Source organism: Sprattus sprattus, assembly GCF_963457725.1.
Source record: "Sprattus sprattus genome assembly, chromosome: 4".
NCBI lineage: Eukaryota > Metazoa > Chordata > Actinopteri > Clupeiformes > Clupeidae > Sprattus > Sprattus sprattus.
The window spans coordinates 3,210,737-3,263,274 of record NC_137923.1 but is presented as its reverse complement, the minus strand read 5'-3'; the positions used below and the strand labels follow the sequence as shown (position 1 = coordinate 3,263,274).

The following is a 52,538-nucleotide window of genomic DNA, read 5'->3' as shown; positions in this document are numbered from 1 at the left end:
CTCCTCTCCATCAGTAACATCGCGTCCGTTGGGGCAACTTCCGTGTTTACTATCTATTGCTCTGGTGTCTGCAGCCGAAATGTGTTGCAAGGCCAAACACATCGACCGCCGAGCGGAAAATGCAATTGAATTTTTTTTGTTCATAGTAGGCTACCCTAGAAGTTGGTCCATATTGTTTTTGTTTGTTTATCTTTTGAATATTCTAGTCAATACCCTTGCCACATACAACCTTTAATGCAATTATAAAAATAAATCTTAAGAGGGTAAAAGGGGTGCATTGCCTGTGCAATAGGCTACATGAAGGCATTCTTAGAAGCCTTCATTTTTGACAACTACACATTACAGATAAAGTTATTTAGTCCATAAATGAAAAAGAATGCACAAGTAAAATTAATTTAATGAGTAAGTTAAGCCCACTTTTCTTTACCATCATAGCTTTATCTATAAAAAGGTTTAAAGTTTAAACAGTCAGATTAACATCCATTCTATTTAGCATAGCGCCAAAATATTTTTTGTAGATGAGTATTGTAATGAGGACGTAGTTAAAATAATGAATACACTGAAAAAGTCGTTTTACAAGTAAAAGCCACATAAGCTAATTATTCTTTTCACAAATATCCCTCTCTCCGCATAGTGGCCTTGTGCAAACTAAGACATCATAAAACATGCCCTCTCTCAGTGAATATTTGTCAGTCTAACCATGTTGGAGTCTGGAAAGTGGCTGTTATGTCAGGCGGTTAAAAGTTTTCTAAGTGGCTCAGTCTTCTCCACATTACAAGTCCTGCATCAAATCAGTAGCAAATGTTTGTTCCCCTCCTTAGAAAGTTGGCCTATCCCAATATTGGAAGAAAAGCTATGTCAGGATTCGCCATCACTAAAGACAACACAGCAAAAGAAGGCTTGCAGAAAGTTGCTGGTAAAGAAAATGTATGTTTTAAATGTCTGTGTTTTTCTCTTAACCCGTGTATGGTGTTCGGGTTCGTGGGACCCGTTTAAATTTAATCAAAACAAATAAATTGGCTCATTGGGATCATTGGCCCTGGGTCATTTTCTGGGTCATTTTCTGTGAATAACATATTTCAGACCACATTTTATATTGATCGCACATCGTACACCCCCCCCCCCCCCCCCCCCCCCACACACACACACACACACACACACACATTTATATTACATACAGGGTGTCCGGGTCTTGAGGGAAATTTAAAGTTTGTAAATTGTAGGTGTGGACCTTCAGAATGTCCTCCTCCTGTCTGGGTCAGCTGTGAGTGTGTGTGTGTGTGTGTGTGTGTGTGTGTGTGTGTGTGTGTGTGTGTGTGTGTGTGTGTGTGTGTGTGTGTGTGTGTGTGTGTGTGTGTGAGTGTAAGCAAGAGTTTTGTTTCTTCCCCTGCAGCTGACGCCATTTAGGGGCTGCTGCCCCTTTAGACAGTATATACCATCTTAACCTGCAAAATATGGTATAAAGATTTGGGCTGCTTCTGATGCGACGTCCTCATATGTTTGGAACTTACAAGTCAACATTGGGAAACCTCATGAGGATGCCTGATGAAGACGCCTGAGAAAAATCAAGGAATGAGAGTTGTCCTGGACATGGCTCAGGTACTCTGTGGACACAACATCATATGCGACAATTTACGTTGTGCAAGCAGGGACAGGTGCTGACCATGGTGGGAACGATAAGAAAAAACAGGTCTGAGCTCCGAACCCCAACTGCTGCCTACAAAGAACAGGCCTGTCAACTCTTCCAAGTTTGTGTACACGGCTGACACTTCCCTGGTATGCTATGTGCCAAAGAAACACAATAATGTGGTACTCATGAGTACACTGCACAGGGATGGGAGAATATGTGGCCTGGAGCATCAGAAACCAGAGATCATCATGGATTATAATGCCATAAATGGACGGGTGGACAACATGGACAAGCTGGTGTCTGCCTACAGCTGTAAAGTGAGGACCCTACGCTAGCCACTACAGATTTGCTTTAACATATTGGGCCTCACAATGTCTTTGTCATCAAGATGGCACTGGACCCAGAGTGGAACAGAGGGAAACTCCAGAGTAGACGACTTTTTCTCAAGGAACTGGAAAAGACACTTGGGAAACCTCAAATCCTGAGAAGACAACTGGTTCCAAGAACCTCAGCCTCTGCAGCCAGCATGATGAGGATACAGGAGGACAATGCTGGTGCCCCATCCACCCATGTTGTGCGATGTAAACTGATCTGATTTCTAATTAAATTCAATGAATTTCAAATAAATAAAGTCAAAAGTAATGAAAAACCTTGCTTTACTTCTAAATGTGTTGTCTTTTGTCCACTCATATCTTGATAATAATTGATTTCCTTGATTTTCTAAAAGAAAAAGCGTGTAGCACATTAATTCATAAATGTGATATAACAAAGTTATTAATCATGTTTGCTGTTTATATCTCTACTAAGTAGGTTGAAGTAAACATCTGTTGAATATTTAAAAATAACATTTTTGATTGTGTTGAATTTAAAATCCAAAAGTACGGCGGGTCCACCAGACCCACAACACAAAAATGAACACCATACAAGGGTTCCCTTGCAGCCTCAAAATTACTCTGGAAACAGAATGAAAGATAAAGCCTTTGAGAATGTGCTTCTCATACTTGTCTAATACGACTCACAGTTTCCTCTATCTTCTAAAAGGTGTGGTTATTCTGTAATGGCAACTTGATTTGGTTAATTCAGCAAATTTGAAATTATACACAGTCAGTTCTCTGACACCAACGCAATGCAGAATGAAGCCTTTTTCATTTGGCAAAAAGTAGCACAACACTGCCACTCTATGGACGAGTTGAATTGTAACATCTGGTGCCATGCACATAAGTACTTTTATTATTTATTATTTAGCCTATTTACGCTGAGCTAGGCCTTTCACGCAAACAAATGTAGGCTTCGTCGTTAGACTAAATATTTCAGCCCATTGTTATTTTACCCTTGCCTACTATTTGGTTGTCCAAAAATAGCACTATGTTCACAGTGTAAAACCCTTGAAAGATTTCAGAGGATTTAATTCCTCTTATTGTTTTATGTTTATTTAAATTGAAATTAACGATAAAAGTGGGATTGTTGGTTACTTATTTACGATTAATGTGGAAGAGTTCAAATATAGCACAGATGACGTTTGACACCCGAGTGACCAATTGAACGCATGTCGTCTAGTGTCGCAAAGATGATCAACAAGGCCGAAGCCAGAGTATCGGAATATGGTGTTCTGTTTTCAAAATGAATAGTTAACGGGTAGATTTTAACAATGTTGGCCATTGTTGTGTTGGCCCAATGTGTTGTTTGTAGCAAAGACAGACCTTGAATTAGTGTAGCGTTTGTAGCGTAACTAGCTAGCTTACTAGTAGCGCAACTGGTTACTGCACGGGAATTTCTGCCTCTCTACCGGCCCGGGAGCGTCCTCTGCAGGGTGTCAAGATCTGCTACCCTTATTTTACAATGGTGAGTTCTCTTCGTGTTAGTGTTCTAGGCTGCATGGAGTCACTCTTGGTTGTGTTGTGACTACGTTTAAATAAATGCAACTGAACACGAAGGCTTATCGAGTATGGACTAGGCTACTACTGTGGGATTAGAAGGTGATTTAAAAGGATTTAGGCTAGGTTGCTTTCGAATTTGTGTCCCAACAGCGCATGCTAACTCTTGTAGACACGTTCTTAGATGAACAACAAGTAAATATTCCCTCCTCATCACGACCAATGGGAACGGAAATCCTAGTTCGTATGTTTGGTCTCTTAAAAATTGGTCGTGTGAAGATTTTGTGTGTAAAAGTATTTTTTTCTGTTTGCGTGTGTGTCTCATCAATATTTCATATGTCATGTCCTTTACACGTTTCTAAAACCATCCCTCAGACAACAAAATCGTTGGGAAATCATAGGGTCAACATTATAGGGTTATGGCTTTCCACAATTTATCAAGTTATTGTAGTTATTAATGGATAATGAAATGAATCATTCACATACTAAGCCATTGAAAAAAAGTAATTTAACTGTAACCAACTTTGAGGAAATATAAATCCTAAAGAAACCTATTCTCCCCATATTTCTCTATAACATAAATAACTTGGTTAAAGAGTGAATGATTCATGCCATAATACTCTCTGATTCTTGTGATGGAAAATATACTCAAAATTGAATACCATTTGTATATTTTGTATGCAATTGTAATTATATACCATATGCATAAAACGTTTAATCGGACATGCCCTTTTGCAACAGGAAGAGGATAATCCCGTCGCCTTGGCTGACATCTGTCTAGCCTGGGTCAGTCGCAGTTTGGAGTGGCTTTGTGTGAAACGTGAAGACGGATCACTTTGTTTCCACCACTGCCCTGTCTTCCCTCAGATGCTAGCTGACCAGTTGCTTTGCAAGATGGCAGAGGAAGGTGAGTATGAGGGCACAGAAGAGCATAGCACTTTTAAGAATAAGCCTCAGTGACCTCTTTCAAATTCTCTGCACAGCTATTTGTGTCGGTGGGTATACAGCAGAACTATGCTTGTAATATCTGTGTCTTTTTTCTGTTTGACACCAGGTGTGTTAAATGATAGAACCATTGGAGTCTTCCGCAGCTATGAGCACTTGCGTCTCCGCCGCGTGTGCCTCCGGGCGTCGCATCTCTCCGCTGAGGCCTTCCACCTCGCCACACAGCCCCATAGGCTTCAGGAGCTGGATACATCCAAAGTTAAAGGTGGCTTGACTGTATCAGATGTTCTGCTTAGCCTCACAGCCAACAAAGAGTCTCGGGACATCATTCAAAGGCTTAACCTGAGTGGACTTGAAATGGGAGAGGGCTGCCTTGAGAAGAAGCGGCTCAGCTTCAGCTCGTTGCCGGGCCTGAGGATTGTGCTTCTGGCTGGCACAGAGCTGGAGGACTCTGGGCTGGAGGACATCTGCACCCTTCCTCAGCTTGAGGTACTGGACATTTCCAGCACACGTGTCACTGATCTCACGCCTCTGCTGGACTGTCAGGCCACCCTCAAGTCGCTGTCGGCCCACGGCCTCAGGCACCTCGAGATGCCCGCTACGCGCCTCCTGCTGGTGCTGGGCCGGCTAGAGGGTCTAAGACACCTGGACCTCTCAGACGACAGGCTGAGCAACGAGGGGGACGGTATGGTAGAGAAGGTGCTCGAGAAGCCCGACATCCTCCCGGCACTGGTGTCGCTCGATGTGTCCGGCTGGAGGGGAATAACAGAGGCTTCAATGGAGGCGTTTCTGAAAGCGAGGCCACACGTGAACTTCGTTGGGCTGCTGGCCACTGGAGCAGGCTTCAGTGACTTCTTTACTGCGAAGAGCAACTTGAAGGTAGGTGTATTGTAAAGATTAACATCGCGTATATAAAAATACCTGAAACCATGAGACACACATACTGATAGTAATCGTCTTTGTTTTCAAGGTTGCTGGAGAGGCCAACATCAACCAGATCAGTGAGGCCCTGAGGAGATACTGTGAGAGGGAGTGCTTTCTACGGGAGGCTCTAGTTCACCTCTACAGCCTGACCAATGACACGGAGGAGCCTCAGCCAGATGTCTTGAAGGCACTGTGCAGTCCTTTTTAATGCCTGGCTTTCCCCACTGTTGTCCAGAGATATCTTGTGTAGCTGTGTTGGTCCAGTAGGAACAGTGCTAAATAATGTCAAATCTGTGGTGTCATCTTTTGTCAGGGTTTATTGTCCTTGAAAAAAAAAGTCTTAAATAACAAACAGGGTGTTATCTACCGTGCCGGAAAATTCAGGCAGAAAATATCCATTTTTAATATTAGTGCTCAACTACATTTCTGAGAAACATAATTCCAACATAGCTGTAAAAGACAACAAAAAAGTAATTGATTTTGAAGGAACATCTAAATAAGTAATGGAATGCTGTAAAAAAGAGTTATGATGTTATGATGGCACCGATGATGCACAGGGTTTATGTATTTTGAAGTACTCTTTGTGTGAATTACAGCTGGTGTCCATGGGAATGAAAAATCACGAACAGTCCCTGCATGTCCAGCTGGTGGCCACAGCCTGTGTATTCAACCTCACAACTCAAGATAAGACCTTAAGCATGCCACTGGAACTTCTGAGAATCACAGTTCATCAGCTTCTGACAGCCATGAGGAATTTTCCAAACCATGAACAGGTTCCTTTGCACACTTGAGAGCTTGTTCACTCAGTCTTTCACAAACATGCATTTCTCTTTGTAATAAATAATGCATATGCAGCAATTTAACAAACAAATTCTCTTCCTCCGTTACAGTTACAGAAGAACTGCTTACTTTCACTCTGCAATGACCGATTTTTACAAGAGGTCCGATTTGACAGGTCAGTCCATATGGTGTACTTCAATCTGACCTATGGTTGTAAATGTTCAGTGCTTAATAGTTTGACATGTGTCTGGTCAGATTTGATGCAGCTAAGCTGGTTATGACCTGGCTGAGCAGTCGTGAGGACCACACCCTTCAGAGGATGGCTGTAGCCATTGTCTCCATACTGGTGTCTAAGGTACAGAGGGGATGAATATGTATAGATTTATACTAGATAAGGAAATCTCTCTTTTACTATGTCAGTGCACTTTGCACACATAATGAACTATAGTTTACGACATAATTTACAAGATTGCTGCTGCTGTTTTAATTAGTTGTATCATTGTGCTACCTAAACATCATGGTCATCATTTAGACCAAACAAAGGACAGTGAAAGAAAACTGTGCATCATGGGCTAAGAGAATGTTCCGCACAGTCCTTCATGTGTCTTTGCCTGGCATATGTATCTTCACAGCTTACCACTGAGGAGACTACACGACTTGGTGCGGAGGCCTTTATCATGGAGGTATGTACTCAACCAGTGGTATTTGGCTAAATATTGGCTTTATCTCACACGTTATTCCATAGGCTTTAATGTATCTTGATCTTTTTTCAATCATTTTATACATGTCTGTCATACTGTATGTGTCCTTGTGACCTCAGCAACTACTCAGCATTGTACAGCAGAAGGCCTCGGCGGGGGTGGTGGACTCCACCCTGAAGTTCGCTCTGAGCGCCCTGTGGAACCTGACAGATGAGACGCCAACTGCCTGTCGCCACTTCATCCAGTGCCAGGGTCTGGAGCTGTATACGGAGGTGCTCGAGGTAATTTAGGCCCAAACCAAGAAGGTTTTACATAAAAGTTATAATGGCTTATCTGTTACATTCATTGTTCTGTTGCAAGCCTAATTTCCACTATTCTGAAATCCGCAGTCCTACCACACAGAGTCCACCGTCCAGCAGAAAGTCTTGGGTTTGTTGGTGAGTGGGTACCACAATCAGTACTAATTAAGTAATTATATGTAAGACAGTTGGATGTGTTTGTGTGTGTGTATAGGAGACAGGGACGTGCACAGGAGGGGGCTCAGTCTGCTCGGGCAACTGCCTGTTTGCCCTCCTCGACTGAAATTGCCCCTTCGAAGGAAATATGTATATTTGTGATCAGGGGATGGGGCGTGACAGCGGCGGTTATTGACAGTTTAAAATGATACTGGCAAATTTGCGATCAGGTGGCGGGGGCGTGGCAGCACCGGTTAGTGAGAGTTTAAAACGATATTGGCAAAATTTGCGATCAGGGGACGGGGGCGTGGCAGCGGTGGTGACCAAAATGAACGTGTTGCCCCTTTTTTCCAGGGCAGAGCAACTGCCCTTCAAAATTCCTGTGCATGTCACTGATAGGAAAGGTGTATAATACTGAAGCCCTAGGATGCCATTCATTTACATTTTACAAATTACAGTTTACAATTTCCTGTGATATCGAGTTATTTTACTTTGTTTTTATTTATTTTACCTGCGTATATCATTATCTCGAAATGACAAATTATTGTTTCCCCGAGATAATTACATAAATAATTAGATATCTCAGGGAAATTATACACTGTTTTCCCGTAATAGCAAACAGCTTGAAAAAGCCACATCAGAGATTTTGTGTGATCACAACCTATTTGCCAGGCTTTATGTTGACTTAATCAAACACCAGCTAAATACCATGCTTTCACTTTTAGGATGAAAACAATAAAAGATTCAACAGGGTTTTTATTTCAGCTATATCACACATTTATCAAAAACCCAATCTCCCAGGGCTTTGTTGCAAAGATGATCAGCAATAAAGTCCACCAGGACCTCAAGCTCACGTTAACGGCCCTGCCGTTAGAGCTTGTTATCTGTCTTTTTTCGTTATATATTGTTTCCCCGAGATTGTAAATTAATTATGTCTTAAAATTCATTTATTTTTTTATTTTTTATTAAAATAAAATAAAGGTAAACTGATGGCATCTTAGGACTTCTGAGGAATATAGAATGAACACTGGTATTAAATATGTATTATTGTGCAGTACTTGCTCCCTGGCATTATAACACAGGTAGAGATGTTTAGAAAATGTATTCCAACTGAGCGTATTCTGTAAATGTCATCGTTTTCTTGGCAAATTCTTCCCAAACACACTCCCAAAGACACACACACACACACACACACACACACACACACACACACACACACACACACACACACACACACACACACACACACACACGTGCGATTGCACAAACACACTTTGCTCTGCCCCTTAGAATAACATTGCAGAGGTAGTGGAGCTGAGGGCAGACCTGATGGATGAAGACCTCCTGGAGTACGTGCTCACCCTTCTCGGGGGTGCTGACGTGGAGGTTGGGGTCAGCTACTTTGCAGGTGGGATCCTCGCCAACCTGACCTCCACAGGAGTGTCTGCCTGGACCCTGGACCTTGATCTTCATGACTCCATCCTGACCAAGCTGGTAAATGTGGTGTTTGTTATGGGCTATGTCTATGTATGTTAGTGTGTTAGTTTCAACAGGTTTACACACATGTATGTATGTACATTTGGGAAATTGCGTCATAGCCAGTTAGTGACTTTTATCTCTTTATAGCATTCTGCCATCCTGACATGGACCCCACCCCAACATGAAATGGTGTCCTATAGGTATCTAACAAATATGTTGAACATTTATACAATATCTCCCTCATTAAAATGAACAATCAATCTTCTTTCGCACTTTTACTAGATAACTGTAACTAGCACAAATACTGCTTATAATATGAATATATTGTGTCCTCTGCAGGTCACTCCAGCCATTTTACCCTCTGCTCCATGGCTCTCAGCCCACTGGAGTGCAGCTCTGGGCTGCCTGGGCCGTGCATCTAGTCTGTGGACAAAATGGTGAGAGTACAGGAGGGTGAGGCCAGCACGGGCAGGTCAGACGCAGAAGTAGTGTGCTTTGGGCAGATTTAAACCTCACATTCCAGTTCAATTATTTCTTAGGGGTTATTTCAAGGGGCACATTTATTTTGGTTTCCTGGAGTGAAATCTGAGTCATGGTTAGGGTTGTGGTTAGTTGAGTGTTGAGATGGCAATCACAAGCGGTTACTTGAGACGCATGTGGAGACGCATTCTGATGCCAGGTGTGAACTGATGTATTTAGAGTTGTCCACTTGTGATCGCATCACCCAGATGCATGTTAATGCCAGGTCTGAAATGCCTATTCTCACAGATAATCTTTGTCCTTCTTCAGCCTCTCAGTACGCCAGAATGCTTCAGGAGGAGGGGGGCCTGGACATTTTGAAGGACCTCATTACGCACCCTGACACTCATGACGACGTCCGTGGGCTAGCAGAAAGCATTGTGGGCATTTCAGAACGGAACCTGGCTAAGCAAGCCCTTTAAATAAAGGTATGTGACAGTGTTCTAAAACTAAACAAAACCACGTATAGAAGCATACACAATGTGGTGTAACAGTGCTTTTAAGAGCCACCATTTTCATAATTACATGCCACTTTTATTTGTCCCTTGTTTCTCACACTATCTTTCTTCTGTTGCTCTAGAAGGGGGATGCCCTTTAACATGTCATCTACAGAACACTGGGCATGTGTTTAGGCATACATCACAGAAGCAGGCTTCTTCTGCATGTCCTGGACTCTCTGAGCCTCGTGACTGGCTCCCAGAAGAGGGCTCACATTTCATGTGGGACAGTTGCTGATAGCTGTTGAACCAATGAAACAGGCTGCTCCCAAAATTGTGTGCAAAGTCTACAGACATATATGTCTGACATTTAGGTAGACTGTTTCGAAGAGACAACTTTTTTTTGTCTAAAGTAACACTATGCAACAATTTCCCATGATGAATTTTTATGAGAAACAACTTTTGGTTGTCCCTTACTAAGCCATTTTGTTTCCCATTTACAAAGCACACACAGAATGGACAGCTAGAGGACCATGGGGAGCAATTTGCTAAATTTGACCAAAAAATCTATTGGATTACAACTGCATACTGCAACTTTAACTACCACCAACATAATGTATGCTTAAACTGTTCCCGACCCCATTTTAAATAATTCAATACTGGACACTGTATTAACCATTTAGTTAGACAGGTCCTTATATTAACCACTTCAGGTGATTTTTAGTGATTCAGTATCCTGTTGGGTAAATTTGATATTTTTGTCCATTTTTAGTGATTCAGTATCCTATCAGATAAATTAAATTATTTATTTAACTTATTCAACTTTAATAAAATATATATTTGATATATCAATAAAAAATAAAACTCTATCTGCCTTTCTCATTTTTCTGTGCAACGGCTTCAAGGATGAAATTCTTCTGAATAAATCAGGAGTACTGCTCTTGATTAATCCTCATTAACCTTCACCACTTTTACTTCATTAGTGTTCCAAAGGTTGGCCTAAGGTATCCAACCGGTGGCTGCCTGGTCATTTGCAAATACAGAGGCCTTTAAAATAGTCATTGACAAAGGAGTAACTATACTTTACTACAGAAACTAGTGTCGTTTCTTGACCACACAGAAACATCCAAGCTGCTAATATCCGTGACCGTGGTTAATATGAACAAAACATATAGTGATGATGCATCAAGTGTGCTAAGCTATGACCATAGGTAGGCAGAAAAATGAGTGTCCTTCACCGCTGTGCATGAAAGTAGAAGTGTTTCTGTTGGGCTATGAAGGTTGGACACTTATGAAATCCAATTCTGCTCAAACGTGCAGCATATAGATACATATATGGAACACAGATGGCACCCTGCTCTAATACAACTGGTAACCATACTACTCACAAAGACAGCTGCAGTACTAACACAGATGGGCCTGACATAGACACAAATCCTCCCATCAAATGTCACTACCACATGGATCCACGTCTACATACAAAGTATTACCCCAAGCTTAGAGCCTTATTCCATCCATTGCAAAAACAAATTCAAAGCTAAGAAGCAGGAAAAGAGCTGAAATGTACTGGATGGAGAGTCTGTGACGTAGAGAAGTCCCAAACCATTGACTCTTCGTCAGCTTCGGCCTTGCAATGTCCGGGGTGATTTTACAATAGATGGCATGTTGAGCCATTTTCAAACCAAGAAAATGCAGATTTTTTGTTTTTATTTTTGATTATTCATTATTAACCCCAGCATTTAGTATGTGTTTCATCACAGTGCATTTATACCAGTTATTTACAGCTTTAAAAACACATTTTAGGGTGGACTTTAAGATGTTACTGTTAGTTTCAAGTGACTAACCCCACGCAGAGCACCGAGCAAGTACTGGATTTGACTAGCAGTTCCCTGAAAAATGAACATTTGACCTTGACATTGTTCGCAACATATTCATATTTGCTGAACTGAAGAAGCAGAATATGTTCACATAGCGGTCCATCTATACATCACTAAATAATTGGTAACAACTGTTAATAGATAAATCCTCTAGAACATTACTAAAACACAAGCAAGAAAATGTGTTTGGAGTTGTTACTGTCTGAGAGCACCAAGTTAGAATACTGTGCATGGAAACTTGTCATGCTATTTCTTTTTTTAGTTACATCAAGGAGGGATGTATATATCCATAGGAACTTACAAGTATATCAGGGCAGACGGCATCAAAGCGTCCTACCAAGAGAGCTGCTGTCAAATCCACCACAAATACCCCATGACACATTCTATGTCATATAACGACAGATCAAAGAGGAGCTGTCTTAGTATCAAGGCCAAAATTGGGGCAACACTTAATCACAAGAAACACATTATATGTTCTCTCATCGCACTTTATTTACAGACCCAAATAAGAATTTAAACATTCATAAAATGACCTGTAATAACTGTATGAATTCATTATTAACGTTATACAAACATTAATATAATGTACTACCACATTACTGATGGTCTTTATTTAACTTTTTTTCTGAAATAAATTGTTGTTGTTTGTTTATTGTGATATCGTTAAACACTGCATACTACCTCTGTCAGCAGCCAGGGCCAGAGGCAGGCAGGCAGAGGCAGAGTTTAGTTTTCCAGACTCTGGCCAGTGCTACCTTGATTAAGCGGTCTTGCTTATTTTGGATTTCATTCTGCAAAAGCTCTCATCATCTCCCGCCTTCTTCTTTCATCTCCTCCTTCTCTATATCAAGTTGGCAATCTTCCCTCTTCACATATCGTTCAAAGAGCACCATCACCACGCCCGTTAGCCAGGCCAGCACAGTGCCAGCTGCAAAAATGACAAAACCGATAGCTGCAAGGAACAGATAGTCTTGGTGACCCAAACCTGGGTGGCACTGCATCCGCAAATGAAGACCCAGCTCTGCCAGACGGAGATCCTGCAAGCCTGGGGGGCCCTCACACACCGTCTGTCCCTCATCTTGAAGACAAGTACATGGGTTAAAAAAACAGGAGAACCAAAATAACCTTTTAAGGGGAAAAATACTCAGCTCACAATTAGTTCAATGGGAACGCCATTGCACTCACAATTAGCCGACAGGCTTTACTATTTATGGTCTGGAATATAATCTTTATTTTCCAGGTGCTTCTCAAACCATTTGTTTCTCATTCTTCCCATGCGTTCAGTGATCTTGTTTCCTGAGTTAATAGGGTTAAACGTGATAGAAATCCAGACTGGAACACAAGACTTTAAAATTAAAGAGAACTTTTTTGTTTAGTATGACATTACATTAACTCTTCAAATAATTAAAAAAAACATGCTGTACCCTTCTGATCCAAATCCTGTGCATGTGTAAAATACAGATAAACACTCCTTCTCTATTCACACATACCTCATGGGAAAGAGTTATGAGTTTGAAAGCTGACTACTGAGGTTCAGATTTACAGGCATGTTTTATAAGGATGCTTAAGCTGGTGGATGTCTGCAGTTTAATCCTAAATAACTTTATAAATCCTAAACAAATGGCTTTCATATGGCATTAATTTGCATACCATTAAGTATTCTGTAATAAAAACAATGTGAATAGTGTGAACTGTGGTCATCCATATTACCCAGCACTTCATGTGCAATGTACCTCCATTAAACTTAACCGCCTTAGAGATAACTTCAAACCTTCCCCCTTCAAAAACAGCTATTTTCAGCCTCTCTGCTTACATAATAGTATGTTAATCTTCAGCGCTGAAAAAAGTGGCAGATTTTTATTTGCTGCTCTTCCCTGCTTGGATTGACATGAATCACAATAGTGTGATGCAGTAAACTGCCACATAGTAAATGTTTTCCCCCTTTTCTGTCCTGTCAAAAAGATAGCGGCTAGCACAATGTGCTTCAAACAGAAAAATAGGCCAGCCCATTGGGGACTTGATTTGCAAACTGGGGGAGGGGGCTCACTTGAATTTAAGGTTCGTTTTGGATGTGAATATTCGGTTTTCCTAGAAGAGAAAATAAACTTCAGCATCCTTCTTCTCTTTGAGCAACATTTGACAGCCCTCGTGGGGAACTGTGGCACAATGCCAGTCATATTGAATAATGCATTCTGAAATTGAGATGCTGGTGAATAATTTATTCAATGCCTAAATATTTGGGCAAACAAAGCTAGTTGCACCAGGTTAATCCTTTAATGATGCTCATTTAATTATAATGTGTCCAGCTAAATTGTGTGTGGGATCAGACTAAATCAACCAATAAACCTGAATCTGTTGTATTCAATGTTGCTGTCTGGAAACACACTTCTTGTTTGACAGAGCTATGGTTTACTCTACCATGGGTGGCCTTCCCAGTAAACTAGTAAGGAGGACAAAAGCACCTATCAAAATTTCTGACATCTGTATTCACTAAGCAGGCTAGCCTACCTTGGAATCTAAAGGTGTCAATTTGCATCCATAAGCAAAGATCCTCAATCTCGCATACGCAGTTCCACGGGTTTCCGCTAAAACCGAGCGATCGTAAAGCAGGTAGAGTTATTAGTGAAGTAACATTGAGCGTGGTCAAATTATTTCGACTGAGGTCAAGCACTTGAAGCGCGACGTTCTCTGCGAAAGCCGTGGGGTGAATCTCTGAAAGCAAAGGATTGTCCGTCAACCGAAGCATCACCAAACTTGCCAGGGGGCCAAATGTCTGGTCCTCTATCTTTATAAACATGTTGTAAGACAGATCAAGGTAGACAAGCTTGCGGAGGTTTCCAAAGGTGGATTCGGAGATATCTCTGATGGAGTTGTTACTGCAGTCCAAGTACACCAAATCGGATAAATAATTTAGCTGCAGCGCTGGGAGCTCATCAATATGATTGTTGGAAAGAATTAGTTGCCGGGTGACCAGAGGCAGGTTGGTGGGGAAGGTAGATAGTCGCTGTCCCGAACACTGGACCACGAGTTGTTCGTCGCACACGCACCGCTCAGGGCACCCAGCGGAAGGTGCTGGAGACGGAGCGCCTCTCAAACAGAGCACCAGCAGAATGACTATCCGACACTGCGTGACCAATGGGCTGGCAAATACCATGATATTATTGTGATCTTCATAAAGTTCGCCAATGTTATAACGCTAGTCACATTTTATGGTCGCTTTTGGAGGCAAGTCTGTAACAGTCACTGCACGCTACTGCACTACTGAAAATGGGTAGCCGGCTATGTAAAGGAGTAGACAGCTTCTTGCCAACTGCCAATGCAGGCATGTCCTCAGCTGTAGCACCCCCTCCCGTAAGAGAGAGAGAGAGAGAGAGAGAGAGAGAGAGAGAGAGAGAGAGAGAGAGAGAGAGTTGGACTGGGAAAGAGACTAGCCTGAATATGTGTTGGTAAATGATAAATGAGCCTATTATCCACGCCCCTCTCTCCATGACCATAGATTTGACAGCACTTTACTTCAAATGTTTTAGGCCTGTTTTTCTTTAATTCATTTACTGAAACATTTTGGAAATAGTAAGTAAGATAGTAATCCAGCCCACAAACTGTGAGGCTTTTATTTATGAAGGATATTATTTATATTGGGGGCAATGATGTCTTAGGATTTCTGTATTGGTTATAGGCAATCATAACAAGCATCACTCAGTTGGCACGCTCAAGGTGAGCCTCGGCCAGGTCTCAGACAACTTTTACACGTTCCCCTTTAACTTGTTAGGAGTAATCTGAAGACAACACACACGACAACAGATTTTCAAAGACAGATCCAGGTAAAGGTTCGGTTTCTAGCGTAAGACACATTCACAGAAACGAACAAGCGACAATTATTTCACAAAAGCATGTAGCCTGGGCCTTATTTTTTGTCAGGCTCGTTCGAACTACACACCCCACATGGCGCAAAAGCAATGTCCCGGATGTTGAGCCTACCGGAAGAGAAGGAGGTGTCTTCCCTGGCCATCTTGTGGCAGCTTTACCCTAACTATTCACATCAAGCCTCGTAGAATCGGAGGAGAATCCCGTCGAAGGGGCGCCATCATGCCCGGACATCTGCAAGAAGGCTTTGGTTGCGTCGTAACCAATCGGTTCGACCAACTATTGGATGATGAATCAGACCCATTTGAAATATTAAAAGCAGCAGAGAACAAGAAAAAAGATGGGGCCGCCTCTGGTTCTACGAAGACCGCTGCACAAGCTGCAAAGCAACCTAAGAAAGAGTCACAGAAAGATAGAAAGAACCCGTTGCTTGATAAGAAAGAGGAATCGCAGGCCCCAGTACCTCTGAAAAAGGAGGGTAAGTGTCTGTTCTGAAATACTGCTGCAGCGAAGCTTAGTACGTGGGTGAAACCACAGAGAAAATATGATGAGGTCAACATGGTTCCTGCCTGATGTTATGATGAACAAGTTAGAGGACATCTCATCACAATTAGTCTTGGAGTAATTATTCTCTGTACAGTCAAGTGCCTCCCTTTCAACAGTTTACTAGAATAACCATGGCTGTTGATTGGACAGGTGATGCTGGTTATGTGCGTCAGTGCATGTCCACACGCAGTTTGTTGACTTGACTGGTTTGATATCTAGCTGCTACCAAGCTAGCGATAACTGTCAAGCAGGATGCTCAAGCCACCTAGCTAGCGTAGCCAGTATGCAAGCGAGTCAAGTGCATTTTTAGATAACGTTACATTATCAGGCGCGAGGTAATGACGATTTTTTTTGCTTTGTAGTTTTAAGCTAGCGAGCAACAATCTAGTAGTCACTACAATGTCCGCAAGCCTCTAAAACATTTTTGTAACTGAACGATGCGCTCTTTTGCATTTCCGATCCACCTCTTTTCAAGTAAACATACCAGTTTGATATTTCTGTTTCGCCTCAAGTCTGTGTCGTCAGGAGTGTCTGGCGATGGTCATTTCCTTACTTCTTGATAACCCTGTGACAGTTCGATGACAATACAGTTGTTAATAAATGAGAGGACTGTTGAGAGGATTGTTCTTGGTTTTCTGTGTTTTTTTGTCACAATGAATAATACTTATTTGGAGTGACCAAACTTTAACTTATACATATTAATTATTAAAAAGATGTTAAGAATGCAATCCATAGAGGCTATGTTTGTGATCTGAGTTTATTTGGGGATATAATCTAGGTATGAGGAGAGTTGGTCGGAGACCAGAGCAGCCCAGTCAGGCTGGTCCCCAACATCAGGGAGGTCAGGGGGAGGGTCGTCAAGGTGATAGAAGGCCAGAAAGACGACCCCCACGTGAACGGCGCTTTGACAAACCAGCCGAAGACAAGCCAGATGGAGGTGAATTCCCTGTGGACAAGTAAGTAAATGATTGCACTGACACATCTTGGAATAACACTCAAATCACACATGCTGATTTCAATCATATGGCGCCTGTATCCAAAGCAAGGCATTTTAATTTACAAACCAGGTAGGGAACAGTGTGGGTGGGGGGATTATTGACATGTGTAGTCGATCAATGTAAAATCAAACTTTTATAGTATATAGATCTATAGATCTTCATTTAAGCTCTCTAACTTTTTAGCTGGCTGACAGGCTAACCACAATTTCAGACGCCACAACTACACTTCATTGCAGCTCCAAGGCTAACATGGCAAGAAATCACTGATATGATCTAACAATGTCTAGGCAACCTTATTGTTTTGGTGACCATGAATTGTTGTTTACATATGATATCAACTTAGTTAATGCAAGAGCAAAAAGTGGTAAGCGGAAATTTGCAGAGTGTCGAAGCCTAGCGTAATCCACCCCTGACTGATGTTTCAAACCGTTGACTGAGATAGCTTTGTCGCATGTTGCCCTTCCTCAGGCCAGCCGGAGACAGGCCCCAGCGTGGACGTGGTGGTGGACGAGGTGGGGGCCGCGGTAGGGGACGTGGAATGGGACGGACTGATGGCTTTGACTCGCGTGGCAAACGTGAATTTGACCGACAGAGTGGCACTGACAAATCGTAAGTTATGTTTACAGTCTGGTCTGAGGGCACAGTCAGTAGTTGGAAGTGAGATGTGTTGGTGGGACTTTGTGTTACTTTGCCACTGAGCGGCATCTTTTTGTCCAAATCCATTTCCAAACTAAGCGGCAGCATTTTGTCCTTATGCCAATAGGCAGAAAACTGGAGAGGAGAAGCGTGGTGGGAGTGGACCCCACAACTGGGGCAATGCAAAGGATGAAGCTGGGTATGTTGATCCATTTCCCCTTCCAGAGAAAGTTTCATAATAGTAGTTATCTAGTCTCCCGTTTAAAATGTTTATCTGCCTAGCTTCAGTCACGTGGTATTCTTTTGTTATTCTTTTGTTACCAAGGTTACGATTTGTTGTGTAAGTTACCTCGCTGTAACCAGTAGCAAACAGATGCAGTAGTGGATTAGTCTGACTCAGCCATGAATGATGCACTTTGTTTGGTACTGCAGTGAACATGAAGTGACTGCTACCCAAGAGGAAACCCATGAAGGAGAGGAACACGCGCCTGCTGACTCTGAAAATAAGTGAGTGTGCCTCTCTAATATACCCCGAAGGAATGACACAGTGACACTAAACGAGCAGTGTGGTTGGACACACAGTAATGCTGTCTCCTGATTGTGATGAATTAAGTGTGAATAATGTGATTTAAGAGGGGAGGCAAGCATTCAGCATAGCGCATTGTGTCTTTGTCCATTTTGAAGGGAAAATGAGGTGGAAGAAGTGAAGGAGGAGGGCCCAAAGGAAATGACCCTGGATGAGTGGAAGGCCATGCAGAACAAGGAGCGCACCAAGGTTGAGTTCAACATCCGCAAGCCCAACGAGGGCAACGATGGCCAATGGAAGAAGGGATACGTGCTGCACAAGTCCAAGAGTGAGGATGTTGCTGTGGTAAGAGTGTGTTCTCTCCTCTCACAGTAGTGGTTGCTAGACACACGCTAGACACAAGTCAGGTTAGCGGCTAACATTCTCGTATACATATTTATCTGCTTGAAAGAAATATAAGTATACGTGAAGCCTGTATATTGTAAGTGTATATCACACAAACTGCCCGCAATACATTTGTTCTGTAAGCTCATCCCATCCCTTCAAGCCCTTAAAGGGGCTGTATTTAAGCAAGACTGGTTGTCAGCCACCCCAAGCAGATTGGGGGATGTGTGTTAATACGTTTGTACACCCCTATCTTCTCGCTCTTCGCAGAAGTAAACAAAAAGTTTGGCCAAGGTGGCGGAAGCTTAAGGCTACATGTAGCATGGAGACATATACCTGATTGAGACCATTAGTGTCTCCTTCAACATCAATTGACACATGAATGTAAATGAGGCAAACAGGCCCCTCTTGGTATTTTTTTAAACACTCATGCTGTTGAGCTATCTGATCGTCAAGCCATTCATTAATCGAAGGGCACGCTACTGAGCTACTTCTTGATACTAACAGGAAAGCCATGCTTACTTGATCCATTCATAAATTCAGGCTGTCACGCTTAAATTGGATTGAGGCTCTGTAGTTTGAAAATTTGGCTTTACACTTTAACTGTCATTATTTTAGCCTCTAAAATGGGATTTTGGCTTTTAAAAACACCGTTCCTGACAGTGTGGGCTTATGCCCATGATGGCCCCCTTGCTTTGCCTTACCGTTTCCCTACAGTGACTCACTAGTGCCTCTTGAGGTGCAAAATGGCAAGATAGAGGATGGACTGGGGCTAGCTGGTGAGCATGCTAACTTTAGTGGATATCTGGGCAACACAGGGCATAGGTGTTATTAAACGGTTATTTCTTCACATTCTGTTGCTAGTTTTAGTTCATTTTCAAACGTTTTAAACTAAAATCCTTACATACAACACCTTTTTTAAATGAGAAATTTGATGTTCATTAAGACAAAACATTTGCTCTCATGAATTACAGAAACCTGGTGGTGGTTTGATTGAAACTGGAGAGGTTGAACCTGAGGCATTCCAAAAGGTGAGTGGCGTGTGTTCTGGTACACAATCAGTGCAAGAACTGGTCTCTTTGTCTTAATACCTGCAGCATTCTTACAGTGACTTATGGTTCTTGGATTGATCCATGGTTTACTTGAATGAACGGTCATAAAATGCAGTCAGTCTGTTGTAACTGTAGCCCAGTAAATGAAGTCAACCCCTAAATGCGATTACTTAAGATGAAAATGCATGTTGTTTAAGCCAATACCGCACATGGTTTCCTCTTAAGGCTCCGGGTGGTGCTGATGATGGTGCTGGAGAGCACCACTTCCGTAAGCCGGCCAATGATATCACCTCTCAACTGGAGATCAACTTTGGAGACCTGGGCCGCCCTGGGCGTGGGCGTGGAGGCGCTCGCGGAGGCAGAGGGGGCCGTGGAGGAGGCGGAAACCGGCCAGGCCGTGGCGGAGGTGGAGCTGGAGGCGGAGATGGAGACGGAGGCGGAGGCCGAGGCCGTGGCCGACCTGAGAAGGTGGGTGCAGGGGGGAATTCATTGTACATCTGCCTGATCCCATGAAATCAGTTGAAGTCTGGTCTCATCCATTCAGCGCATGGTAGCCTTTGTGTTGAGATTCTGTGCTTGGCACTCCTTTCTGCCGTGAGCCTTATGGTTTTTCATAATGTACCTGGGGAGGTGTTATACTACATATGCTCTGTAGCAGCTCTGCCACTGCCAATCCCCTTGCTGCACATCAGCCCTCCAGAGCGGGGCTACCCTACTTAAGGGCCACTCACCCCACAATCAGCTCCCCTAAAAACCACAGCTTTGTGAAGAAATTCTCACGGCAATGGGGAGGAATGATGACGCCCGGCAGTTCCATGCTCGCCATCCCAACGGCTTCAGCAAGAAGATTTAATCCCTGGATGGATTCTTCAGGATCTCCACTGGCAGTGCGGGCATCTGCCTGGGGGCTAGGCATGCCCGCAAGGCTTTGGGAGCAGAAGTGTGAGCTGTGTGCTGCTCTCCCTATTCTAGAGGGAGAGGGTGGCGCATTTTGAAAAAGAAAGGAAGGCGGAGATGACTGCACCAATTTTGTGCGATCATGGACAGGCCTACTACAGAGACGGGCTCGAGGGGCTTTCCTGAACCCGTGTCGAGAGCTGGAGCAAAAAAATGAAACCTCCAGTTAAAACATTTTTGCTAAACCGCCAATCAGAGTGATCTCTCACTGATGGGCTCCACCGCCGATTCAACACGCTTGTGACCAAAATGCTGAAACTAATGCCAGTGGACACGCCACAAAGACAAGAGCTGCAGACGCTCACCGATGCCAACATTTGCCCGAACCCAGCCCAGCCAGCTGGTGTCCGACTGGGGAACGGACTTGCTAATCGATTTGCAGAAACTTCCTTTTACGTTTTTTATAAATCTATAGTGGCTTGCCATACCTTAACAAAACAAAACCTTGTTGGTACAGACAAATCTCCCCACATTTGCAGGTTCCTGTACACATTCGCTGCCCATATTTGTTACGAATTATTGGTGTTATTATTCCCTGGTGTATTGTTGAACACTCTAGCATATAACAAGAAGTTGTCACTGACCTCGATCATCTACAATAACAGGTGTGTGTTGGTTCCTTTGCATTTTATGTCCACAGGTGAGTGGTGTGTCAGTTCCCAACGTGGATGACCCAGAGGCCTTCCCAGCCCTGGCCTAAAACCAAGCATCGATACCAGCCATCCCAGATGCCCCTCCGGGCTCCTCCTCTACGAGGCTTGCATGCTTACGGATCCTTCAATTCTTTCAAAAAAACAACAAAAAAAGAACGGGAAAAAAAAAGATTTTAACCATGAGACAGACTGTCATCCATACCATTAACACTGAGGACTGAATTCTACCCCTTTTAAAAGGAAATTTAAAAAATAGCAAAATGGACTTCTCTTGTTACACTGAAGCAAATTATTGGTAGAGTTTTTGTATTTAGAAACATGATAGCAGGGATGTTTCATACAGTATTTTTTTTTTTTCTTTACAGAGATTATGCATTCTTCATAATTATTTTGTATTGCTGCTTGAATGTATGCATTTCCAAAACAGTTGAAGTGTGTTGCTGGCTCCTGCTATGCTTACAGCATTTTGGCCTTGCCACCCTCACACATTGTGAAATTGAAGCTTTTGGGGATCACCTTTGGGCTAAACTGAAAGGAGAATGCTAGGTGATGCGATATTCCAGGAGTAAGACCTCCGTTCCCATTTCCAATAATTTAATTGTAGACGACCAGGCATACTTGTGTGTAAAGTTTTGAAAACCCTGACCTCTAGTTATCTAGACGTGTGGGGTTTACCTTTTTATTTCAGCACTTGCCATTGAAAGCAGATGCTGCTGTTTTTCTTTCTTGACATCTTTGTTTTGTTGTTGTGTGGACCAGTGGTCTTAGTACTTGTGCTTGTCCCTGACCATCGTCGGGATGCGTCCCTGGTCTTGTAAAGGCAGCCAGGGACCAGTGTAGCTCCAGGCTGGTCCTTGTAGGTTGTATGGTTGTCTTATAGAAAACTTAGGACCACTATCAGAAAAAGAATTGTGTGTATATATATTTGAGCTTGCGTGTGTGTGTGTTGTGTGCTTGTGTATGGGTGTGTGTATGTAAGTAAGTGTGTACTGAGTGAGAGTGTGTTTTGAATGATAAGGACTCATTTTGAAGTACTCATCTACCATAAACGTATCCTCTCAAACCTAGACCCCAGGTTACAGCAGCTCAGTTTCATCTTGAATTAGTTTTGTGTTGAGAATATGTAGTGGATATTTTCTAGGTTATATTGTGGATTTATCTTGCACTTAGTTAATAACATATCTCATGATTGCATATACGCACGAATTGTGTACAGTACAATGAGGTTTGTTTTTAATATTATTTCCCCCCTTTTGTGGTCTGCAACTTTTATTTTTGAATTTCATTTCCAAGAATTTCAATAATTCAGTGTGGAACGATAGAGTGCTACTAAAGTATGAATACCATTCTTGCCCATATCTGGATGTCTGATTGCACTATAGCCTACGCAATGGCAGGATCACTTGGATCACATATGGAAAAGCATAATTTAGCTTTAACCAAACATGACGCACAAGGAGGGTCAAAGAGAAAATAAAATGTTCAGAGTTGTAAATTGACATTGATCTCAAGCACCTGTGCGGCGTTCCCCCCTTAAGTGGGTTTCATTGCTCAATTAATTGAAGAGCCATACTGCTCCTGCAGACATGCAGTCATGGGTGACATCAGGTTGATTTTGTTTTTATGTAATTTTATTTTATTTTATTTTGGACAAATGAGACTTCTGCGAACATCCCTGTTCAATAAAGTACTTAGAGGTGTTAAATGTAAACCACCATGAGTAGTGTGGATTGATGTTTAAAGTCGTGGTTTTAAAAAGAAAAAAAGACCACTCGCCTCATTATTTTATTAATTTTATTTCAGCAAATTTCAATTACGCAGACTGCTGCTGATGTGCTGTGGGGTTCATGTCTGGGGCATTATTCAGGTTGTAGTGAAATGAGCAACATCATTTCTCACAAGTTATGTCCTAGTTTAGAATGCTGTGCCAAAACAATTGGTTGTTTCCTCCTTGCCATCATCTGTTTCATTTGAAGTAGCTGTTTTCTTTTCTAATAGTTTCATCTGCCTGGCTGAGATGTGTTATTTTACATCTGCTTCACTGTTAAGTTGGATGCTTTTGTCTAACCGTGTGGTGGTTTAATAAGAAATAGCCACGCTCTTCAGGGATACCAAGGTACACGCTTTTATGTCCTGACGCTAGCTTGAAACGAATTTAATTTACCTCAATGCACTTGTGTTGGTCAAGCTCACCGTTCCTCACACCAAGTCAGCATCGACAACTGGTAACAACTTAGTCAGTATCCACTTTACCCCTTGACAACTCTATTGTTCATGGTTTTTGAGGCAGATTAGTGCAAGGCTGAATTCTTAACGGTGTGATTCCAATGAAGGTGCGTAGCTATTTGTAACTCCCAAGAAATAATACACTATTACAAACGGCAGTCTGTCCAAACCCACCGAAATCATACGGAGCTAGAGTAATGGCTCGACCGCTTCAGATCACATGGGCCGACACGTCACTTTTGAACCAATGGTGTTCAACTGGAGGCCAAATTCGTACGGTCTGAAGTCGAATATTGTTGCGGAAGTTAACCACATTGAGGCATAGACAGTAGGGTGGAAGTAGACATATATAGCTAATGTAGTTTTTGGATGTAAATGCTCCTCCACCATGACGTCTGTTTTCCAAAAACTTGCTGCAGCTGGGTTTTATGGAATAAGCTCGTTTCTTATTGTTGTCGTGAACAAAAGCGTTCTGACATATTACAGGTAAAAGGGTTTGTAGTGAGAGACGTATGACTGGTCTGTTATGCAGTAGTGGCCATAGTTGTACCAAGATTTTGCGTTGCAGTTACATTTTATGTTGACTTTTCTATTAGTGTAATTCGCCCATAATGTTCTGCTGCTTTTGTAATAAGCCCTCAATAAAACTACTTTTACTGGGCCGTAGTGAAATCCCACAGCCTAGAACCTTTTAAGATGTCGTGAATGACGCGGTAAAGGTAGTCTTGGAAGGTGTACCACGGAGTAGCCTACCAGTCTTAATATCAATAAGCATATTCAAATAGAATTAGCAATTAGAGGCGAATTGGTATGAACGTCTTTACACAGAAAATATGTTTATGTTGCAGATTTCCCTCGTCGCTATGTGTGGGAATTGGACAGGTCAGTAGGCCACTGGTCAGCAAACTTATCTTTGACATCAAAACCGCAGAATTTATAAGATTTTTTGTTTTATAGATGCTGGCCACTGTTATTGTGTTGTGGATGGGAAAGACTCTCAAACTAATACATTTTCCTGACTTTGATAAAAGCATACCAGGCAAGGTGAGTGACAATTGCTTAGGCCTACTAAACGTGGTGTTTGAACCAATGGTTTGGACATATTCTATGATCAGATTTAAAAAGATGCAATATCCTATTGATTTAATGTCATAGTAGTCTGCTATACACTCATGTAGGATGTCATCATGTTATGGTTTTCCACTGTTTCCCCGAAGTTATTGTTTGTCATCATTGCATATATGAAATGTAGTTGGTGTTTGTTACCGAATGTATCTGTACAGGCTACTACTTCTAGGTTGTCAAAGTGCAGTTATATTCTAATATAACCAGTCGTCAGAGAATCAACCCGGTAGACATGTGGAGATCAAATCACTGATGTCATAGGCCTGCATAGACCTATGTTTGAACAGAAATGCTGGTATAATCTTTGTTGCGAAATCTGATATGCAGTGTGGCAGAATAGAATTTTTGTCTGATGGCAAGAGTTAAATGTGACACCTGTGTTCGATTTCACAATGCATAAAACATGGATAGTTTTTTAATAAGTAATTATTTTTCATGCAGACATTTCCTCTACCACTCCTTTATGTTGGTAATCAAATAACAGGACTGTTTGGGACAAAACAACTGAAGTAAGAAATATACTAAATCACCCACTATTTGGCTACTGCTACACCACACACAATGTAATACCATATAAAAAGCATGTTTAGAAGGTATGTCGTTTCATGGACTAGCATTTGCGCCTGTAAGGCAGAACAGTTTTCCCGTTAATATTATGCCTTATACTGTACATTCATATCTGTTTTTGAATAATTTGGGCTGTAAAGGTGTAGTCATTCAGAACCAACAACCTCTAAAAACTCTTTAAGTAGTCATACAGTGTATTGGCAGGCCATTATTATTATCTAGGGTGTAAGATATATACTTGACTGCAGTCAGGTTTATTAACTAGACTTGGGAGTGTTAGAAGAATGAAAATACTGTTAATGTCATTGTGAGTCCAAGTTTTACAAAAGTGGACAGAGACCCATTCCTGAAATCGTTTGTTACTTACTTGGCTGACTTTGTTCTCATCCATTCCCTTTGTCTCCCAGTCTTCCAATGTTCACGGTACTCAGAAGATTCTCAATTCTATTTACTATGCTGGCAGAGGGAATTCTGCTTAAGTATGTTTCTAATGTATATCAGTATTAACCTCAAAGTTACATATCAAAGTCAACAAAACAGAAAATAAACTAATCACCAAGTAACATATATTTTTATGCTTTCAGAAAGACATTTTCTCAGCCTATTCAGTTAACAGTATTTGCCATGATTTTTGGAGCTTTAGTTGCTGCAAGGTATGATTTTCCCCCTGTTTGTGAATATCAATGAAATATGTTTAGTCTTAGTCTTAGCCATAGACTGTAATATTTAGATAGCTCACCAACAAGGAGAGCTTTGTGGAATAACTCTGAAATGGTCTGTGTGTTGCAGCTCTGACTTGGCCTTTGACCTACAAGGCTACGCATTTATATCAGTCAACAATGTATTGACCGCAGCTAATGGGGCATATATGAAGCAAAAGCTTGACTCCAGGGTTTGTGGATTTGTTTTTCTAAATGTTATGATCATAGAACTCTTCCCAGGCATGTTTCTGTGTCTTAATCATTGGACTTTCTTAATATTGATGTTTCCTTAGCGTTTGCTAAAATAAAAAAGGCAAAATAACTGTGTGCGCAGACAGAGTGCATGGGCTTATAAAAAAATACTGCCTTGTAAATTCATAATTTCATTGTTTTTGTAGGCATAGAAGCATTTTAACAATCTCTACCAGAGATTTGCATAATGTAGTAAAATATAACAAAAAATTATGACAATCTGATGTTTGGATGTTTGCTTGTTTTTTTTTAATACATACAAATGTCTCACTCCATATTGTAAATGTCTCACTCAGGAACTGGGCAAGTATGGGCTTCTATATTACAATGCCCTGTTCATGATAATTCCCACTACTGTTTTTGCATTTTTAACTGGGGACATGCAAAAGGTAAGACTGCTTGTGCGTTTGTTTATTTGACTTTCTTTGACATTGTATGCTTTTGTTACCTGAATATCATCTTTTTACTATAAACCTTTTTCAGGCACTGGACTATGAAGGCTGGTCAGATATTCTCTTCATTATTCAGTTTACACTGACATCTGTTATGGGGTAAAAGTTTTTTTTTCAGCAGTGCATTTTATATTAGCATATTAATTGTGTTTTGCTTTATGTATGAGGCTGAATGCATATTTGTTCTTACTGTACTCTATGCTGTATTGAAATTAATTGAATTAAGCTCAAGAGATGTTCAAATTAGTAGCAACCCCTGACCACCTCTCATTATTAAACTGAAGTCAGTCCTGTTACCCAGATGAGTTAGCAATTCTTCTTAGCACAATACACCCCTAAGAGCTCAATGCTTACTTAATGGCATAACAAGAGCCTTTTGTTCCTTTTAACACACCACACCCAGTAGTTTGTAGAAAGGGCAAATACATTTTACTGGTCAAATGAGGAGTGTTCACTCTCTGAAGTAATAGCCTGTATGTAAGTCTGCATGAAGTAATAACTTCTGGTGTGTGTTTTTTGTCAAATGTGTCGAGTTGCCATGTTTTTGTACCCTCCTACAAAAAAAATCTTTTTCAATATTTTAGGTTCATTTTAATGTATTCCATTGTGCTCTGTACACAATACAATTCTGCACTGACAACCACTATTGTGGGCTGCATCAAAGTAAGTAGAAAATATGAATACTGATGGAAACAAATACTTTAAGCACTTGAATAGCATGCCTAATAATATCACTTTACTTTTTCTACCACAGAATATTTTGGTTACATACATTGGGATGTCCTTTGGTGGAGATTACATCTTTACATGGGTGAACTTCATTGGATTAAATATTAGGTAAAGATGATTTCAGATACTGTTTTTAGTGAAATTTGTATTTAGCTCACCATATTTGGTCAAGAAGGACAACTGTGAACATGCTGTCCTGTCTTTTAGGGTTTAATGTATTGATATTTTATTCGACAGTATTGCTGGCAGTTTAGTGTACTCCTACATCACCTTCACAAAGGAACAAGAACAGAAAAGTAAGTTCCCTGCCAATAGTTATACTAAGACAGTCACATGGAATGGGCCCCAGAAACTTGTTAAAATTCCATTCTGGAGTTGAGAAACCTGAAGTAAATGTGGTCACTAGAAATACAACCGAGATTGTGAACACTTCACATAAGTCAAAGTTGTAGTAAATGCACTTTTGGTACTGTACATTTCAGAGTAGGATTAGTAAGCGTACATCTGTATTAGTGGCCAAGGGGTCCCCTCCTGTAAAGTGGCTTGTGATTGAATCGAATGAGACCCAACTTATCACTCTTCAGAAACCATTTTTATTTGTCTCTGCTTAAATATATATTTTCCCCTCAGAAAAATCTTAAGAAGATTCTCAAGTGTGGTTAAAGTTGGAATACCTGTGAGTGTCCATCACCATGAAGAGCAACACAAAAACATTTAGAAGAAAATTGCTGAGGCATTTGATTTATGTTTTACAACTAAATTCACAGATGTGGGTTCAGGGATGAACGGTTGAGTTTGTTTTTGAACTCTTTTTATGTCAACACAATCCATGTTTTATCTTCAACATTTAAATAATTTTAGTTTTGTGTATATGTGGACTTATAATGATGTTGATAATATTACATTCCTTGACCTTGTATTTTTACAAAACATTCTAAAGAGGTATAGCTAATGGGGCTAACATACTGCCGGAAGTTATAGTTCCTCAACCTAAACATGATTCAAATGGTTAAAATCACATTGAAGACAGAGCTGTAATTTCTATTGATTCATTGGTAGATGTGTGGTTATCCAAATAAATGTTTGATATATGTGTTCTTTTATTTTGAATATAAATATATATGAATTATGTGTACTTGGAAACCGAAGATGCTTTTTAGGAAAAGCGACATTACGCTTGAAAATGATTCATCGGTACACGAGGAATATTATCAAGGATTGCAGGTGAATATTTTCACAATAGCAAAACACTGGTTACAACTGACCAAAAGGTACGGATTCTTACAACAATGTGAAGAGTCGTGACATGCATTTTTTGTGGTTCTAAAATGTACCTCTGAACATTTGAGGGGGGGAAAACATTTTGTACAATTTACTAACAATGCAGATTCAAACTGATAATTTGTGCTTTTGGATTTAATGGTGACTAAATCTTCTCACTTCCTTGTAAGTAATTTCTCAACAATCAACAAAATGCAGCAACGTTATTTTTTTAAAACAGTCAATATGAAAATTCCAAATTCTCTAAAGGACACAGGTCATAATATTAATGTGGCAGGATCAATGTCATTATAACTTATCCAGGATTTCCATTTTCATAGCATTCCTTCTCTTACTTTGGCAATAAGCATCAAAATTAGCTGTTACAGTCCTGTTCTATTATTGACTACACAACTGATAAAATGTCACACACATTGTCTGGTCTTCAGCTGTATTTCTGATTCGTCCATTACATTCATGTTACCCACATATGTAATTCTAACTGACCTTCCTGGAAAACCTTTTTTATTAGTATGATCAATGGTAAAATCCAAGAACATGTACAGTACATTACTGATGTCAAAATGGAGAAAGGAAATGGAACTTTGACATTCACAGTTTTAACAAACAGAAGCAGAGCTGGCTGTACAACTGAAAAATATTTTTTAGGTTTCAATATTAGAATTCAATCAGAGAATTTAGTATGAAACTCTCACAATTATAATTTTATTCCACAGTATTGCCGGCAGTCTAGTACTCCTAGATCGCCTCCACCAAGGACCAAGAACAACAAAGCAAGTCACTGGGACTTACAGAACATACTTTGAAGAGACAGGTTCAAATTCAAATGTAAAGTCTGTAGGAGAAATAATCAACTTTACATTAGGCCAATTTGTCCATAATTTGGCCAACATTTTTAACTGCAATAAATGCTCAGACCATACAGGCCCACTAGGCATACACTAATGCATACATTCTGCAATAGGGAAATGCCCAACATTCAGCCATCTCTGTTTCACTGAGGGAATATCTCGTGTAAAGATCCAGTTTGCCGTTAAGCACATGAAAATGTCCTTTCTTGATGATGGATTTTGTGGTCTTACACAGGAATTTAGACAAAAGACAACGGATAGATTTACAGTGTGGTTATCAAAAGAGAGCTGTACAGGTTAAGAAATCTATACAAACTTTACATGTCAAATACATGATATACATGCTTTTCTTACACAACGAAATGAGTGTTGGAAAAAGCCCAAGGAAACGTAGAATATTAAAAAATAGAGCTAGTGTGCTGACTATGGTGTTTGATAAGAGACATCACTGATGTCAAATGCTGCCCAACAAACCTATGGGATCTCCCCACTGGCTTATTTAAAAACAAAATGGGTTGCAGCTCTCGCCTCCTTAAATTATTGTTATAAACTACTGTAATTGTATTCACCAACATGATTTCACCCATTTCATTCTGAAAATGAACACAAAAAGAAAAGTGCATCTTCATTTGCCTGAACTCCCCACAGTTAAACCCCAGTAGCAGAGTCAAGTTAACCTAACAAATGTCACTCCCATTCCCCTTCCCTACTTAAAATGGCTTTGACAGCAATTTAACCACTTAGATACTTTTATAGAAAATATAAATATATATAGTTAAAAAAATATTACAGACAATTTGCCATACAAACATTGTAAATAACCTTTTTTTCTTCCCGTGTAGACAGTCCCTGGAAGAGAGGGGCAGAATGATATAAACAATCTGGAGTGTTGATGTGAGGATGCCTCAGTCCTCTCCACTGTTTGTTTTGCTTGAGGGGTGGGGGGCACTGTGCTGGGTACAATCAAGAGTGCTGCCTGCCATCTTGGCTACGGATTTGGTCTAGAATTTGGGGTGTGTGTGTGTGTGTGTGTGGCTTCAGTCCTCCTTCGCCCGGGAGGCCTCCAGCTCAGCCAGAGGCTCCCCATCAGTCCGGCACTTCTTGGCGAGTGGCTCGTACACTTGGCAGTCGTTATGGAGCCCCGCCGCCCCGTTGCCATTGGAACTGGGCGTCTCTGTGAGGTCACAGCCGTTGGAGTCCTGGGCTGAGGTGGAGTGCATGTAGGCAGGGCCATTCGACTGGACTGGACCCTCACTCTTCACCTGACCCACCCCACACAGGAGCTGTGAAGATGGGTACGACCCAGCACCAATGCTGTTTACGCCTGCAAGCATCAGCAGAGGAATGCGTTAAGTACTAGAACCATTTTATGCGTTAAGTACTAGAACCATTTTACAACCATTACTTCAGCACAGGTAATGAATTAAAAGACTTAGCAAATATAACTTCATGCCTAATGGCCAATGGAAGATTTAGTCAAGGCCCCAATATAGTGCTCGAGATGGAGATTGAGAAACCTGCATTCATCCGAATCAATCCTTCCATTCTGTAGTGGACATACAACAAATTCGTTCTTTCTGAATCAAACAGAGCAAAGAGATTCTTAGGAGATTCTCCGACAGGCAATCAGCACAGGCCTGGGTGTGTCAGGTTTCTGGGAGCTGGGATAGTGGATGAGACGATAGGGTCTGTCCTCACCGTTGTGGTTGAGCCCCTCTTCCCGCTCGGAGTGGCTGGTGCTGCTGCTGGAGGCAGTTGGAGGCGGTGAGGCCGCCCTGCTGGAGGAGGCACTCTCCGTCTCGTCCAGGAGACGATCCATATAATCTCTGCAGAAACAGCAGCCGCAGCAGATGAACACACACCCAACATACCAGCCCTGACACTGGCACAACATGGCCATGAATGACCTTCAGTGTAACCACTTTTATCAGTGAAAAGGCCCAAATATGCAAGGCCAATACGTCTTTCGGAAAGGTTTTAAATGTCAGACAAATACTGTTTCAGCACAGATGAAGTACAGTAACAGGGCCGGAGTCTGTGGGTTTACTTACGTCACCCCAGGGTGAAGGTTATATTTCCTTTTTCCAAGTCGGGTCTGCTGCGCAAAGAAATCATACCGCTCAGACTTCTTCCACATGTAATAGAATCCCACACATTCGCCTACGGACCTGGTTCTCACCTGGAGATCCAACGGAGCATAAACAGAAAACTGAAATGGTTATTACAATCCATGCAATCCATGTTGGATTATTTATTTAATAACACAAACCTTTCATTTTTAACACACAATCAAGTAACCACACAAATGTGTAAATATGTAAGACTTAAGAGACTTCTCACCTTATTGGCCTGTATTAAATGAAAATCTTTTCCATAGGCTTTTAAGCCCTGTTCAAAGTTTCTACACTCCTCCTCTGTCCAGACAGACAACTCTTCTGGAAAAAAGATGAAACCATACTTGCATAAAAGCGTACACATTTGGAACATAAGCCACTTCCCAAATTTGTGTTAAAGAGGTTCAAAAATGCTACTTTTGCCTTGTGCTAATGGGGTGTGAGTTAGTTACTTTAAAGACTACTTGCAATTACCAAGAGCATTGGTGTTGTGCATCAGACCTCACCTCGTGCAGCTTTCACATTAAACCTCAGCCTTCTGAGGGCTTCATCAGTATCAAACTCACACTTCACCAACTCATACAGGGCCTGGGGGAAAATAAAGACTCATGAAGATGACTGCCTTCACCTGAAGCATTTCAAATTTATATTTCTGTCCGTTACAATATAATAGTGTGTAGATTGATCAAATGAGTCTGTATCGTCTGCCTCATGCCCTAGTAGATCTACAGTTTAGCTCAGATGCTATTTTAGCCCAGCCTACAGCAGACAGATCTGCATCTGATTTTCAGTGCCAACATTTTCCCAACCCTTGAGCTCCTGCGCAGAGTTGGACTGGGACACTTTAACAACTCTTACTGAACAGCTGGAAACACACTACACATGTGACAAGGACACTGCCGTTTTCATGAAACTTCCTAGATTTTCTCTGGATGATCTAAATGAAGGGTATGCATGGAAATCAAAGAGAAAGTGGACAAAGACATCTTGTGCGTTTTGATTATTCCCAAAGCATGTTACAGATTGCTCTATGATGAATGGTTTTACCTGCTCATTATCTTTGACATGTGATCCTTCAGGGATGGCATCAACTCCCCTCTCGTCTCCAGTCCGTCTTGAAGCCTCGGTTAAAAACTCCACAACTTTGTTTTCCGTAAGAAATTCCGGATTCCACAGTTGCTGATCATCATTTTCATACACTACCAGAAAGAAGCACACACAAAAGGCTTCAGGTATGTGGCTTTTGGATCAATTCTTTGGTGGAGAGTCCAAGGAATAATACTGCCTAAAATACTGCCTGAAAGCTATAAATCGGGAATATGGCTGGAAAGCAGAGGAAAAGTTAGCATCCTCCTGTATTAACAACAAACACAATTAGGAATTTGCTTCATATATCCAGTATGTCCCCCCCTTAATATTCTCACCTTTTTCATTTTCTTGATATTTACACAATCCTGAGGGAGTTTCAGCTTGATACATTGAGCCAACCATGATCTCCTATCAAGACAAACCAACTATTATGATACATTTTACAAGAACAAAAAAATTTAACATACAATTCTGCTGAAACTAAATATACCTTCTTCCAGTCCTCAGAAGGAATGTAATCTTCATCATCTTCCGATTCTTCTTCAACTTCATTATCTGGTTAAACAGTAAAGAAAGCTGGTTAACGCAATTACTGAATGAGACACACACTACTTAAGATGTAGCACAGATGTTGCATTAGAATTATTTAAAAAGTGAAGACGTGTCAGTTCTTCCATGAGCAGGTTACAGTTATATTGTCACAGTTAAGGGTGATTCTTGGACAGCCAACATAAAAAAAATAAACTATTTTAAAGGAGCTTACAACTAAAAAGAATACATGGCAACTATTCTGGTATAATAGCAACCATACTTTCAAAAAACTTCTGGGGACGGATGAGTTCTGAAGTCCCGTGAGATTTGCCAGAACGAGTGCAGCCATCACTGGAGGGCCCATACTCCTCAGCTTGTTCTGCAGAGACGTTCCCTTCCCCCTAAATGTGTACACAATCATTTAAAACTACAGCCAATCTTCACCTTAAATAGTACTCATTCAAAAATGGTAAATCTGTGAACATAATTCTGACTGATAATTCACTGTCTTTATAAGAAACAACATGCAAGGGTAGAACTTAAGAACCATTTCCCCACATTCACTATATTTATAAATTGCATTATAAATACTTGATTGCGGTCTTCCAGATATGTAAACAACATACATGCACAACACCCGGTGAGGCCATGTCAGAGGGAAACATTTGAATGCTGACCTTATTCCTTTTCGACTGTACAGCACCTCTGTTGCTCTCGTCGGCAACTATATCTTCTTCTACTTCTTCATCATCATCTTCATCGTCCTCCTCCTCTTCATCGTCTTCATCTTCCTCCTCGTCCTCCTCTTCCAAGGAAACAGCATTTCCATAACCATAAAGATTTAAGAGATCTTGAATGGGCATTTCTCCCTCCTATTCAAAATATGGACATTATTGTTAAATGTACACATAGTAACAAATCAAATAGCAAAAAAATCCAACATAAAATCAAGAATATCATATTGAAACCAAAAAGATTATAATGAAAACTCAGGTAAATGTTTGAAAAACACTAATTTGTAGTGTAGTGTGATATACAGTTACTTTTATGTGTGTGTTTGTGTATTTCGGTTGGAATATGAGTACTGTTGAATAGATGATGTTCAAGTGTCCATGTCTGCGCTGTGTAACACACCCTGGCTAGGTCCTCTATCTCATTGCTGAAGTTGGTCTCTCCCTCCAGCATCTCCTCCTCCTCGAGTGTCCGTTCATCGTCATAATCATGGACTAACATGTCAGCCGAGGGATTGAAGTCTATGTTATCAGATCCGGTCGAGACTCCTAGAGATGTTAATCTTGTTAACAGTGCACAACGTAACACTTTCATGCAATTACAATGTCACACAATAATTATTTAAAAGGGCACCATAAAAGAGATGCAGCTTACACTCAGTAGGCTACTTATAACATTACCACACGTTTAAATGTCAAAATGTCATATTTACCTGGAATTGAATCCCCACAGGAGGGCTTGGGGGAAAACAAAGAAAAATATTTCAAACTTTCATGTGAATATCAGGTATATACAGCCAAAGAAGTCCGTAAAGTGGTGTCACATATGTAAGCTGCCAAAAAATTACTGGACAATATCAGTGAATTAGCCTCTGTTGTCTCTATCTGTTTCCAAGCTCTAATCACTCCGCTAAACCTCTGGATGGAAGTAAAACTCGAAAAGCGCGCCGTGTAATTTAATGAATCGAGCACTGGGCAACGTTAACCTTTGCAAACTTGACTTATTTAAATAAAACATATGAGGAAAGTTCACTGGGGTGAATCGTTATTGTATGGATGACATGTCTTACTCTAACTAGCCTTACATTTTGATGAACTTCTTGTTTAGTTGATAAGGTCTCACATTAGCTCGCTAGCTGGCGACGTTAATTAAGTCAACTTAGCTAACATAGATAGCTTACTGGCTACGTACAACTAGCTGGCTAGTATGAGCTGACACTCTTTCAATAATAACAGCACAAAGTCACTGTATTCAAATGTCTTAAATATGAAAAAAATAACCGCACAAAAAAGAGGTCAGTCCTATATCTAAGAACAATATCGTAACCTTCCTACGCTCATTCCCGTGCAGCTACGCAACTAGCAGCCTATAATGTTAACTCTGATATCAAATGTAGGTAACGTTAGCAGGCTATGCAAGCTACCCTGGCTGGAATTAGCCAATAAGTTTCCAGAATACAAGGCTAAAACAAATTGAAATATTTCGGGCACACATCAACACGACTCCAAACATTTTACTAACTGTTAACATATTTAATATATTTTCAATGGGAAAAACATAAAAGAACTTCAATTTAGAGAGCATCTTTAAAATTCTCCTCTCACCTCCGCCATATTTGCGATTTTAAAGGGTCACGTTGAGGGGGTCAGTCGTATTTCCCGGATGAACATTCTCCACCCCATAGAATCTACTTCGGTGCTCCACCCACACCTTTCTGATGATCAGTAGGCAACAACACCCAGGTAGGCTTCTGAAAACTTCTGTCTCTCAAATTCTTTAAATTCGTCATGTTATCGACATAAATATGAGCTATGTAGATAGACAAAGGCCTATGCACTAAACAATCTTCATCATTAAAAACAAAACATTTCAAAGAATCATGAATTGTTTTAGTAAAGAGGAGAATTCTTATTATTACTGATCAGTCAGTTTGCGTGCTCACTTTGAATTTAGCTTAGATCACAGAAAGAAAGTCATTCACTTTTATGAGCGTATTTCTGCCTTGGTTCTAACATGAGATAAGGAAAAAAGGATAAAGGAAGAAAACAATGTACCTGTTTTGCATCCATATCTAGGCTATTTAATAATTGCATTTAGCTGCCTGAACACACATAAGAAACTTAAGATTCTATAGTTTAGACATACCATCATATATCATCTCATACACATATAATTCTTATTATTTATGTGTAATCATTATTTGATCCTTTTCCCATATACCTGGACCAGAATGTCCACTGCCAAGGGCTTATCTCATGCAGATCTTTCCATTTCTTTTTATCTGTTCCCATAGTTTTTACAATCATTTTCACACTTGGTTCAATACTGTTATGCGCTTATTTGAAAAGGGACAGTGTACATTGATAAACATTTCCCAGAAAAATGTAAGAGCACCGGAATTAGCTAGGTTAACTAGTTTTCATCCATTGTACTAATACATTTTGCACTACTATTTACAGAAAACACAGAATAATTAATCCAAACTTGAATAAACAGTATTTATAATAATTAACAACTTTTTGCAATTATTAACTATCTACAATGCCATTGTCGTACCAAGCAACAATTCGCAGGTAACAGGAACCACATCCTCCCAGGTCACAGACAACACACAGACTCAGAAATGGTTATGCAATGTGTATTTACTACAAGGAGACAGGACTGTAGACACAGAGCCACTGTTTAAAGAACTCCACTAGGCGATAAGCAGAAACCCTAATGGCCAACCATGAGAGCCTCCCACACAATATCCACACAACAGTAAGATACACGCCTTCCCCCAAAAGGTTTTATCAGTATGCAATACTAAAACCACACCCCACAGATAGTCTCCACAGCAAAGTCCACAGCAATACATAAAGCCACACCAAAGAGGAGGGTCATCCCAATCCAGAAGACAATCCAGACAGCAAGTCGCTATCGGCCAAAGAAAGGTAGTCTTGTAGGCCTTCTCTGTGTAGAGTCTGAAGCACTTCCCTGGCGTCCTCTGGCACACACACACACACACACGCACACACGCACACACACACACATGCACACAGATACGCACAGACACAAGCATGCACACATTCAATTTGTTTCTTAGATCTTAACTAAAGAGTTAGGAAGCAACAGCAACTCCAAACACACGGCAATCAACTCTGAGTCTGCCATCGCCTTGTGTGACGAAGATGTTGCCTTTGGTGACACAGATGCATGTACATTGTTTTTAATGCATGAAAATAACATAAATGCTGGCACATGAAGAGCAGACCATCTTGCTTGTTATAGTAACCCTATGAAAAAACACAGTGGTGGCATGAAACCCAGCTCATGAATTAACCTGAAAAACTAAAAACAGACAAACTGTCTGAGCTGCTCCACTAAACAGCAGGTTTTGACGTTGTCCTGAAACTCCTGGATACACCTCTTTTCACACAGAGCCATTCAGTCTGACCAGTGTCGTGGCAGTGCAGCAGGGGCTGGGACTGAACAGGATGGCGTGATGGAGCGGTACATACTGTATGTATATGCAATGCATACACAGACAACTGTAGCAATGCATACACAGACAACTGTAGCAATGCATACACAGACAACTGTAGCAATGCATACACAGACAACTGTATCAATGCATACACAGACAACTGTAGCCATGCATACACAGACAACTGTAGCAATGCATACACAGACAACTGTATCAATGCATACACAGACAACTGTAGCAATGCATACACAGCCAACTGTAGCAATGCATACACAGACAACTGTAGCATTGCATACACAGACAACTGTAGCAATGCATACACAGACAACTGTAGTAATGCATACACAGACAACTGTAGCAATGCATACACAGATAACTATAGCAATGCATACACAGATAACTGTAGCAATGCATACACAGACAACTGTAGCAATGCATACACAGACAACTGTAGCAATGCATACACAGACAACTGTAGCAATGCATACACAGATAACTATAGCAATGCATACACAGATAACTGTAGCAATGCATACACAGACAACTGTAGCAATGCATACACAGACAACTGTATCAATGCATACACAGATAACTGTAATGCACACACAGGGAACTGTAGCAAAGCACACACAGCACACACAGCACACACAGCACACACAGCACACACAGCACACACAGCACACACAGCACACACAGGGGACTGTAGCAATGCACACACAACTGTGTGTTTTCCAGTGTCAGCAGGGGTGACACCCTTAATTGCACATTTTTGCATAAGATCCAAAGTTCAAGGAAGTATAACAAGAATTTCCTTCGAGGTATTTACCCTGTGACTGACTCAATCACTGCTTCCTGCTTTTCAATATGTGTGAGACAGAGGCAGAAAGAGCATCGATCTACATGTCTAAAAGTGAATATTTATCACGTCGTGCCCACAGAGCTACAAAGTTCTGTTTCATTGGCTGAAAGGACAGCTGCCATGTGGTAAGGACAAACGCAGTTTCTCTCGTTCATATTTCAATTATGCTTTCTATATCTCTATTCGTGTATTACCCCAAATTAGTTGCTAAAAAGGTTTTGTTTTCTTTGAAACGGGACCATGATTCTTACAATAATGTAATACCGGCAATTTGAAGATTTTCCTTCTTGTATGATTCTCCAGAAATGGTCATAGGGGCATTAAAGTGCTCACCACCTGAATTCTCGATGACAGTTCACTGCAGGAGGACATTATTAAGAATACATGTACAATATATATTTATATATCACATATACATTTGAAATTTGTGGATGAACTCCAAAGAAACTGTGGAGCAAAATCCCAATGCTGATGCCATGTGTAGTATAGTGTAGGCTATTTTTTAAGATACATGCCAGAGCTGAAGAGGTTCCAAAAACTTGGGTGGGTACCAGTGGGTACGGTGCTGGGCAGTGAGTAAACCTCACTCAACATCTTAAGAGGTTGTTCACACCTGGTATTACCATTCGTCATGACTCATGAGTAATCCGATCACAAGTGGACAGCTATAGCTTTTATCGTCCTTGCGCACAGCGTCAAGCGCCAAAAGTGAGGTTATATCTGCCATAAACACAAGGTTTAGGATCTGTCCAGTTTAATTCATAAATAAATGTCAGTAATACAGTTTAACTGTCATGTTATATAGGTTATTTCATTGTGCTCTACTTGGCACATTGCCTCTTCTTATCGCTGCTTCCAGCAGTTTATCCACAGATGAATACTGGTACAGTTTAACTGTCATGTACAGTATATTTCGATTTGCTCTAATTCAGCACACGTAACCTATTTTCCGCTGGAACCAAACATCGGTAGTTAATATTTGAATAGCACTGGTATGTGCAGTTGTCATGCCAGCGCTGATCCCTGCTCCCACCACACCCCCCCTTCCTATCTGTTTGCATTTCCTCCTGTGCTCCTGCCCATATTTTTCCGATATTTGTTATCTATTTCGTGTTAACTCCTGGTTTGCCTTATGTTTTCTTACGCTTTGTTCCGTTTTTGTGTCCCTGGTTTTGGCTGTTCTAAATAAACTCCATCATCTAAACGTCTCTGTGTCACCTGAGGTCCCTGACAACAGTGGCTCGTATTACTTTGTTTTAATATTTTGTGATCAAGAAAACTATTTGAAAACATAGTTGATTTTATAGCACAAATCATAGCCTCTTTAATTATGGTTTGAAACGCACATTTTGTTTTGGTTTTAAGAGATATTTTGAACAATAAAGACAGGTAAGCTGAACAGACAGCAGTGTTGCATTGTGTTTATGTCACGATTTGGGACCTCTTGGCCTCTAGAAGCCGCCCAACAAAAAGACTCTTTGCTTGTTATGTACATGTGCTTTTGTTTAAGTCCCGACTCTGTATTCTCTCCATTGTTTTCACCTGCGAGCTGATTGGTCAACAAACTGAGCCCTGGTCTTTTGTCTTGTTCTTTGCTGAGTTCTTGGTGTTTGGTTTTCTGGTTTCTTGTTTCTTGTTTCCTGATCTCAAGGTTTCCTTGTCTCCAGTCGCCAGTTACTAGCCTTGTGTTTTTTGGTTGGTCTTTGTCAGTCCTAGACTCTTGTTTTGCTGAAGTAAGCTTAGTCTGGTTTTTGCCCTCGGATTCTTATTCTAATCTGAGAGTTTCAACCGTTTTTGTGTTTTTGAATTTTTGAATTTTCCCTTTTTGAGAAGAAATCAAAGAGAACATTTTGAACACATCCTGCATTTGGGTCCCACTACCTCCCTCTTGGCTCAGTGAGTTGGTCACTGGATCAGAAAACCAGCGGCCAGGGTTCGATTCCCGAAGCCGCACTGAAAATAGACACAGGCACAATGGACCCAGCAGGTTTGCCTAGCATCTCCCATTCCTTCAAAGCCACCATGGACCTTCAAAGCCACCATCTGGCCCACTGTGACCAAAGGGTGCAACAGCAGGACCACACTCTCTGACCTGACTTCTCGAGCTTCTTAGGCATCCCTTGCCCTTGCTTCTGCAAACATAGCCACCTTTGCTCTTGCTCCTGCGAGCACAACTAACTGCCCCTCCACTGCCCAGTCTCATCATTGTCAGAGCGTAGTGTCCGGGTCAAAGCAGGGCAACTCCAGTGACATGCCTGCAATTCCTAGTGAACCACGCTGCTCCGATGCTGCCAGCCCCAGTGAACCAGGCAGCCTGGATGCCGCAATCCCAGATGCCGCCAGCCCCAGTGAACCAGGCAGCCCGAGGCCGCCAGCCACAGTGAGCCGGGCAGCCCGGATGCCGCAGTCTCAGATGCCCGCAGCCCCAGATGCCCGCAGCCCCAGTGAACCAGACAGCCCGGATGCCGCAGTCCCTGATGCCACCAGCCCCAGTGAACAGGCAGCCCCAGGTGCTGGATACCACAGTCCCAGATGCAGCAAGCCCCAGTGCACCAGGCAGTCCCAGATACCGCCAGCCCCAGTGCACCAGGCAGCCCAGATGCCATCGTAAGCCAGGAGGCCCAGATGGTCAGGTTGTCCAGAGCCCCGGGTTCCTCCAGCTGTCCCACAAATCAGTTTTGAGTTCCAAGCCAGAAGGTTCAATCTGGTCCAGTACTGGCATTCTCCTTCAGTGACCACTGGTCGTCTTTCTTCCAAGCCTCAGCAAGGTGTCGAGAGGTCTTTCCAGTCGTCCCACAAGCCAGTCCCAAGGTCCAAACCAGCCCCAAAAAGGTGTAAGCCAGCCCCGCGAAGGTTGAACCTCGTCCAGAACCGGCACTCTCCTTCAGTGTCTAGTGGTCGTCCATTTACAATACCTGAGCAGAGCCAGACAGCCAAGATGCCACCTTTGCCGCTCCGGCTGGTCTCTCGACGCTTTAGAGGCCGCCTCAAGGATCATCCTGATCGTCCGGGGCACATCAGAAGCCGTTTCTAAAGAAGGAGGTCTTGCCACGATTTGGGACCTCCTGGCCGCCCAATAAAAAGACTCTTGGCTTGTGTGTGTTTGTGTACATGTGCTTTTGTTTAGTCCTGTCTCTGTTTTTCCTCCATATTTTTTCACCTGCTAGCTGATTGGTCATGACCAGTTAGCTAGAGTTCTTATACCTGGTCTTTTGTCCTGTTCTTAGCTGTTTGGTTTTCTGGTTTCTTGTTTCCTGATCTCAATTTCCTTCGCCAGTTACCGGCCTTGAGGTTTTTGAGTAAGTCTTTGTAAGTCCTAGCCTCTTGTTTTGCTAAAGTTAGCTTAGTCTTGTTTTAACCCTTTGTATCTCATTCTAATATTTTGAGCGTTTGAACCATTTTGTAGTGTTTTTGGATTTTCCCTTTTTGCGGAGAAATTAAAGAGAACATTTTGAACACATCCTGCATTTGGGTACTCCTACCTCCTTCTTGGCTCAGTGAGTTGGTCACTGGATCAGAAAACCAGCGGCCAGGGTTTGATTCCCGAAGCCGCACTGACAGTTTATGCATTGATCCGACAGTTAGTTAGTGTATACCTGTAGAGGAACTAATGACACGGTCATGGCAAAAATGGGGAAAATCATATCTTCCACAAAAAAAAAGGTTTTGACATGCATGGGTGCATGTATTTGCAGCTTCCCCCTACTATATACAGTATGAATAGGGTTATTACAACCTACTGACATAAATTGTATTAACTAAACACCCACACGCAGGGCAAGTTGAGGTGCATACGATTGTACCAGGAATACTAGTCTTAACACTAACACCTTGATCACATCCAACTTCGAGTTTGGGACTGGCAACAGGAATGCATCAGCATCTGTCACGCTTTCTTCAATGTAGGACCCAGGGTACACCACACAAGGAACAGAAAACAACGTGTTAACAGTAACGTTACACAAACAACGAGATCGCAAAGGCTAGGTAAAAAACTAGGGGCCTTATTCATTTTTTTGCTTTTTATTGAGGCAGTCTCTGAACTTTTTGATTGCACCTCGCACATTCTTGTCCAAAATACATTTTTCAGAATGTAGGCCTACGCATCAGGGACTATTTCAATCTCAATAAAAAGAACGTTAGATTGTCATGGAATTTAGGTGAGCAAAACGCTTTATTTTTTTACAGGCTTTAAATCACAAAGGCTACCCTGATGTAAAGAACAATACAACAGTCAGTTTGAAGTATGTGGTAGGGCATTTTAAAACAGGTCCAGTACAACAGGCACAACTGCTTTAACCCAACATTTTACCAATTAACATCCGCTCGGCTTTCCAACTTCCGTTTTTGCCGCCAAAAAAGGGCCCCAGGTCATAAATAGAAAAAAATAACAAGTGAACAAGAAACATGTGGGCAGGGACCAATTAACAAGAACAAAGAAACCTTGAAGTAACACAAGGGGCAAGAACAGTGGCACAGAGAACACAGAGACAGGAAAACAAAGGCACGTGACTAGGTAAACAAAGCGCCACATAGACACCAAAATGACCAAAACAAGGAATAGACATAACACATGACAGCATCACTATGGAAGCTACTGTATGTCCTCCATTTGCAACAATCCCATATGAGGAGCGTTTTGAAATAGTCTTATGAAGACAATTCTTTGTGATTAGTGTGATTTAAAATGTCAAGCTATGTGCAAAGTGTTACGACCCACAAAATATTCTAGTATTTTTGAAGACTTTCTAGGTTCTAGATTTTTGTCAGTAATTGGCCCTGAATTGTGAATTGTAAAACAAACAAAAAAACACTTTCACATACATACTCTAATTCCTTAATTTTTTCCATCTTTGACAGTGCAATGAACTCCACCAACACCACTCTGCCAGATGAGTACAGGTACACCTTGCTGTCCATGTACTCTGTGGTCCTTGTTGTCGGCATCTCTGGCATCGCACTCTCGATTGACATCTTGAAGACCAGTGTGCGATCTGTCACAGCCATGGCGGTGCTCAACTTGGTTGTCGTGCACCTAGTGTTCCTGCTGACTGTTCCCTTCCGCATATACTTCTACGCATGGGGCTCCTGGAGTTTAGGACTCGACTTCTGCAAGTTCATCAGCGTGATGATCCACGCCCACATGTACATTGCTTTCATATTCTACGTCATCATCCTGGTTGTGCGGTTCATCACCTTCTTCAGCAAAATGGATAGACTGGAGTACTACAGGAGACTCCATGCTGTCATTGCCAGTCTGACTGTGTGGGTTTTCATCTTGGGGCTGATGATACCTGTGACTGTGACAAAGTATGGTGACGGCACAGACAACACAACCGACACCACCCAGTGCTTTGTATTTGGAGACGCCTTGAATAGCACAGGTGTAGCCGTTATAAACTACCTTATTTGTGCCGTGCTGCTGGTGGTGACTTTTGTCTTGCTGGCTATCCAGCTTTGTATACTGGGGATGATATACAAAAAACATGGCAAGACTGCACTTAATCACCAAGAGTTCTGGGCACAGGTGAAAAGCCTGTGCTTTGTGATGGTCATATTGATTTGCTTTGCCCCTTACCATGCATTCAGGATTTACTATGTGGCAAGTTTTTCGCTTAAGCCGGACGAGTCAAGCCTACTGCAGCAAAAGAATGAGATTTTTTTGGCTGTGACAGCCTTCAGCTCTTCTGACATGCTAATTTTCGTTAGCAGGAAACGTTGGGGCAGCATTCTACCTCAGTGTTGTATTTCCTGATAGTGTGACTGGGATGCATATTTTGTGCCCATCAAAACATATATACAAACAAACTCAAAACAAAAAAATACAGGTGAATTGTGCTGATTTGGAGTGTCAAAAAGTGCAGACTTGCTAACTCAAACATCATGCTTAACTCATCTACATCACCACAGAGCACAACTAGATTTGACCAGAGAAAAAGAGAACAAAATGCTAATACTAAACTAATACTTTAGCAATCGCTTGCAATTATGGCTAGATGCAGACAGATCAAATATGGGATGAGTAGTTAGATGTGTGGGACCATGGTTACCAATGCTGAGAGGTAACCTAAAACTTTGACACGTCTACCTAACTGAAGACTTGTATTTCTAGATTGTATCCTGCCTTTTGGCTCGTAAACACCTGCACTTTATCTTTCTCGTCAACTCCACAGCACATCGATTAGGCCATAAAAGATACAGGGTAAAGGTTTTGCTATACAACTATGAGCACAGTGCTGTTTGCCCAGTTAAAAGTACACACATTTTGCAAACTAACATGTCTTAATTGATAGACATCTAACATGCATTGGCCATTACAAGCCCATCAAAAGCACCTGTCCTGAAAGCTAGGGTAGGCAATTCTGGAGAAACCAACCAGAATTGCTACGGACAGTAGAAGCTCTGTTTGAACAATGTTGTTATAGCCTATATGATCAATCGAAATTGATGACGGTTACAATGAGAAAATGATCAATGGAAAGAATGTGTATTATCAATGGTTACATGTTTACCTCTGTCCAAATCTTTACACTCTATTGGCTCCTCGGGGAAAAAAGCAGCCAAAAGAACTTCTGACATGCAGAGATGCTTGCTATCCGACCTGTAGTAGTTATTGTCCTCATCTGTGCTTTAACAGAGCATTTTTATTGTTGTAAATATCATGTTTAAAGTATTGTCACACAAATGTTTTTGAAATCTACAGTTAGAACAAATGGTTCAATGGTTTAGTGCCATTTTATTAGAGTGATTAACGGTGTTTCATTAAACTTACATGTTTCATTAAAATTACATGTTTTTGTGTGTGATGACTATTACAGTACAATATTATGAAATCATTTGAGTGCTTAACTATCCAATGAATAACACATTTAAACAAAAGGATATGATGGTAAATATTATACACCATTACTGTTACTGGGATTAAATGTTATGGTTAAGATAATTGAACTGTAGACTTGATATAATTTACCCCTTTTTTTAAAAAATTACCAAAATGAAGTACAGATAAGAAGATCCTGAAAGTGGTTGAAGTAGAATAAGTCTGTCTTACACAGGATAGTTGCTGAAACTTTCCCGTAGCTCATAACCAAATATCATTGCTTCGTATTAACATTTTCCCTCCCCACTAACCTCCACTGTAGTGTGCAACTGGTCGTCCCATGCCAGATAACTCATGCGACAGAAAACCATGTCAACCCAGTTGAAGACACAGGTAAATAGCCTCTGTCATTTCATGTTCATTTGGGAAACACCTCTCGTGTCACACTGCCTTCCACTCTGGAAAAGGATAGGACCTAATTGCATATGCCATGGCAATTCCCATCTAGCTGTCAGTGCATGGGGTGTCAAGGGCAAGGTGGCAGTTGCCAAGGACGTGGCCGCTTATCTTCTCTCAGTTTCAGGTCTACCATGATTCGGGTTGGCGTCTGATGATGAGCCTCTGCGACTGGGGCCATTTCCTTCACCTATTCCAGCAAAACATAAAATACAAAACAAGAAAAATGAAGACTACCTGTATATGCTGTGTTTGTTATAATTCCCGCCATGTTATATTAATTAACACATGTAATCAAACAAAAGCATGAAATAAGAACATTTCAGTAAAGCTCAGTTACTCAGTTTCCCTTCACATTTGACCATTTTGGATGAAAAGAGCATTGGTGTGTTGATCCTTTTCAGGTTCAAACAAATCCCATTGACCAAGGAAAAAATGCCACAAGATGATCCCAAATGCAGAGCTATTCCACAGGAACCTACCAGCTTTGCTGACACTGAGGTCTGAGAAGGTGAGGACCAGATCCCTCTGGTCCGAGTCATCTGGGCTCTGGAGGATATCGTGCAGAGCATTTCGTCTGCCAGATCTTCCAGAAGCGAGGAAGTCGGCATATGTCGCTTCAACATCAGTCATATCTGGTTGATGCTCACATGCTGCTTACACTTTCTGTCACAAGAAAACGGCAGAACAGAATGGGTGAAATAATACACCTGAATGAGGAGGAGCTGGGGAAGGAGGATTTAGTGGTCCAGCTTCACAATACTTTCAATTTATATTGTATGTATGCAAAGTGTTGTGGCGTAATTTCTATAGTAATGCACTTCAGTGAGCAAGCTTGATATTTGAATAATTACAACACAAATGACTGGGAGTCAAAAAAGAAGTTACAATAAAGCGTTTTTCTGTAATTACATAGGCCTACACACACACACACACACACACGGTGGTTGTATTCTAACACGGTTGGGAAAGCGTTGTGTTTTTCTCAGGGTGCAGCAGCTCGTAGGACCTTGATGCAACAATTAATAATTTATTCTGATTTGGGCGAAATGTTAATCTCAGATCGGGGTCAGTCTATGGAAATGCGTTCAGGGTAACTTTACGGCTATCCCTCTGCAGATGTAGTTTTCATCAAGCACCTGGAGATAGCTTGGCTGCGCACTGTGAAATATAGGCTAATCACATGGTTGCTCATCATGTTTAACATGGCCGAAACTAGGCAACGTTACTAAAACATTTTTGAGTCTTACCTTATTCTTAGCTTGTTTTACAGGATATTTTGGTAAATCCATCGCTTCCCGTGGTCGTTTCAATAATATATTGCGACTAACTCGATTCTAAATAAAAAAAGATGACTATCGTATGTCTCTTTCACCATCGACCATCAGACATTTATCACTGGGCTAGTGGGCTTCCAAATCAAATACAGCGATAGAATCCGAGTAGGCTCTCTTTTTCCATCATGCAGATTTAAATTATTTAACAGATTAGACCTAGCATAACATCGTCCGCGTATTTCGTGCGACTGCGTAATGGCGGTTTGAGTCTTTTCCCTGGTATCTTAGTCACGGTAAAGAAAATATGCGGAGTCACTGGACAGTGTAGCCTATGTAATCTGAGACACTATACCAAGCACATATTCATTAATTTCATGCTTCGAGACTTGGTCTATGTCTTCGTTGAAAATTAACCCAAACCAGTGTTTAACCAGTATGTCGTGTTTTTACTGACACTAGGCATCCAGGCTTCTGCATAGCTGGCGCAGCGGTTACAAATTAGTCCACTTGCTTCAGAAGCAAAAAGGCGGTTTTTGGGTTAATCGGTCACCACTTTAAAATGCTGACATCATAGATTTAGGCTATTACAGTAAAGGGTGACTCCCTTGAAACCCAATTGTGTTTGATGTTAAATATGCATTTACATGTACTGTCCGGAAGATGGTGCAATGCTGCTGCTTTGTCTGTGAAATGAGTCCCCACAGTAGACCCTTCTCCAAGTAAAGGTCTTTCCTAAATTCTTTCTTTGTGTTGGTTTATTCCTGCCGTCTCTTCCATTTTATTAAAATGTCAATCCTACAACATTGAGTTCTTTGGAATAATGTTATAACCGAACATTCTTTTGACTCGCTTCAAATCAACAAAATCACCTGCATGTGAAAGTGCTCAATGTAGCCTAAATCTGAATAAATGGTTATTTGTCTACTGTAGAAATATTATACAGGAACACATTCTTCCTAATTCAAAATGTCTTCATATAAATTACATCACACATCAGGTAAGCTATTACAGAATGTAAATATTAGTGAAGTAGTAGACCTATGGTTAAATGCTCCAGTTAACCCTGCAAGTCTGGGTTTTTGGTCAGGGTTCAACCAGAGTGTCTTGTGTGCTGAAGCATAGAAAGGGTTCATTTTTCCTTGTGCCATAAGTTTTATTCTATAAATCAGGTTTGAACTGAATAATGCCAACGCAGTAATTAAACACACTGAGATTAATTTATGAGTGTACTTTCAAAACTTTAATGAAATATTTGCAATTATCTTGTCATTGTTCCATTATCCTCAGACAAACTAGCCTGGCTATAGGACTTGAAATGGGGTATGGTTTTTGGAGGGACTAAATCCATGCCCTTTCATTCTCTAATCTCTTGCCAAGGTCACTGTGTGAATGGGTTTCCCTTCAGTCACACAGGGTGAAAATTGATCCACAGTGGAAGCTCTTGGACTCGGAGGGTCGTCTGTTTCAGGCCTGCTCTAGATGGCCAGTGCAGAGGATTAGAGAAGTTTTTTATCAAATAGGGGGCCATTTTGTATGACATCATCACACCATTGTGCTCTGGACTGACATTCAGGAACAAATGAAAATCGTCGGTTGTGTGGTCTCAAAGGATTGTAAGGTTGATAACAGTTCTCTCTTAAATAACTTGCTCAGCTTAAACAAAGTCATGGTGTTTAGTTGCTTAAGTTAAATCCAAATCCAAGATATTGGGTATATTGTTTACTGTTAACTGTTGAATATTATGATGTGACTTTGTTGTAAAAGTAGACCCTGACCCAACCAACATCCATGCTGTTTTTATTTCTAGTGGCCTTTGGGAAGATACAACTTTTAGTCAGTCTTCTTAGTCCTTCCTGATGCTTCAACACAACTTCAGCAATACTCCATTGTGAATTGATGACAATAGCAGAACACCCCTTTGTTAAATATTTGCTAATATTATTCTTTTATTAAGGTTTTCAGTTTGGAGAACCCTTGAGCCCCTATACATGGGCACAACAGGCACATGTAGATCCATGGTACTGTAGGGTCACCATCAAAGAACCTACACATACCTGTCGAACGGATAGGTAGTGTGTCTCAATATTTATCAAGACAAATTGTGTATTGTGTTGGTGCTAATGGTCACATCATTTTGCCAAAACAGTGAGACCACTCAGCCTAAACTTAAACATGTAATTTAAACTGCTGATTCAATCACTTCGAGTGTTGAGCACTGGCTGAAGTTGATAGACCTCCTTGAACACATTAGATTACATTACCTTAGATTTAATGATTGAGAAAAAAAAACTGTCCGTCCCTGATTTAACCAACAGATGTCGCTACGGGCTTTATACCGTCACCGCACCACGATGTCAAATGGGAAGAAAGGATGGTACAGGAGGAGAGTGCAAGCGCTCCTACCTCTGCCTCCGTAGCTGCGCACCGCAGTCATCCGGTTTCGCTCTTGTCCAGCCGTTTTCTTCGGACACTGAACGGATGCTACCTTTCCCGTTCCTCACCATCTTCTAGCCAAGGTTTATAATCCATCCCAGCTACAAGGAATGATTGTCAGCGTTTGTGGTCTTTGAATATTTGGAAGAAATCGAGCGGGGAGTTGACACAACCACGGTTCCCCTGGATATTATTCGGTAAGCGCAATGTCATTCCAGTTGCTTTTCCAGCTGTCATACTCCCCACCTACACCGCAATGTTTAGGCGGTTAAATAGGCTACGGTGGTTATTATTCAACCGTACATTCAAACAAAAGAACAAATTGACTCGTCGGCAAATTTTATAACCTATTCATTTGTATTTTTTTTATTTTAATGCTTAGGGGACCAAGCGATTTGATCCCTGCAGTTGTTGGGCTATAGTATACTGGCTTTAAACTGAAAATGGAATCCATTAGAGACTGATTCTCCATCCAAGGCGGATGCGGGGTTGCATTGGAGAAAAAAAATGTAGTACTTCCCTATTGACCTAAATTTCAGTGATGTATTTTTAAGATTATGCTGGTCGACCACAGACTGCAATTGACTGTTCGTCCTTTGTCTAAAATATGCAACCGCATGTTTGATCCAACGTTTGATGAATATCGTTTATTTTTAATATTTCTTGATCGACGATAACCCACCTGACTTTATAGCTTTCCACACATGAACGATTGATGATAATTTGATGAAATAGAATACAATTGGATGAATTTGATGAAATTATGATTTCAGCGAAAAATAAAGATGTAGGACATGGATTAAGGTACAAGACGATGTTCTGAATAAATAGTCTTTTAATGGAGACCATTATTTAGTACATTAGCCTAACCGTACTGGATACAGGGGAGAAAATGCTACGATTGTTGTGGTTGTTATTTAGCTTTTATTATGGAATGAGCAACTCCTCAATATTTCCCAAAAAGTAGGCATTCGATTTTCCTTGAATATGTCCCTCGCACCAGCTCCGATTGTAGAAGGCCCGGCTACTTTCAGTTGTATACTTCAGTGCTAGATGCTGCTTGATTTTTCTTCAGTTAAGCCTACCCTCTGAAACTGCCAGTTCACCCAAAACAATCCAAAATAACACCAGACCAACACTGTGTACCAATGAAATAGTTGTCTGACAAATCCTGAAGACATCATGATTGATAATTTAATGTGGATTTTGTTGTGATTTTAGTTTTAGGGAATTCAGTTTTGGACTGACAATAAATAAAATAAGAAAATACTGATGCATGCTGTCAAATTAACCCCATGCATTTGGGCCTTGTTAAAACATACGGTTAAACGAGATCATATTTTGTCATGAAAGACAAACTAAAGGAAGCCACACAGAACCTTAGTAAAGGCATGATGTATGTGATTCCGTTTTGAGGATTGTACCTTCAGGGTAAGGGATTCTGACTTAAAATACTGATAAGGTTAGTTTAAGACTACCCCTCCACTTTCTCTAATAGTGCACACATGTGCTTATACATTGATCCTTTAAGTGGGCTAGAGAGATAGACAGATATTATATCATTATACTGAAGTTTTTATAGAATTGTATTTTTCTGTTGTAGTGGAAAAGGATCTCGCCACACCAGTTGACTATGAATTCCTCTGTTTAAAGATATGCCACTCATTTCAAATGTGATTGGTCTATCCTTATTGGCCATGCATTTAGAATTACTCATCAGTTCAATGTAGCATCTACTGAATTATTTTTTGTGCCAGTGTTTTTATTTTTGTGCCAGTGATTTATTTTAGTTGCGTCGAATGTGCTGCGGGTGGCTGTTGTCAAATCAGCAGCTCACAACAGAAGATTAATACTGTGCATAGACTGGTTGAAATAGGCCCCCTGTTGATGGAAGGTAATGGACACACATCAGCAGCCTTAGCGACTTTCATGGAGGGAAAATCATAAGGTTTCATACGAGAGTGGGGTTATTATCATTAACTATTTAAAATGGTGCATTTGCGCCCAATGGACTGCATCAGTGATGATTACAACTGAAAAAAAACAGGCCTTCTGCTTGTGTGTCACTGTCATAGTGGCCTTGTGTTGGAGTCCCACAAGTGTCACTGTGCTTATTGTTGTTTCTTTGTCTTAATGGCGTTGGAAATGGGCCTGGTCTAGAATCCAACTGGACCGAAGTAAAGTGATCATATCAGCCTGTAACCAAATGGCGTCGACACTTCTCGCTTTTAGAGCTGCTCATTTTTAAAAGCCGATGAATGTTTTTGATGTTATCACTTTACAACACGTTTGATGATTGAGTGGAGTGGACTGGAAATGTGGGATTGCAAACTCTTCTGACTTCTTTGTTATATAGTTTCTGCCTGCATCCCTGTGAAAGTTGTGCAGAGATAGAGTTTCGAAAGTGGAAGGCTAGTTAGCCACACAGTCTTCTACCCTTGATGTAGGATGCTGCAACTGTCATCAGCAATACTGTCACTCCCACAGGCTAGTGGCATGACTCACTCTTGCCTTGTGTTAAGGCTTATATCCATATTTCAAACAAACATGCAAACATGCTTCTTTTTACCTATCAAGGAACAATTCAGAGCTATTTCTTTTTGAAGGTAGCAGCTATTTGAACAAATGGCAAATATCCTGGTGTAATAACACCTTTACTATTTGAGCCTTCTCTGCCGAACAGGTTACACTACTATTTGTCTTCAAACTGCTAGTGGTTATTATTTGTGTTGTTTAAGTGCCTGCATTCAAGTAGTTCTTGATCTACAGTACATTTTAAGTCTTTCTTAGGCACAGTTTTGCATTATACGCTATCTCAGACTACAGGGTTACAGAGCTGACCACCTCAGGATCGCATTTTGGGGTTTGCCAAAAATTGTGTTTTTGTTGAGAGCATTAAGTGAGCCTGGAGCTTTTAAGTCCATTAACTGTAGCTCCGATACTCTTATAATGGTAGGCCTAATAAAAAAAATGGACTCACTATTTTATGATGAATAGCTGACTAATAGCTTTGGCTCATAGCTCATGAGTCAAGCCAATGATTCTAATGTTTTGTTAGGTTACACATTCTCCAAATTAAGTGTGTTTTACTTTATAAGTATATAAAGCAATTTTATCTGTAAGGTATACTCCCTCGGTTGCCTCAGCTCAGAGTTGGATATAAGCCCCTGTGAACTCTCTCCCACTTGCATGTGTCTTGGGTCATACATTGAGCTTTGTCAGTTCAGCTATAGCTGTCTTGATGTCAGACGTTCATTGGTTGTTCACACTTCCTCCACCATCAGCTGAAATGTGTAGGCCAATGTGATCCCAGGTGACAACTGACCTTGGAACAGATCCG

General features: G+C 41.1%; 6 protein-coding genes across 6 annotated transcripts; 4 read left to right on the top strand and 2 right to left on the bottom strand.

Moving 5' to 3' along the window:
- The first annotated feature begins 3,211 nt into the window (after positions 1-3,211).
- zyg11l (zyg-11 family member, cell cycle regulator, like) lies at positions 3,212-10,557 on the top strand. Its single transcript, XM_080837320.1, has 15 exons — positions 3,212-3,472; positions 4,246-4,411; positions 4,559-5,328; positions 5,420-5,560; positions 5,970-6,146; positions 6,264-6,328; positions 6,409-6,508; positions 6,786-6,836; positions 6,974-7,135; positions 7,244-7,291; positions 8,600-8,803; positions 8,936-8,988; positions 9,128-9,225; positions 9,578-9,735; positions 9,888-10,557. Exons 1-14 carry the CDS (start codon positions 3,470-3,472, stop codon positions 9,727-9,729), a joined length of 2,190 nt encoding a protein of 729 aa, XP_080693446.1. The 5' UTR covers positions 3,212-3,469; the 3' UTR covers positions 9,730-9,735; positions 9,888-10,557.
- Positions 10,558-12,228: 1,671 nt separating this feature from the next.
- On the bottom strand, positions 12,229-14,867 carry LOC308364263 (leucine-rich repeat-containing protein 52). Its single transcript, XM_080837325.1, has 2 exons — positions 14,130-14,867; positions 12,229-12,699 (listed from the first exon to the last, which is right to left on the bottom strand). Exons 1-2 carry the CDS (start codon positions 14,773-14,775, stop codon positions 12,428-12,430), a joined length of 918 nt encoding a protein of 305 aa, XP_080693451.1. The 5' UTR covers positions 14,776-14,867; the 3' UTR covers positions 12,229-12,427.
- Positions 14,868-15,609: 742 nt separating this feature from the next.
- serbp1b (SERPINE1 mRNA binding protein 1b) lies at positions 15,610-23,011 on the top strand. Its single transcript, XM_080837323.1, has 9 exons — positions 15,610-15,963; positions 16,810-16,987; positions 17,498-17,638; positions 17,793-17,864; positions 18,098-18,172; positions 18,350-18,536; positions 19,550-19,606; positions 19,853-20,095; positions 21,225-23,011. The coding sequence occupies exons 1-9, from the start codon at positions 15,708-15,710 to the stop codon at positions 21,282-21,284; spliced, it is 1,269 nt and encodes a 422-aa protein (XP_080693449.1). The 5' UTR covers positions 15,610-15,707; the 3' UTR covers positions 21,285-23,011.
- A 171-nt stretch (positions 23,012-23,182) lies between these two features.
- On the top strand, positions 23,183-28,030 carry LOC308364267 (solute carrier family 35 member D2-like protein). Its single transcript, XM_080837333.1, has 13 exons — positions 23,183-23,949; positions 24,312-24,345; positions 24,421-24,507; positions 25,030-25,097; positions 25,563-25,634; positions 25,740-25,808; positions 25,945-26,047; positions 26,405-26,497; positions 26,592-26,659; positions 27,145-27,223; positions 27,315-27,397; positions 27,527-27,585; positions 27,920-28,030. Exons 1-13 carry the CDS (start codon positions 23,852-23,854, stop codon positions 27,928-27,930), a joined length of 924 nt encoding a protein of 307 aa, XP_080693459.1. The 5' UTR covers positions 23,183-23,851; the 3' UTR covers positions 27,931-28,030.
- A 1,381-nt stretch (positions 28,031-29,411) lies between these two features.
- On the bottom strand, positions 29,412-34,420 carry mier1b (mesoderm induction early response 1b, transcriptional regulator). The gene is made up of 11 exons (XM_080837322.1): positions 34,290-34,420; positions 33,833-34,027; positions 33,436-33,556; positions 33,115-33,179; positions 32,960-33,032; positions 32,583-32,734; positions 32,042-32,123; positions 31,762-31,856; positions 31,473-31,600; positions 31,120-31,247; positions 29,412-30,745 (listed from the first exon to the last, which is right to left on the bottom strand). The coding sequence occupies exons 1-11, from the start codon at positions 34,386-34,388 to the stop codon at positions 30,459-30,461; spliced, it is 1,425 nt and encodes a 474-aa protein (XP_080693448.1). The 5' UTR covers positions 34,389-34,420; the 3' UTR covers positions 29,412-30,458.
- Positions 34,421-37,057: 2,637 nt separating this feature from the next.
- LOC308364485 (putative G-protein coupled receptor 141) lies at positions 37,058-43,967 on the top strand (the record flags this gene model as incomplete). Its single annotated transcript, XM_080837619.1, has 3 exons — positions 37,058-37,069; positions 38,231-38,337; positions 43,073-43,967. The coding sequence occupies 3 exons, from the start codon at positions 37,058-37,060 to the stop codon at positions 43,965-43,967; spliced, it is 1,014 nt and encodes a 337-aa protein (XP_080693745.1).
- Between the last annotated feature and the right edge of the window lie 8,571 nt (positions 43,968-52,538).

Coding starts and splice junctions, on each gene's coding strand:
- zyg11l (XM_080837320.1), top strand. Junction 4,412..4,558: donor TTGCAAGATGGCAGAGGAAG/GTGAGTATGAGG, acceptor GTTTGACACCAG/GTGTGTTAAATGATAGAACC. Junction 7,292..8,599: donor AGAAAGTCTTGGGTTTGTTG/GTGAGTGGGTAC, acceptor TCTGCCCCTTAG/AATAACATTGCAGAGGTAGT.
- LOC308364263 (XM_080837325.1), bottom strand. CDS start 14,775: ATGGTATTTGCCAGCCCATTGGTCACGCAGTGTCGGATAGTCATTCTG. Junction 12,700..14,129: donor TGACACCTTTAGATTCCAAG/GTAGGCTAGCCT, acceptor CTTGTCTTCAAG/ATGAGGGACAGACGGTGTGT.
- serbp1b (XM_080837323.1), top strand. CDS start 15,708: ATGCCCGGACATCTGCAAGAAGGCTTTGGTTGCGTCGTAACCAATCGG. Junction 18,173..18,349: donor CCTGCTGACTCTGAAAATAA/GTGAGTGTGCCT, acceptor TCCATTTTGAAG/GGAAAATGAGGTGGAAGAAG. Junction 20,096..21,224: donor GCCGTGGCCGACCTGAGAAG/GTGGGTGCAGGG, acceptor TTATGTCCACAG/GTGAGTGGTGTGTCAGTTCC.
- LOC308364267 (XM_080837333.1), top strand. CDS start 23,852: ATGACGTCTGTTTTCCAAAAACTTGCTGCAGCTGGGTTTTATGGAATA. Junction 23,950..24,311: donor AGCGTTCTGACATATTACAG/GTAAAAGGGTTT, acceptor TTTATGTTGCAG/ATTTCCCTCGTCGCTATGTG. Junction 25,635..25,739: donor GCAGAGGGAATTCTGCTTAA/GTATGTTTCTAA, acceptor TTATGCTTTCAG/AAAGACATTTTCTCAGCCTA.
- mier1b (XM_080837322.1), bottom strand. CDS start 34,388: ATGTTAGTCCATGATTATGACGATGAACGGACACTCGAGGAGGAGGAG. Junction 33,180..33,435: donor TCCCCAGAAGTTTTTTGAAA/GTATGGTTGCTA, acceptor CTGTTTAACCAG/ATAATGAAGTTGAAGAAGAA. Junction 33,033..33,114: donor CTTCTGAGGACTGGAAGAAG/GTATATTTAGTT, acceptor TTGTCTTGATAG/GAGATCATGGTTGGCTCAAT.